This window comes from Bidens hawaiensis, unplaced genomic scaffold (genome assembly GCF_021521415.1).
Source record: "Bidens hawaiensis isolate Kalapana, Puna unplaced genomic scaffold, B.hawaiensis_p1.1 tig00028750_1, whole genome shotgun sequence".
In the NCBI taxonomy this organism is placed as follows: Eukaryota; Viridiplantae; Streptophyta; class Magnoliopsida; order Asterales; family Asteraceae; genus Bidens; species Bidens hawaiensis.
In genome coordinates, this window is record NW_027505131.1 from 77,699 (window position 1) to 149,787 (window position 72,089).

The window sequence follows — 72,089 nt, forward strand, 5'->3', positions numbered from 1 at the left end:
GTGACCCGCCTAAGCTGACTGGTTTAGGAGACGCAATCGCTACTCTTCAGTGGATAACCGCCATGGATAAAATTATCCGAATCAGCGAGTGTCGTCCTGACCAAGCTGTCGGTTATACCACCCAATCATTTGAAGATGAGGCTATGTATTGGTGGGAGAGTGTGGAGCAGAGGAAGACCCGTGAAGAGATCAAAGCGATGAAGTGGGGGGATCTGAAGGAATTAGTGATGAAGAAGTTATGTGCTGACGCCGAGGTTGAGAGGGCGGAGATGAAGTTCCTGAACTTGAAAGCTCGGACAATGACACATCGTGAGTACACCACCGAGTTCAATCGAATGTCTAGGTTGGTACCCGATATGGTCAGCACTGAGGCTAAAAGAATCAAGTGTTATGTGAGAGGATTACCACAGAGAGTCCGCATGTTAGTCAGGACAAGTAAACCTGCTCCTTTCGATTCTGCTGTCGAACTCGCAGAGATGGTCTATGCAGACCTGGCTGCGGATGATGTGGTGGTGGGCGACGAGAAGAAAGAGAAGAAATGGGTCGCTCCTCCTAAACGACCCGGTTCCCAGATGTGGAACCCTAAGAACAAGCAGCCGAGAGTTTGGGAGAACAGGTCGTGCAAGACTTGTGGCAAGGCACACAGTGGTGAGTGTAGGTGGGGAAAGGGTTCGGATGCATGTCATAAGTGTGGAAAGATGCATGCTGGAGAGTGTAGAGTTGGGTCGAATGTTTGCTACAAGTGTAGGAAGGCAGGTCATTATGCTCATGAGTGCAGTTCTAAGCCTGCATGCTACAAGTGTGGTAAGACAGGTCACTTTGCTAGGAAGTGTACCGAGGGTGAAGCTGGAGGGAGTAGGAAGAAGGATACTGAGCAAGCTAGGCCAAGAACCAGAGCCAATGAAGAAACACGGATGGCGCCAATGAAGAAACACGGATTCACTCCCCGGGTATGGGTCCTGGATCCAATGAGTCCACAGGGTACAATACGATAATTACTACACGATATGAGTACAACTTCCCTACGTCCAATGACGAAAACCTGCAAAACCTACACCGTGAGTCTCGTTACAGGAAGGACAAGAGGGGGGGTCTTCCTGTAACCACCCTCCGGCGTGAGAATCAGTAACGTTCGTAGTGAAGAAAGTACTGAAGTACAAAGACTAAGTGTAGTCATAATATAGGTGAGTGAATGGATACCTCATACCATTTGACAAGGTATTTATAGCCGAAGGATGGGGGAAGGTGATTGGGGCAGCTGTCCCTTAAGAAGATGCCTTTATAACCGTCTGGACACGTGTCCTTAGGTAATAGGTTTATTCCATACGTTGCATGTGCATGTATAACAACCTGGACACGCGTCTCTTCCTCATTGGTTGCTTGGAGAATATTGGCCATGTGCACGGTTATGACGTCCTTGCCACTTGTCATCAATTGACTGGCCTGGGGCTCATGTATTTGCCTAAGGAAGCATCTTGACAATTCTTCTAGAAGGCAATTATGTATTGACAGCTATCCTGGAGCACTCTCCTCGTGGTCATTTCTGCGGAAGGATATCTCTTCCTGCGGATGACCTTTGAGGGTGCTGTGATGCTTCCGCATGTGATACGAGGGTGTTTTTTCCTCAAATGTTTACGGCGGGTGGTTTATATGCCCCGCGGGTGACTTATCAGGGGCTCCTGATTGACCCGCGGGTAATCTTTAGGGTCTTTTTGATACCTTACCTCTATAGTAGTTAATCTTCATCACGTATCATGCATGTGAATAATGTGATGGAGTACATTGGCCGTTTTACATATCAAGTTATTGATTCTTACGTGTCCACTAGCCGTGCTGACGTGTACAGATATTTGATAGAAAACATGAAGAAGTGGAGTTGAGTTGAATAATCAAACCTAGTATCATTCACCGGTCCATAAAACCAACTTGGAAGCATGGCCGAAGGTTGCAGTTGAATTAAATTAGGAGTTTACCTACTTTATGCTCAATCACATCATTTTGATGTCATCAATATGCATTATATGACACAGTTTACTATCATAATAATAATAATAACATAAAAGCAGGGGCGTCAATTATTGACATGATACAAAAACGACACGAAATAAAGAGTTTTGGGTTGACTAAAAAGACCTGTTTAAAAAAATAGGTCAACTTTAAAAAACGGGTCGGACTGGGTTGACTTGTTAACCCGTTTAACTATTAAAAAAACTTTTTTACAACTATATTTTATTTGTTTTTTTTTTCGTTTTTTATATTTTCTTAAGATACAATTGTAATTTCCAATTCATTTTCAAGAATTTAATAATTATAAAAAAAATTATTAATACCACTCATTTACTCTATCGACTCTGAATTTTATCATTTTTTTGAAAAATGAGTTAAACGGGCCGGCCATGTTCGGTTTGTCACGAATAATAATGTGGGTTCGGTTGCACATTTCAACCAGTCAATCCGCAACCCGTTAACTTGCCAACCCAACACGATTGATACCCCTACATAAAAGTTCAAATAAGTATGAATTTATGGATTTGACATTCGTGATTCTCTTTTATCTAATTTTCTTTTAACTAATCAATTTACACAATCACCAAAATTTTTTAAATTTGTTTGTGATATATCATAAATCGAATACTTCTTTTATTTTGTTTTGAGTATATACACTATCGTTTTTCAATAAAACTTTGATACAATGTTAAGCATTACTGTCGTTTAAACTAGTTGAAACTGTGAGTCTAGGTTTTCCAGTTGCATTGGTGCATCCTATTTATAAAGGTCCGACACATGAACAAATTATGTGTAAATAATGACGTGTTTAATCCTGAAAATGGTGTGTAATTAGTTTATAATTCACCAATATAAATAAATAGAATAAGACTGAAATGGGCTGAAGATGAAATAGTACTGGACTTAATGAAATGAGAGATGGCCTTGAAAGTTGAAATCAGCTAGTGTTATGGGGCCTATAAGGAGTTAAGGGCATGAGCTTGGGAGGTATGCGACATTTTGGAGCCATAATGCCATGGAACACTAACCCACCACACCGTACCAGGGGGAGAGGGGGGGGGGGGGGCATTATGGCATAACGTTGGGAGGTATATACATAGCGTTGTGATGACTCAAATTTTGAGGTTCTTGCAAGAGAGAGGTAGAAAGAAGGGGATAACAGGCGTTTTTGGGGCATTTTTCTACTACACCCATTTTTTGCAAAATGACCAAAAGCTGAGTAGACGACATATGACGCAAAATGCATTGAATTTGTGACATAAGATCGTCACCTAGTTTAATAATCACAGGATCAAGATAAATTATGTGTATGTAGATGATTGAACACGATAAACTTAAGTTTTGCAACCAACTGGAGTGATTGCATATTTCTCATCTTTCAGCAACCAACTTCAACCGTCTTTTGTTCTGTGTTGCTTCTTAACTTTATTGCAGTTTAGTCCCGTCCAGTTTTAGTGACAAATTTTAACTAAACACTTTGTTGATCTACGGATGAATATAAATATCAAACAAAACGACACATTCATAACAAACCGACTATTGCAGTACGATTTCCCCACTTTCTTTCCGATTCAAATATACACAAATTAAAGCAGACTGTCTTGCCAAACACATGAAGAAGAAGAATAAAAACAAAGTTCTTACTAAGATTTTTATTATTATGATTCCATCACCCACAGCATGCAGATTGAAAACGAAAGCACCCACCAGCATTCGTTCAAACATGCCCCGGATGAGTCTTGGTAATCATCCCATGGCATATTTCTGTGTCCAGCTACGAGCAGTCGCCTCGTATTTGGACTTGTCCGTCTTGTACAAGTGAGCGATTTCAGGCACCAATGGATCATCAGGGTTTGGGTCGGTTAACAGGGAGCAAATGGAAAGCAACACCTGCGTATCACATCAACACTTAGGTCTGTAAACAAACATTCAGTGAACCACCCGTGTACTGTTCTGCGGGTAGTTCGTTTATGCTAGTTTATCAAACAACAAATGAGCTCAAAACAAGCCAAGCCCGGGCCTCAAAAAAAATCCCGTTTAGTTATTGAGTCTTGGCTTGTGTAAGGTACTACACGAGCTCAAACCGAGCTTATACTAGTTAAAGATTTTTCTCAACATATATAAAGTAATTAGAAAAGTATTTAAACTAATTAATATATAATGAACAAGCCGAGTCTGAGCTTATAAAACAACTTACAAGCTCGAAATGAGCCTTAACGAGTCTTGTGCATTTTTAAGTTTTACACTTTTACCTTTTTTGGACTTCTATGAATTAACTTCACGCTGCACAGTCGAGCTCAAGCCTTGGCTCATTTAAGGTAGTGCAAGCACTCGAGCCAAGTCAAGCTCGTTTAAATTTTTTCCTCAAAATATATAAAAATAATTAAAAACGTGTATAAAAAAATAATAAATAATAAACAAACCAAAGCCTGAGCTTGAAAACGACTCACGAGCCAAGCTCAAGCTTTAGAATAAGAGCTCAAAACGAGCCAAGCTTGATCTCTCTGAAGTCAAAACAAAAGAGCTTTTTCTAGCTCGAGCCGAGTCCAGGCCTCAAATAAAGCTCTTTTAACTATAGAGCTTGTTGAGCCTTAACAAGCCTTGTGTATTTTAAAGTTATACCTCTTTTGAACTTGTATGCATTAACTTCAGACTGCACGGCTGAGCTCAAGCCTTGTCTCTTTTAAGGTTAGTGTAATTAGAGCCTAGCTTAACTAATTATAAAAGTACAGCAAGTCACAAGACGAGCTCTCGAATAAATCAAGCATTGAATGATTAGACAAATTCTAAGCTTTGGACAATGCAAGATGTGTGAACAAACTGGTTCTTGATTTGAGTTTAGCAAGAGGACTGATCATTACACTGGGGTCATATAATCATATTCATAGGCACTACACAGGTCTTAATTTTATTTCATTTTTTTTCGTTTGCGTTATTTTGACTATATCTTATGTTTGTGATTTTCCACGTTAGTTCAATTGCTGCGGGTGGACACTATAACAATCTTATTAAAAGATTTTCTCTTTTCTTTTATTAATTTTTTTTTTGGAAAAAAACATGTATATGCATCTGTGTCAATTTTTGCAATAATGGAAGAAAACCAAAAAGACAGGAACCGAGGTAAAAGGAAAGACAATAGCAAATCATTTGTTAGTCTATATTCCGCTTCGGGCCTCATTTTAAAACATGTTTGTGTGGTTTTGAAGATGGTTCGAGCCAGTGAACGTACTTGGGAATGACTTATTGTTAGCAGCTAAACGGGTGAACATGTGTTGTGATGCAAAGCAGAGTTCATGGTTAATAAAAGGTTGATCAAGCACGTTGATCGAGCCAAGAGTTTGGGATCCCGTGGATGGTGATTGTAGGTGATATAAAGAAGTTAGAGAAGGAATTATAAAGCTTAAAAAATGAGGCGAATGTTGAGCAAGAGGACCCTAGAAGCAGTTTTGTTGATAAGCTTATAAGACTTATTCACATTGATTTATATTGGGTTTTATATATTTAATGAATGGTCAGCCTTTTTTTCTTTTGAATACAGTTGGGAAGGATTTGTTAGGCCACCCGTAGTGGGAAGACTAAAATGGGTGACAAGGGGCGCGAATACCGCCCCGGGGGCGACATATTGGGTGATAAGTGTGAGGGGGTGATTAGAACTTGTCGCATATTCTTGTTTATGTTATATTTTTATGATAATAGTGTGTGTTTGTGTGATATATATATACATATATATATATATATATGTATATGTGGCTACAACACCATTACATCCTTAAAACAAAAACCCCTCTTTTGGTGACTAGCCGCCACATGGCGCAAGTCGTCCTATTTTGTAGCTCATCCACTTAAACATAGCCTTATGGTGTGTTTAGTTTAAAGGGTTTAAGGTTGACATGAGTTGATTAGTTTGTGTTTTCCAATGGCTTTTCTCTCCACTTAATCATAAAAATGCAAAATGAGATTTATGAAAATATGTTGGGTCTGGTTCTAACCACTCAAAATGGTTTTGGTTTACAACGGGTTGTAAGTAAAATGATTTCAAGTTATTTTAAACTAAGTATTAATATTGGTTCAGATAGAATGAGTTATATGCAAAAACGAATTCAAGTTAATATGGGCACTTGAAAAACATTAACTTGGTTCGGTAAAAAAATGTTTTAGACCAAAAATTAAGTTAAAATAAGTTATGGATGACAATTATGTGCAAATTTAAACTAATTACTTTTTAAATATTTGTATCCACTATTCATTTCCAGTATTTTTATTTTTTAGTCCTAACCGTCTATTGTCTTATTATTCCATTCATTTGTTTTTGACTTGAACAAAATATGTGAACCTAAGTTTTTTAACCGGGAATGATAGATAAATACACAAAAAAATTAGATCTATCACATAATTATTAAAATGTTTTATATCAATAAGATTAATTGATTGTCTAGGTTATTATTAAGCCATTATGTATTACTCGTGGGTTGATCCGAAACACAACCCGAATTTAAATGGGTTGACACGAATAAATATATGGTTTGGGTTAGGGTTGAAGAATCTCAACCCGCCAACCCGAAACCTACTAACCCGACACGATTTACACCCCTAACTAAAATCAAACTAACTTGAATCACACACAACCATACCAACAACAATAACAAAATATAAGAAATCCAAGAACATGAATTGTAAAATTACCCTGAAAAAATCCAAGAACAATTCATAAAATCACCCATAATAAATCCAACACAAACAAACCCAATAACTGAAAATCAAAATCACAGACAACCACCCATTTACCTTAAATCAAATCTCCCTTATCCACTAAAAAACTTGTTCCAAATTTGTTGCACAATACCCGTCTTCTTCTTCTTGATCCTCACATCCCCTTTCCCTTCAACGCTAGCACCTTAGGCAGAATCTTAGGCATATTATCACTAACTTCAGCGACATTATAGTTAACAAATGTCATAGAGTGCCATTCCATATCTGCAATTATTCTCTTCTCCATCTTGTGGGGTTCTTTAGTAGCTTCAGAAACGTTGATGTTGAATACAGACCAGCGGTGGCTCCTACCCTCATTTCTTAGCCACGCGCATGAACTTATCATTTCAGTAGTTCCGGATGTTGGCGAACAGATTAACTGCCGCTCGGAATTATTCCCACACGCAAGTCGTATCTTACCACCGATATGCTGCTTATAAACCCTAAACATCGACGACATTGTTACGATTGCTTGTGTATGTGTGTGGGTGGGTGTGTGTGAGTGAGTGTGTGTAATAAATGAACCAGAGGAAAGAGGGAGTGTTTGGGTGGAAAGGAAATGGGTCGGGTTTGATTTACACAAACGGATTAGGGGGTGTTTGGCCTAGCTTTTTTAACAAAGCATATAGGTCTTTTTTAGTAAGCTTAATTTGGTGTTTGGTTTAACTTTTTAAGCTCAAGCTTATTAGCTTATATAGGCTAATTTTAAGAATCTTATTTGAAGATGGTTTTTTTGTTTATTTGAAAAAACTTATTTGTGTAAGGATATAAGGATTAACCAAAAAATAAAAGATAGGCCAAACACCCACTTAATAGAAAATGGGTTAATAGAAAACGTTTTATCATAGTCTGGTGAAGAGTTTGTCTTCCGCGCCTCACTTTACTGAATCATTTTTGAGGGAATTCAAGAATTTGTGGATTAAGATGAATTCAGATGTTCAGGCTCACGTTAGTAATGCAATTGGTTTCTTCCCATCTAGTTGTAAAAGAAGGGTGTTGAGGAGTAACGTTGTCAACTTCCATACCCCGCTAGAAAAGGTATGGTAATATGCTTAAATTTGTTTCTTGTCACTTGAGCCTTAGACTAAGGGTAGTGGGGCGCGGCAGGCCGGGCGTAGACGACGTGGCCGCTGCGCACACCACTACACCCTTGCCGTGGATGGGAGCGCGGACGACCGTCGTGGAGCTGACCGCAGACAGATCAAACCGTTGGAGTGTGGGGAAAATTAAAAAAGTAGATTTATATATAATAATATTCTGATTAATGGATTGATAAAGAGGTGTTCATGAGAACACGTAGAACCAGTAGAGGAAGACAACGGATAACGATTGAACGAGATGAGTCCGGCGACGAAGGGAGGAGTTGATAGTGAAGCCGGACCGGAGGATTTCACTGAGAACATGATCTAAGTCACCGTAATGGGCATGGTATCAAAGGATTTATAGTAATGAATGAAAGTGAAACCAAAAGGTGTGATTGGGGACGAAGGGTGGAGAAGATTTTCAATTGGCAGAAGAAAACAAAGGACAGCTGGAGATGGTGGAAGAATACAAAATAATGTAACAGAACATTGGGTACCTCTTCATCGCATGCTTAATGAAAGTATTTTAATTTATATTTGTGTGTATAATAAAAAATAAATTCAATCAAGCTCCGGATCATCTGGACCACCACATCCTTTGGGGCTTGATCCTGTGTCATGTCAGCGCCTACGTGGAGTAAATATATTGGATTATTTTGGGTTGGATCAAGTCCCACTACCCTTAGCTTTAGGGTAAGTTGATAATTACTTAAATAATTTGTTGTAGAAACAAAAATGTTAGAATAAGGCTGAGGGGTGTGGGGCTTCAACGGGGGCGCTAGAGCCCCTCCGTTCGCGCCCCCAGGCGCTAACACCACACCACCGGGGCGCTAGCGGGGGCGCTAACAGGGCGCTAGCACGAAAAACCATGCAGGCGTGAGCCTGTTAGCGGGAGAAGAGAGAGATAAAGGTGTCTTGGTAATGGAAAAGAGCCGTTGGGCTCTTGTTAAATTAAAAAAAAAATATTTTTCCCTCCGCCGTCGAATCCGCCCACCCAAACCCGCCGGAACGACCGCCGTCGCCGTTGCCGAATTGTCGGATTACGGAATCGAGTGGCGGTGGCAAGGGTAAGACGTAGTGGAGATTGGAGGCTGCGAAACGGGCTAATTGAATAAGGGCTTTGTTTGATTGTTTGGATCTGAGGAAGAGGAAGTTGCCTTTGTTGCTGTTGGTTCTGGCACATGTGATTGTGGATTTACGGGAGTTAAGTTGGTTCAGATGGACATTGGGATTGGGATTACAGATTGAAGAAATTGGAGAATTAGAGAGGTGAAGGTGAATTAGACGAGACTGCGTCATTGAGCACTTGAACATTGAAGTGGACGACCGTTAATATTAATAACGCTGGAGCCCTGCTGGAGCCCCTCCACACTAGGGCCAGGGGCTCCAACGGGGGCTCCAACACCCCCCTTATCCAGTTTCTCTCTCTGCCACACGTCATAATATTATTGGTTGGAGCCCCCATTAAAGCCCCCCACACCCCTCAGCCTAATGATTCTTTCATAGCTAACAAATACTAATACTTTTTACAATATAAAGTAGTGATTCTTTTTAATTTTAAAGGTTAACCAAACAAGACAATGAAACAATAATGATCTATTATAATTCCTATGGAGTCATGAGATAATTAGTAAGACGCTAGTCAATCAATAGCATTATAGCAACTATGATTGTCTGCAAATACTATCATCAATTATATGGATTGTGAGTAAATTTTGATTCAAAATGATATGGACAATTAACTGTAAATGCGCATCAAGTATTAACTTGGGTGATGATTCGTAGCCGAGTTATTGTTGATCTGTCACTCATTAAGAGTAACTTAGTCACTTGTGATGGTAACCGAATATATGCTAACCAGTTTATCTGTGTCGTTTTTGTTGTTCGATCAAATTAATTCTAACATTTGAAGTCTTTCTTTTAAGTTGTGTCAATAATGTCTAAAACATAACATGTCATTTATCTTCACGCAAAAAGACCCTTCCAAAATTCATCAATGATTGAGATTCAATGTCGAATGAGAAGGTGACACGGACCATTTTGAGAATTTTTCTGAAGGGATGGTCATTTGAAGTCTCGTTCTTCACTTGGTTTATTTTGGAATTTTTCTTAAAAGAATTGGGTTAAGATTCATGTTGTTATTATTATTATTATTATTATTATTATTATAAAGATGTCATGGATTGAGACAACAAAAAAAATTAAAAACACTCGTTCAATCAGCAAGGATTAGGTAATCCATGACATATTGTGGAGTCTTTTAGAAATTATGTTTTTTTTTGTCTTTCTTTGTTATTTTATCGTGTTTTTGTATTTTGTTGTCTTTTCTTTTCTTTTATTTATTTTCTTTTGTTTGTTTTTGTTTTTGTATTAGTAATCTTTTTTAAAAAAATACTTTTTAAATATTTTTTACATTTTAAACCAAGTTTCGGGTAGAACCGAGTAAAAGTCGAAATTCTCGTTTTAACGAGCTAATCACTGTTCAAATGACCAAACATATTTCTCAACATTTTTAACTTATGTTTCATTTTATTTTATTTAAATTTCTAAGTTTGTGGTGTGTTGGAACCAAACTTGGTTTAATACCAAGATCGAGTGGATTTACATTCACTTAAACTCGAGTTTGAGAGTTTAATTAATAAAAATTCTCAAACTTGTTTAAGCTACTTATTTTATTGAAGTAATTCATATATTTAATTAGAATTGTTTGACGAGTTTGAATAATACGATGATATAAAATGAATTAAACAAAATTAAATGCTCATAAATACAAGTTTTTATTAATAAAAAAGTTTCGAATTAAATTCCCGAGTCGGGTAAACATAAACGAACACAAATACGAAAAATCCGAGTTGTTACAACGACAAAGACGATGATGCAAGGGATACGCCCACCACACTCAGACGAGTCAACGACGCGGGTGGTGTTGCAGTTTAGATTTGTTTTTGTGTTTTGTTTCTTTTTTTCGAACTCGTTGTTATGTATTTAATATTATTATATAAATTTTGTTTTGTTTATGTTGTTTCGTTCCAATTTTAAAATTGTTGTTTCATTTTAAACCAAGTTTCAGGTAAAACCAAGTAAAAGTCGAACTTCTCGTATGGAAAATTGTGTTTTTTTATCCTTTTATTGTCTTTCTTTTATTATTTTATTTTTTTTACTTTTGTTGTCTTTTTTGTATTTTTATTTTTGATTTTGTTTGTTTTTTTTTTGTGTTAGTGGGGTGTAACCAATTTTTATTTTTAATATTTTTTTGTTTTCAATCCATCGGTTTATGACACGTTTTACTGTAATAATAATAATAATAATAATAATAATAATAATAATAATAAAGGGAAATTATTACATAAAAACAGGGGTGACAATTGTTGACACGACCCCGAACCCGACACGAATTTTTTTTTTTTGAGTTGACTAACACGATCCGCTTAAAAAACGGGTTGGCTTCAGGCCGACTAACACAACTCATTTAAAAAACAGATCGGATTTGGGTTGACGTGTATAAAACGGTTAATCCGTTTAAGTATTCAAAAAACTTTATTATTATATTTTTATTTGTGTTTTTTCCATTTTTCATAATTTCTTAAAATACAGTTGTAATTTCCAATTCATTTTCAAGAATTTAATAACTTTAAAAAGATTATTAGTATTACTCATTTACTCTATCGACTATAAATTATATCAATTTTGTTTTTGTTTTTTCTTTTTGAAAAATGAGTTAAGCGGGTTGTGTTCAGTTCGACACGAATAATAATACGGGTTCGGTTGCACCCTTCAACCCGCAACCCGTTAACCTATCAACCTGAATACCCGACACATTGACACCCCTACATAAAAGTTCAAATAAATATGAATTTATGGATTTTACATTATTGATTCTCTTTTAACTAATCGATTAACACAATCACCATGTGTTTAATTTGCTTTTGATATATCATAAATCAAATACTTATTTTATTTAATTTGAGTATATACATACTATCGTTTTTCAATAAAACTTTGATACAATGTTGAGCATTAATGTCGTTTAAACTAGTTACAATTGTGTGTCTAGGTTACCAGTTACATTGGTGCGTCCTAGTTATAAAGGTCCGACACATGAACAAATTACGTGTAAATAATGACGTGATTAATCAGTAAAATGGTGTGTAATTAGTTTATAGTTCACCAAAATAAATAAACAGATAAGACTCAAATGGGCTGAAGATGAAATAGCAATGGACTTAGGGTATGTTTAGCAAAACTAGCTGGTGGCTATTAGCTGAATACTGGAAGCTGAAGCTGGAAGCCAGTAGCTGTTAGATGTAGCTTTCTAAATTTATTTATGTGTTTGGCAGAGTATTAGAAGCTTTTAATAAAACTAGCTGGGTGCCCGCGTGGTGCGGCGGAATGAGCGCACAACCTAACATCAAGTGTATAATCAGTGTCGGCACATGATTCACCTGATGACAGTGCATACATAACCTGAATGTAGACGTGTAATTCATGGAAGGCAGTAAGCGTGTAACTGATAACGAAAATCAAGATACAAATCTGAAATATAGAGTAATTTCAAATAGATATCCTTTTAAACCAACCAATTTTGATATGAATCCATTTCTGAGCAGGCACTGTTCTAATATGAAACATGTTCTGACCTGACCCCTTTCGATTTAAAAGCGTAACGACACAAACCGAATTAATTTAATCATTTTTGTATCGATTCGTTCTGACCCTAATTTGGCCTTACACATGACTCAAGTTCATCTGACTCGACTCCTAATTTGGTCATACAAATGACTTGAGCTCACCTGACTCGACTTGTTACCGATCCTAACCGATAATCACGTAGTATGTTAATTTTTTTAAATTTAAAGAAGTATAACAATATCATACTCATATTAAAGAGAATAAAATTCACGTTTTTATGATATAATTTGTTTAAAAAATTATTAGCGTTTGAAAAAGTTATGGCTCCTAAAAAAGACGTAGGGGTAGTTAGTTTTGAATAAGAGTTGAATGTATAATTATTATATAATCTAACAAAAGTTGATAAAAGTTCAAATATCAAACATGTAAATTCAATTGTAAAAGCTTGTAGCTAGCTTTTTCTCAAACGCTGTCAATACTAGCGTTTAAATATAGAGCTTTTTCTACTAATCTAAAAGTTTAAAGCTTCTAAAAGTTCATTGCCAAACAAAGTTTTTTATTAAAAAGTTACCTTTTTCTTAAAAGCTTGAAGCTTTTAAAAGCTCATTGCCAAACATACCGTTAAATGAAATGAGATATTGGCTTAGAATCAGCTCGTGGATTTGTATTTATTCAACGCTATTTATTCTTATAACGATGGGACGCTATTTATAATTCACCTAGTTTAATAATCATAGGATCAATATAAATTATGTGTATGTAGATGATTGTGCACAGTAGACTTAAGTTTTGCAACCAACTGGAGTGATTGCATGTTTCTCATCTTCAGCAACCGATTTCAACCCTTTTTCGTTCTTTGTTGTTCTACATGTTACAGATGAATATAATAATCAAACAAAACAACACATTCATAAGCAAACCGACCATTACAGTACGATTTCCCCACTTTCTTTCCGATTCAAATATACACAAATTAAAGCAGACTGTCTTGCCAAACACATTAAGAAGAATAATAAAAACAAAGTTCTTACTAAGATTTTTATTATTATGATTCCATCACCCACAGCATGCAGATTGAAACCGAAAGCACCCACCAGCAATCGTTCAAACATGCCCCGGATGACTCTTGGTAATCATCCCATGGCATATTTTTGTGTCCAGCTACGAGCAGTCGCCTCGTATTTGGACTTATCCGTCTTGTACAAGTGAGCGATTTCAGGCACCAACGGATCATCAGGGTTTGGGTCGGTTAACAGGGAGCAAATGGAAAGCAACACCTGCATATCACATCAACACTTAGGCCTGTAAACAAACATTCAGTGCACCACCCGCGTAATCTTCTGCGGTTAGTACATTTATGCTAGGGCGTTTTCATGTTGTTAATCACTTGGGGGGGGTCCTTTTAATCATAAATACGGTAGTAGAAATTAGTATTGGCAAATAAGTATTTTTTTAGGTGGGTAACTAACGGTTCAGAATGGTATCAAGCAGAAACCTTAATTCTATATGGTATAGGCACATGGGCTAATTCTATTTGGCGTTGCCAAATAAGTGTTAATTCTATACCATATTGACAAATGAAGGTCAACTCTATTCTTGCCAACTCACCCTTATTTGCCAATACCATACAAAATTAATCTTTATCAGACAATACCAAACAAAGCTAACTCTCATTTGCCTAAATCATAGAGAATTAAGGTTTTTGACTGACACGCTTATCTGAAACATCATTTACACACCTAGAAAAAAACTTAGACCACCCGTAGTGGTGGAGATTGAGAGGAGATTAGGGAGGGACGCCATTCTTCTTGCTGACTGGGCGTCATGTGGCACACTTCTACCCCTACCACTACGCATGATCGTATTCACTAATACTAATTGCTATATTTATGATTACAATAAAAAGTCAGCCTCCCAAGTGATTACCAACCTGAAAAAGACACTACTTCTAAAATAAATGAACACAAACACATATCTAATTCGTTTGTTTATGTTCATTAGCTTACATTTTTTTAAGTTCGTATGTAATTTTTTGAATCTATTAAAATTTAGAGTAGTTGTATTAACTTTTAGGGCCAACAAATTGACGTTCATGTTTACATTTAATCGGTGTTCTCTCGGTTATGTGGGTTCATCTACGATTAGTTATGATTGTCCGTTTGAGCTATCGATAAACGAACAGGAACAAACTCAGTTTCTTAACCGACGAACACAAACAAAAAAACCCTGCTCGTCTGATAAAAAATACATGAACAAACACGAACATGCCCTGTTCGTTTACAAGCCTATGTCCACACTTGTTTGATTTATGCTTGGTCATGCTAAAAATAAGTAACAAATAGAAAAGGAAGTGACATAAAAAGATGAAATCACAAAATCATATGCATTAAAATTAAAAGGTGGCAGCTTTGACTCATATTCTTATCAACAGGTTGATTATGAAAGGACCGAAAGGTTGGTTCGGGTTATTTTTATTTCTAACAGGTCACTTGTGTTGAAAGTCACGAAAAGTACATTTTTTATGCATTAGACAAACTTTTTATATAAAATCTAGATTATAATATTAAAATCATATATTAATAATTGGCGCGCTACAGTATTTATAATAACTTGCGAGGCTACAAGGCTTTTAGATACCGTATAGACAGACATGCATGTAGTATTTAAAAAACTTGACATTGCAAGCGCATACAACACTTCCATAAAAAAAACACAACTTTGTAGAATAATAATATCAAACCTTGGAAATTGTTAAAGCCGGGCTCCACTGCTCCTTAAGGATATCTAAGCAAATGCTACCATTGCTGTTGATGTTCGGGTGGAAAACTTTGGTCCTGAATGCAACCTGAATATCAACATATCTTAGTTAACATTCAAAATAATAAAAAATATGAAGAAACAGAACACAAATCACACATCAAAACTACCTTCGGAGGCTTGAAAGGATAATCAGGAGGGAAATGAATTGAAACAAGAAACACGCCTCCCGAATATGGGCTATCCGAGGGTCCCATTATTGTTGCTTGCCAATGAAACATATCTTCAGCAACAGGACCTGCAAAGTAACATACACAACTTGTGAGCTTATCACATCAACAAATAATATATTCTGTAAAACAAATAACAGTATCAGCATCTTCAAGTATTAATATAAGCTGAAAAACATAGTACTCAATGGTTCTATGATAACCCAAAAGCTCAAATAAACACCATACGTTCATATATGTCTACAGATCACACATGGAGTTAAAACCCGAAAATTCATTACTCAAACAGACAATTACAAAGTGATGTCTGTTTGAGTAATGAATTTTCGGGTTTTAAATCCATGTGATCTGTAGACATATATGAACGTATGGTTTATTACACTTGTTAAGCTGGTGAAATTGCATTATGTACAGCCAATCAGCTATAGAACAGATTTTCACGCGTTGCAGCATATTAGCATATTAAGCAAACCGTAAGTGAAAACAAGCCCAGCTACTCAAGATCGGATCAATAAAATGCTCAAAACGAGCCAAGCCCGGGCCTAAAATATTCCCGTTTACTTATTGAATCTTGGCTTGTGTAAGGCCCTACATGAGCTCGAGCCGAGCTTATGCTCGTTAAAGATTTTTCACAAAATATATAAAGTAATTAAAAAAGTATTAAAACTAATTAATAGTTTAATACATAATGAACAAGCCGAGTCCGCGCTTGAAAAAGCTACTAACAAGCTCGAAACAAGCCTTAACGAGTCTTGTGCATTATTTAGTTTTACCTCTTTTGGACTTCTATGAATTAACTTCACACTGCACATCCGAGCTCAAGCCTTGGCTCATTTAAGGTAGTGCAAGCACTCGAGCCGATCTTAGGCTCGTTTAAAAATTTTCTCAAAATATATATAAATAAATTAATGAATAATAAACAAACCAAAGCCCGAGCTTTAGTAAAAGAGCTCAAGACAAGCCGAGCTTGATCTGTCTGAAGTCAAAACAAAACGAGCTTTTTCTAGCTCGAGCCGAGTCCAAATAACGCTCTTTAAACTATTGAGCCTGAGTTCAAGCCTTGTATGGGAAGCTTGATGAGGCTTAACGAGCCTTGTGCATTTTATATTTTAAAGTTATACCTCTTTTGAACTTGTATGTATTACCTTCACACTGCACAGCTCAAGCCTTGGCTGTTTTAAAGTTAGTGTAGTTAGAGGCCTAGCTTAACTAATTAAAAACGTATAGTAACTATAACCGAGCAAGTCACGAGACGAGCTTGAACAGAGCTTAGGCTTGATTAATATTTTCTCAAAGTATTATTAATAATTAACACAGCATATAAATTAATTAATAACACTGAAGTATAGCTTTAGAAAAAAGATCTCATAAGTCAAAACGAACCGAGGCTCGTTTATACATAACAATTGAAATTGACGAGTACATACATAGATGTATAAATAAAATTAGCGAGTAATGAAATAAACCTACCTGCGCTGCATGAGGTAGGAGGATCCTTCTGCAAATCCTTGAGCTCCTTAATAATCCGTTTGGACGCCATCACAGCAATTAATTATCTCTCTCTCAGCACAACACCAAACCCTAATTTCAACAAAACAACACAACTCAGTCAACGCCAAAACTGAAAGATCTGTGCTGATTTGTTGTTTAATAAACACAGTTGAATAAGAATTTTAAAAACAAATAGAGTCTGATTATTAAGATGAATGACCTGAAGATTGAAGACGAAGGTGTTGAATTCGGATAGAGAGACAGCCAATGGTATCAAAGAAAGAGGGGAAACAAAAAGAAAGTGAGATGCTAGGGTTTTCTTATATTTATATTTATTTATTATTATTATTATTATAGATGGATGGTGGGCCCCGCAGTTGGCGTGGTTGTAACGCTGGGTATCGTCACCAATGTGATTAACACTTTATAAATTACATCATGTTTTTTAATAATGAGATATCATGTAAATTATTTATTTTTCTTTTTGTTTTTGTTTTAACTACAAACAAAATTTTATTAAATAAAAAATTACATGCCCTCCCCAAAGAAAAATCCTTTCATACGGTCCAATTTTTCCAACACAAGAACAATAAAATGTAATAAGTGGGAAAGGATATAAACATCGACTTAATCGTCGTGGCTCGACGTCGGATTCCAAGCTCTTATCAAATTCATATTACGATGTATTTGAAGGTCGATGTGCTTAAACGAGAAACCACCTACCATAAACAGTAGCGCACCTGCCATGGCACGTAACTCCATTGTATCCATGCATGTTCCAAACACCCGACATTTGGGTAAGTCAAAGACACCTAAGAATCCAACATAAATTCAACACGTGCCTCATATCCTAGTCATCATTAAATACAATGTCATTGACTTAAATGAGATGTGTTAGCAACTACTTGTTATAACTAAGTACAATTCAACCCCTCACAAAACTCTGTAAGAAGTTGCATGTTTCATGATTCTGGATAGCCATAGCTATAATATATAGAAACGAAGACAACAAATCGCCTTTTCAAAGCCCACAATAACAAGTAAACTCTAGTGTAGGTGACCTGTTCACTAAAACTGATGCTCAATGTCAACTTTAAATATTATACCTTGCTTATTATACTTCCGCAACCACAAGACCAACTCAAAAACTCATTTTTTTTAAATAATTGATTAAGTGTTTCTTAATAATAATAAGAAAAAGGATACAGTTACAACAGAGAGGCAGGTAAGCGGGCAACAAGCTGCGCTGTCACCCCCTTTTGAATGGCAAACCCGATCCTACTAAAAACATAGTTATCATTCTTCGGCGTCGTTGAGTTACTGTGCACGATCCGCTGAACTATTTTTAAAAATGAAGCAGCATCGAGGGCGAGAGACCCAAATGTATCAAAAGCGATGAAGGCATATTGATTCTCAACACACGCCTTATCGTGTTTAGCAATTTTTCCTGCTTCTGCCTTTAGCACTGCTTGCTTAGCAACAAACCCGGTGTCCCTAAGCCCGACGAGAGGGGACACTCCAGTAAGGTCCACACAAGCATGCTTCCCCCCCCCACCCATCCAAACACAAGAATGTCCGCTGGTCGGAGAGTAGACCTTCCTTCACGCGGATCCGACAAGAAATTCACATGAGCCTCTTTTTTTGCCGAGATTCCCGCCCGTTTTAACACATCACAAAGGACATCCCTGACCAAATCATGTGTCACACCCCGACCAAAGGCGGCGGAACATGCCGGGTGCAACGTGATTGGACAAATACACAAGACATTATTTAAAGTGACAATATTTAATCAACTCATTTATTTCATAAATCAATAAACAAACACATCTCGTTCATATAAACAAATTTAGAAACAAGTAGTAATCATATTGTTCGTTTTACTAATACCCTAATAGTCTTGGTAACGTTTTTCATCAAGTCCTCGAGTCAACAAAAGTCAAACCTGTAACATGCATAAAATAATATTTTGTCAACACGTATGTTGGTGAGCAATTTCATAGTTTGAGTATATATAATATGAGCGAAATCCACAAACGTATATGAGACTATAAATAAAAGCATCAATCGTGGCATATAAAACATATGTAAATGAGGATCCTTTTTACTCGGTAACAACCGACATACTCGGATAATGAGGCCCTATTCTACTAGCACAAGGCTAAGTAGTTAGGGAAGCGTATGATCATACTTAATGAGGCTCAACAACAGCATAAAAATAAACACTTGCTCACGTAAAGCATATGAGGCATATAACACACAAAAGAGCAAGTATTCATATACCCTAAAGTTTGTGGTTTGAGAAAAGTGTATAATAAATCATTCTTGTTTTGAATAAGTATGCATGTTACCCCAAAACATAAAAGGGAAAACGGGGGATGAAATGTACTCACCTCGATTGACGAATCGAGAAATAATAAATGATCGAATGTAGAAAGCTTGCAAACGAAACGAACGAATCCAACTTGAAAGCTAAATGAAAACGAATAAATAAAATATATTAATGAACTTGAACTTTAGTTGAAACTTCATTTGAAATATTGAACGAGAAGGTTCGGTTGTTAATCGGGTTACCGGTTAGTTTGTTAATGATTAGGGACTCGAACATAATTGATAATTAGAATAAAAATAATATCATATGATTGAGCTTTTAAATGGCTAAACCAATATTGAATAGAAACAAGGCGGGTTTAAATCCGGAGTTCGGTTTTATAAAAATGAATTGATAATAAGGTTTATAATAATATTATTAATGGTAAAGATATAAATGATAATAATGATTTTAGAATATGTTATATATATAGATATATAAGATAATGATGATAATAATAATAACAATAATTATTATTAATATTACTAATATAGTATAATAATTATAACAATAATTATTGTTAATGATACTAATAATAATAGTTAAAAAATAAAAATCTTGGTATTAATTTGAAGTGTTGTTAATAAAAATAGTAATAATAGTAAATAATATTGATAATAAATAATGATACCATACTCGATGTCGGTTCGAGTTCTAAACGAGTCTACAAAATAAATATAATAATATTATTGCTAATAATAAATGATAAGAAATATAATTTTTAATAAATAATAATAATATGCTCCTTTAATAATATTAATAACAACTTTAATATTTATAATAATAATGATAATAATAATAATAATAGTTTTGTTAAAAGATAATAGTAATAATAATAATAATAATCACAATAATAATGATAATAATAATAATCTTGTTAATAATGATAATAATACTAATAATTATCTTAATAATAATTAGAATAATAATAATCTAGTTAATAATAATAATGATGATGATAATAATAATTAATTAATGATAATAATAATAATAATCTAGTTAATAATAATGATGATAGTAATAATTAGTTATGAGGTTTATAATAATAATCACAACAAAATACCTTCAAAGTCGGTTTAGAGGGAAAACGAACTGGCGACTTGATTACTAGTTAAGAGTTAAACACAAAAATGATTGAAGCTATAAATCTCCTTACCATGATGTTTGGCCGAGAACAAATGTCGGAGCCGAGCAACGGTCGTCGGAGAATGTTCCCACCAGAAAGAGAGATAGGCGGTGGGAGAGAGTGAGGTAGAGAGAGAGAGAGACCGAGATAGAGAGAGGGAGAGACAGGGACATAGAGAGAGAGACCAGAGAGAATGAGAGAGGGAGACGGAGAGCAGAGAGAGGGCTGCGGACGGAGCGACCACAGCGGCCGGAGTGCCTTCGCGGCTTGTCGCCGGAATCCGGGTTCGTCGGAAAAACGCAAACAAGGGGGAAAGGGGCTGGTTTTGGATGGTTGAGGTGGAGGTAGTGAGGTCGCCGGAACGACGAGGGGAAGAAGAGGGAGTGGGTGGCCGAGTTGGAGTCGCCGGAGTCTCACCGGAGCCGATTCCGGTCGCCGGAAACGGCGCCGGAAAAATGGGAGAAAGAAGGGGCGGCTGGTGGTTTAATGTTTAGGTTTAGGTTTTTTTTGCTTTTATATATGCATAATATATTTTCAAAAGTGGCCCCTCATGTTTCAATAAATGTTTAATATGACCAAAGTTATAACGAGTTTACGAAAATCAGTTTCAACCCTCTATGTTTTCTCAACGACACTATAATATGACAAAACATCGATTTATTGATGATCGAAATATATAATATAATATTGTATAATAAATAAATAAAGTTCTAAAAATATTGAGTCAGGTTCACGTAATAAAAGTTTACAAAACGAAAACAACTCGAGACTCGAATTTGACGGATGTCACATCATGTCTATATTTAAACTCCGGGAGTTCTTTGCAGTGAACTGTGTGTTCACCAAAATTATCTAAATAAACTTTACGGCAGACCGGGCATGGCTCATCAACGGGGAACATGTGGATCATTAAGCGATACTTAAGAATGGCTCGGTACTCCACTGCTGACATGTGCTGGCATAACCCTTCGACGGGGGTGACACTCAAAAAGTCTTGAGCATGAGGAGTTTGAAGACATTCTAATACCGCTCTCTGCCGAGAGGACATACCAAACTTTTCTCCCAAACTTTGGATGGTTTTACTATAAAGGGCACCTTTTAGGAAATTCTCAAAACAGTCCCAAACTTTGGACGGTTTTCTCCCAGACTTTTCTCCCAAACTTTGGACGGTTTTACTAAAAAAAATCATTGAAAATTCTCAAATAAATCTTCTTCGAAAATAAAAACAGTCCCAGCACCTTTTAGGAAATTTAAAATCCATCATGTCCCGAAGCTCTATCCTCATCACAGTCCCACGCCATTGCTTTTAACCATTGACCAGGAAAATGGTTGAACTAAAGGATCATCCTCAGTGTCGTCCAACATCGACAAATGTGGACAATTCAGAGATGGTCTCGATGTTTCCAGCTCTTCAATCTCTGTTGCGAACACCACATCTATTATGATTGTAGGATTTGATACCCATTTTCCATTAATATTAATACCTTGGACATGGCAGTCCCCAAGAACACAATCCATTGAAGTGTAACGCGGAATGCAGACATGCATGACAAACATATCACATAATTAATATTAACTCGTTAACTTATTCCAAGTGGATTCCAACATAAAACAACACCGTTTTATTATCTAGTTATTATTATATATAATAATTGCAAGATTTGGTGCCCGTGGATTCTTATTGGTCCATGTGGCACCAATCATGTTTGGCCATCTAAGTTTTTTCTTTTTATTTTTCCTACTTTATTTTGTAATTTTTGGTTAGTAAAGAATGTAATAAAAATCAACCGAAGCCGCTTTATTTTTGTTTTTGTTCCTATGCCGTAATGAATGTGACTAAAACCGATCGAATATGCGTAGATTCACCGTCTCAACATCCAGAATTGACAATGGTCAAATTTTATCGACTGACGCCGCTCCATAGTCCACCTCAATTTTTACAATTTTTTGTTTTAGTTTTGATACAATAATGCATGAAACCGAAACCGACCGAATTCTCTTAGACTTACCGGCTACCGCCTCAAAATCCAGATGTGACAATGGTCAGGTTTTATCGACCGACGCCACTCCATTGGTCCACATCATTTTTATAATTTTTTGTTTTAGTTCTGATACAATGATGCATGAAACCGAAACCGATCGAATCTTAGACTTACCGCCTCAATGCTTGAGACCGACAACGTTTGGGTTTTACCTCTGCCCCTGCGCGTGGCGCAACGCGCCTGGTAACACACTAGTTATCTCTATTTTATATTACTATTTTATTTTATCCTGTTTTGCCAAAACACACCACACCCTCTAAAATCAACTAATTAAATAAACTATTTGGTAAACAAAAAACCGAGTAGTAAAAGTTGTGTTCATGGTGATGATGATGGTGGTAGCGACGGGGTGCTCAGGGCAGTCAGGAGGTGGCGGCGGCAACAACAGTGGTGATTGGGTGAGGGTGGTGGTGGTGGGGGCGGGCGACAGTGGTGATCATGTTGTGGTGTCGAGAAAATAACGTCAAAGATGAATGGAATGAAAAAAAATGAATGAGGGAGGGAAGAAAAGGTTTTAATGAAATGAAATTCCTCGCAATGATCCATTTCATTCCCCATGTCATTTCTGTTTACTAAATGCTAAGTTATAGTATTTATACCATTAGATAAGTGAGGAACCCTTGTCTTTAGCTTGGTAAATGGCCCGGTTTTACGATGTAAAACATGTTATTGAAACAAGAAGTAATATCTTTATTTCACCATAGAGACCGAGTAAAGGGGGGGGGGGGGGGAGGTTGATCGCACATTACGTCTATGATGTTATAAAGTAAGACATTAGACACCTATTGACCCATGATAATCGAGTGATTACTTTTGTAAAATAATAAATATTGTTGGATGGAGATGATCAGGTAAGTTAGAGGTCTGTCAATTAACCAAATAGCCGTTAAAAAAAGAGAGAAGAAAAAAGGAGGCAACCTTGGAGACAACTCCCACCATAAAAGAGATAATTTATTACTTTTTGGTTTTTCAAATCATTATTTGGTCAACTGATTGCAACTTCTTTTCAAACTCACGCCACAAAAATTTAGGAAACTCATATACAATCTCCTTTCAAACTTGTCGTTTAAGAAAACCATAATATCAAACTTTGTACAAGAAACAGTAAATAGAGTAGGGATGGCAATGGATCGGGTTTAGGTATTCCCAAACCCATACCCGGTTATTAAAGTCCATCTCAAACCCGCCGGGTTTTAATCGGGTAATTACCCATCGGGTTTCGGGTTTTCTCATCGGGTTTCGGGTTTCCTATCGGGTTTTGATAAAATACCCGTCGGGTATACCCGGCTCGAAATCCGCCGGGTTTTGACAAAATATAACTAATCGATTACAAAGATTGTTACCATAAAGATAAAATATCTCAAATAATTAACATAAACAAGTTTCGACAAATAATATATTTGGAATATTGTATATATATATATAATATAATAAGCTATATCGGGTATATAATCGGGTAAATGGGTTTATGTTATCGGGTAATCCGGTCGGGTAATCGGGTATATTAAAAAATCCCAAACCCGCGAAAAATTTAAAACTAATCCCAAACTCGTCCCAAACCCTAATGGGTCGGGTATTACCCGTCCCATTTATGTAGGGTTTCGGGTTTTTTTATCAGGTTCGGGTTTCATTGCCATCCCTAAAATAGAGTTATAGTGGTTACATAATGAATTGGTAAGTAATGAAAGTTTTATGATATAAAAAGTCGGTGAGACTCGATTTGAATATTTAGTGACCTAATTTGAGAAAAATATGCATGAATAACCTAATTGGAACACTTTTGAAAATTGGTTACTATTCTATTTGATATTCTCTAAATAGTATGCACAAATTATTATGTAGTGTATGTAGGAAGTTGATTCACTTGTTATTAGGATAAATAAAATACTTATGTTTGGTTGAAAGTAATGGAATGAAGAGAGAATGAAATTAGAGAAGGAATGAAATGAACAAGGGAATGAAATGGATCATTACCATTCTTTTGTCTTGTTTGGTTAACCTATGGGAATAAATGAATAATTACTTTATGTTGTTTGGTATGCAAAAAAATTTAGAAATGAAATAAAAATAATTAAAAAATATTCCTATCCCAAAATATATATATATAAAAAAAAAACTGAAATGGCTACGGTGGTGGTAGCTCCGACGACGAAAATGGTGGCGGTGGCGGTTAGGCAGGGGTGGTTGTGGTGGTGGGTGTGGCGGTAGTAGCATTGGTAGCGATGGTAGGGTGGCGACGACGGTGGTGGTGGTCAGGCAGCGACATTGGTGGTGGTGGTTATGGTCAGGTGACGGTGGTAGCGCTGGCCACTGGTGATAAGGTGGTGGTGGTGGTGGCGACGGTGACGGTCAGGTGGTGGTGGTGGCAATGGTAGTGGTGATGGTGTTGAGAAAGTAGGGTGATGGATGAATGAAATGAAAAAAAAGGGGGATGAGAATGAATGATTTTGATGGAACGAGATTCCATGTGTTATGGATGATTTTATTCCATTGAGTAACCAAACACTACTTTCTTCATTCTCACGTAATGAATCATTCCATTCACCCTGTCATTCATTCATACCAAACGCTACCTAATGTATAATACTCTGTACAAAATGAACAAAAATAATATAAATCTTTCAAGCTTTATATGATCGATATGATTTTAAATTTCAAATTGATATATTGGTATAACGAAAATCAAGTGAAAACAAAATTCAAACGTTAGACGTCTTATGACAGATGATAAAGTGTTTAGTACCACACCACCCTTTAAAAGTTTATAATCTCTCTCATGTTTATAAATTTGTTATTCAACCATATATGCAAACCTACAAATAAAAGTGGTTAGAGCACTTAAAATGTACTGATTTACTCAGGAAAAATCTTCTTGAGATGGGCAAAAATCTAGATCCGGACCCAACCCGAAACCAGCTTCTACCCGACACGCGAGTATGAGCTGGGTTTCGGTTCTTAAAAAAATCATACTCCCCGAAACCGGACCCGACCCTGACTCACCAGTACCGACTCCACATGTACCCGGTCAAAACCTGGACTGACCCGGCCCAAAACTTGGTAAATACCCAATAAATCCGGTCAAACACCTAACCATACCTATAACCGATTTCTAAAAATACCCGATTTGTGCACCTTTATACAATATAATTTATAACTTTTATTATTATAACATGTGAAGCATATCCGGGCTACACAGCCATACAAATTACAAACCTTTGCATAGGCCCATGGAAGCCCAATAATACAAACCTCTTGTTGCCCCATGCTATAAATAGCATTTCGCATAATAAATCTAGGGTTTGTGTGGTAGAACTGAGCCGGCAGCAACCAACCTCATTATCGCCATGGGAAGAAGTGAGTTATCTAATTGTTACATCTTTTCAGTTGATTAGATATTCAATCATCTGTTGATTTGCGGTTTGTTGTGTTATAATATTTAATTTGGTTACTTGTTAATGAGATTAGGTTTTGTTTTAAGCTCGAATTGTTAGGATTTGTGGTTCAATTGATTCGAGATGCAATTGATGTTTATTATTTGTTTTGTGTATTGTGATTTGCTGTTTATGTATATAAAAATTTAGAATTTGTTAATTGTTTGTGAGATTAAGTAGTGTTTTTAGCTTGAAATGTTAGGTTTTGTTTCTTTTGGATGCTTTTTAATAAATTATTTGTTTTTTTGGTGGATTGTAGCTAATTAAACTGTATTGGTGGTTTTTTATGCTGTTGGTGATGTAATTTTGTAGTTCAGTTGATTCAAAATGCAATTTGTTTTGAGTAAATGTGATGTTTATCTGATACATTTGGTGTTTGTAATTGTGTTGTGCAATTTGATTTGAAGTTTATTTAAAAGTTTTGTTTTTTAATTTTTCATGACTTTATAATATATATTTTTTATGGTAAAAGGTTTGGTTAAAAGGTTTTTGCTTCTGTTTTTTTTAAATCAAAGTGTAGCACAGATGAGCTCTTGCGTTGGTATTATATGTTTGTGTTATTGTCAGTGCTGTTTTATTGTAGCTTCATCATAATAATGTAAAACCTTTTGAGTTATGTCTGCGCAATCTAATTTTAACTATAAGCCAGTTTATCTTTTTTTAACATTTAATTCTATGTTACAGGACCTGCCAGATGTTACCGTCAAATCAAAAACAAGCCATACCCAAAATCCAGATACTGTCGTGGTGTCCCTGACTCAAAGATCAGGATCTATGACGTTGGCATGAAGAAGAAAGGTGTTGATGAGTTTCCCTTCTGTGTTCACTTGGTGAGTTGGGAAAAGGAAAATGTCTCCAGTGAAGCACTTGAAGCAGCGCGTATTGCCTGCAACAAGTACATGACCAAGTTTGCAGGGAAAGATGCTTTCCATTTGAGGGTCCGGGTTCATCCTTTCCATGTGCTTCGTATCAACAAGATGTTGTCGTGTGCTGGAGCTGATAGGCTCCAAACTGGCATGAGAGGTGCGTTTGGTAAACCACAGGGGGTGTGTGCTCGTGTTAGCATTGGTCAGGTTTTGCTTTCGGTCAGGTGCAAAGATGGTAACGGTCAGCATGCTCAGGAGGCTCTTAGACGTGCTAAGTTCAAGTTCCCTGGTCGTCAAAAGATCATTGTCAGCAGGAAGTGGTATGACTTTAATAATCATATGTATTTATTTTTTATTTCGTGTTTTTATTTGAATAAAATGGATTAAATGTTAGTTGTTTATTGCAGGGGATTCACTAAGTTCAGCCGTACTGATTATCTTCAGTGGAAGTCTGAGAACCGTATTGTTTCTGATGGTGTTAATGCCAAGGTAGTTATTTTGACAATACATCTTTTGTGTTTTTTAGTTATATGTTTGTATATTGATGAATGAAAATGATGTTTGGCTTATTGTAACAGCTTTTGGGATGTCATGGACCTCTTGCAAACCGTCAACCGGGAAGAGCTTTTTTAGATGCCGTTGCATAAGTCTACTTTTGTCTTAAGAAACATCTTTGCAACAGACATTGTAGTTGAGTTCTGTTTGGGAAGTCGTACTTTTTTGTCTTGTTTTCGTACTGGAATGACATTTATTTTATCATGTTTTTTAGTTATTGTTGGGTTACTGAAATGTGTTAATGGTTATGTTTTAAACTTGATTATGCTCTGTTTTGATCTTTTTGGTTGTGATCTTGAGGTTGATGTTTTGAAGTATGTTGTCTATGCTTGAGATTACATATTGTCTCAATTCAATCTTAGTGCTTTAAGTTTCAAAGAAATTGTTGCTTTCCTGTTTTTGTCAAAAATGCTTGTTTTGATTTTCTCAAGTATTAGTTATTTACTTGTCTAAGAAGTGACCTTGAACCTAAGGTTTTATCACTTTATGTTTCATAATTTCTAGTGTGACTCTTAAGCTAAATAAACATTTCTTTACCCAGTGTCATTTGATTGCTACATCTGCTGTCGGTGTGATACGGCTTTGGAATCATTCATGTAAACTGAAGATCATGAACACTGTTTCTTCGTCTTTATCGTTCTCTATAATTTTATCCTATTTTGTGATTCTTTTTGTGCAGAATTTGATAGCGTGCCCAAAATTTTGACAATAATAGCATTGTACTCGTGAAAGAGATTTCACGTCCTCGAGTGGTTCAGCCTTGTTCTTTATTTTTAATTTCACTTGAAATATTTCGATTAGTTGAAACACGCTTTCAGTTGGGAATGAGTCAAAATTGTTTAATTTAGAATTCATACAAGGAGATAACTCGAATTTTTTAGTTAGACTTATCAAAATCTTGGCAACGCTTATCGTCAATACTTTCAGTGTTTAGTCTTACATATTACAAGTTTACACATGTATCATGTATGTATGCATTTGTTATGCAACAACTTACATATTACAAGTTTAAACATCTATATTGTCAAGTGACAGTTGCTAGATTTCCTAACTAACACAACGGTGCAAACCATAACAATTCAAACCAATACTTGTGATACCTCTAGCTTAACTATAACAAACTAATTTACAATCATTGTCTTACAAGTAATTCTAGCCTTTTCTTTCTTTAGGAATCTACATAAGAGCTTTATGCAGGCAAAGGATAATAAGCAGTAGGTACCAAATGCAAGTCCGTTTTTCTTCTAACCGTCACACCAGATGATTCACTCATGTCGAGATCTTCACTTATCATTCCATCAGGCAATTTCCAGTCAAAATGGTAGAGCAATTTAATAAGCGGAAGGTCAACATTCGCTAATCCAAACGATATTCCAGGACACACTCTCCTTCCACCACCAAATGGTATATACTCATAATTAACCCCTTTAAAATCTACTGAGTTATTTAGAAATCTCTCAGGATTAAATATTTCAGGATCATTCCACCATTTCGGGTTTCTATTAACTGCCCATGCATTCACAATAACTTTGCTTTTGGCTGGTATATGATAACCGTTTATGTCACATTTCTCTCTGTTTTCTCTAGGAAGTAACAAAGGTGCTGGAGGGTGTAATCTTAAAGTTTCTTTAATGATCAACTTTAAAAATTGTATATTTTGGATACATGTTTCGTCGATCGTTCCTCTTTTGTTGACAACCTTTCTTATTTCGGTTTGTGTTTTTTCCAATATTTTTGGGTGTTTTAGCATTTCCGACATTGCCCATTCTACCGTTGTAGAAGATGTTTCACTCCCGCCACTAAATATGTCCTGCATTACATATAGAATTAAGTATTATAAGTAACACATAAATCATAATACATCAATTTCTATTTCCTAATTCCTATCTTTCTGGTTATCTTATTAGTATTTTTTGTGTCGTTGTACCATATTATACGGGCCATTAAATTTGACGAACCAACTCATATGCCTGTATAAAATATTGTGGCCCGTATGATGTACCAATCTGACACATTATATGACCTCGTATGACTATTTTTTCCATGTCATACGACCGTATGATATGTTACTGGTCTTTGTATAACTGCAGGTTATTTACTAACCAGGATGATTGCTTTGATGTCAGCTATAGACAAGGGAAAGTTGACATCACCACACTCCTGAAATCTCAAAAGAACATCCACAAAATCTTCATCTTCATCATCAAAACCAACATTATTACCCGCCTTTTTGGTCTTGTGCTCCTCAATAATGTTACATACAATTTCCTCAAACCTATCGCGTATCTTCTCAATCTTCGCCTTAAATCCAGTCACTAAAGGAAGCAATGTTGAAGAAGGAAAAAGATCTGAAACATTGAATCCTCCGGCTGCAGCCGAAGCTTCCTTAACAAGCGCGATAAATAAGTCTTCATCTTTACACTTGTTTCCAAATGCTGCTTTCGCGGTAATCCCATATGTTAATGAGAAAATTCTTTCACTAAGATTGATTTGAGATCCTACATGTTCTTTGATAGATTTGATAAACTTTGAAACTTCTTCTTCCCTTGTGGGCCCAAAGGACTGGACGCGCATCGGACTCAGAAGCTCCTAATGTAAAATAATGAAAATCCCGTTAGATATTGTGTATTGTTGATCAACTATTCATATCAGTACAAATGTAAAATGAGTATAATCACAATAGAAACCTAATCGAATCGTATATTTCAACTATGGTAATTAATTATATAACAATAACCATGACTAATATATTCTCCGTAATACCTGACTGCAAATCTTGCGAACACGTCTCCAGAAGTCACCATACGGTACAAAAGTAAGATTTGTAGCACCATTACATATCACACTAGAAGCATAGATATAAGGTCGGTCTGAAAAGTTTGAGTCATGAGTTTTCATGACTTCTTTTGCTGTTTCAGGTGAAGACACAACTATAACCGAAAGTTCACCGAGTTGCAGGTGCATCAACGGTCCAAATTTGATGGCTAACTCGCGCAACCGTTGATGGGGAAGAGAGGTTCCAAGATGATGGATACTTCCTATGATTGGTAGCTTCCATGGGCCAGGGGATAGATGTGGGGTTGACTTTTTTGTTAGTTTCAGTAACATGAATATGAATATGAAAAATGTAAAAACAATTTGGAATGAGTGAAATACATGGTCCATTAGACAATCTATTCTTGTCCCTCTAGATTTTTGTTTATATAGAGAAATATATATATATATATAGATGCTTTCGGTTGATTTTAAATGTTATTTTATATTTAAATAAAGTACATTCTAGTTGTTATTTGTCATCCTGCAGGGTTAGTTAGTAAACCATTTTTGACACAATATTAAATATAACATTGACTAATAATTGAAGGTCCGTTGTCTTAGTGCCCAGCCTGCAGGTTTACTTGTTGAGGGACCGATAACTTGAACGATTAACTCCTATGTGAACTGGTAGGTATACAGGAAAAGATTGTAAAACTGGGCAAAACTTAAAAAAAAAACATTAACAAAGTCGTAAAGTATTTAATAATTTGTTTTATTATAAACTTGCAGTTGTATTCTGTTAGTTTATTTTGACCCAAATTAACATTGTGGCTACATTTTTCTGTTTATTTTAACGGTATAGTTAATGTGTCAAACTGTCAACGACCTTGACCAAATTAACTTAGTATAAGTCACCATCTATAACTAACGGCTCATATGTAACGTTTGACACAACTTTGACATATCATGATAAATTTGCTGATCACATTGGAGTTTTATCTAAATGTTTGTCAGCATATATCTATTTTAATTTGTCTGCTTCTATCTCGTGTGGTACGTGACACATTGCAATCTCGTCTTGTGTGTACTAGAATAAAATAAATATGGGATAAAGAGGGGTTGAGGCAGACAAAATACCTAACAACAGGAAAATGTACATTGTTTGACCAAGTAAGCAAGCTGTCTAATACTATGTGGACAAAATATGTAGATATGTTCATTGATTTATGATGCATGACAACAGACATAATACATAAACAAAAGAAGAAATAAACATTTGAATGAGTCAAATAAGATGTCAGTGATTGAGAGCATTTGCTTATAATAGAGATGATGACAGTGTTGCATTGAACCGTAGGTTCCAATGGTGAAACTTGTTTTGATCATAAAATCACTCGTAGATGATGAGAAATAATAACTGAATTACCTAATCGAATGTGATACTTATTACCTTTGCTTTCGAAACCGCTCGCTATGCTCAATTTCGGCTTGGTTTGTAAATGAGCCGATGGACACACACACACACATATACAACTATATAACTTTTTAAAGCCCTTTTAAATTTTCCCTCATTCCGTCAATTTCATAATTTCATTTGTTCGCTTCAAGCTCTAGGTTACTAGACATTTATTTACATGTTTATTATATCTCACTTCAAACTTCTTTCTTAGAGAAATTTACAATCTATTACATGTGTCTAAAAACTACTATTTTGTTTACAATTATAATACTTATAATTTCAAACTTGTTTTCTATTGAAGTTTTTAAAGTGAAAAAGAAATAACCAATGCTCGGAATTCGCTTGATGTTCGATTGAAAAAAATGCTCGGTTCGATTTTGGCTTGGTTTGGTTTTCACTCGATTTGTAAAGGAGTCCCTCGTTTGGGTTTGTATATGAGCCAAGCAAAGAGCAAACCCTCGCTCAGTTCGACTCGGCTCGTGAATAGCCCTAGACTCATGGAGTCACGGTTATATCCTGTCATGGTTTTGGGCTTGGGCAAATCCAGCTCAACAGACACAAAAGCTGGTTTATTTAAGATTTTTATGTAGTTTTCCTTTTGGCCCAACAAACACAACAACATCCAAATTGTAATAAATAGCAATGTAGTAATATAGTATCTCTGTATCTACTTTTGCAGCAATATTTTCACTTTCTGAAAAATTCCATAGCAACCGGAAACAATAAAAACATACTAAAAATACGTCTTAAAAGAAAACCCCCCAAGTAATCAACTCAAGAATAAGAATGATTGTTGTTCTTGTCTTTTTGGAATACTTGGGCTTCCAAGTCATTGTTGTTTGTGTATTGTTGTATAAGTTGTTTGGCTTCCGTATCATTGTTTGTGTATTGTTGGATAAGTTTTGCTTATCGTTGTTGATGAAGAACTTGAAGAAGATGATAAGCTTCTATCCCAACTTCCCAAGGGTTAGACATATGAGTGAATACACGATAATTTTATTAGCTATATCATTTTCATTTTATAACGCCTTTCCGTCTAACGTTAACTTCCGTCAAAAGTTCTCTAAAACTTTTTATACAAACAAATTTGCGCTTTTAGTTAATAATAATATCAAAGTCACTAAAATAGTAATATCAAAGCAACAAACATTGCAACTACAAGACCAATGATCGAGTTGACTTGGTTCACTCATTTGTTGAGCAACTCAAGACGGAGTTTACTTTTATAACAACAGTAACACGTATATAGACTGGTAGTGGAACAAAGAACAAACACAATGAACAAGAAGTTATCTCTCAAATGTTTTTTACACCCCTCTTTCAGTACATATATATATATTACATACAAAATTTCTTACTACATCAAGTTAAAAATACAAATTACAATTTAATTTGACACTTCACTCGTCCTAACCATTGACTTGTCGTCTTCTCTTCAGCAACTATAACTACCGGCTCACTATTCTTAAACACCGAGCTAGGTGGCTTACACCCACCAGATGAATCCGCATGCTGTGGCTTAGCCAGCGCCATATTCTAGAAGGTCAACAGGTCAAACACATAAAAACATTTAGAAAAAAGATAAAAGAGAAATAGTCAAAGGGGCCAACATTGATCAAATGGATCAAACAAGTCAAAAGCCGATTTAAAATGTCCTAACTTGTTTTATTTTTGTAATGTAGTGTTCACAATCATATTTGATACATTAGCTACTTCCCGTATTAAAAAAATTAATATTTGATGCCTTTTTTGACCCATAATTAACTTGGCCATTTTATAAAAGTTAAGACCCCATATCTCAAGATCTATTCATATACCTGCAGGTATAACCTCTTTGCCCTTTCGCCTTTTCTTTCTTTGAACATTTGGCGCTGCAAAAAAACAACTCATGGAAACAGAAAATCAGCCAACAAACATATACATATATAACGAGTAACATGTTAAACAAAATAAAAATTAAAACATATCAAATTTGCCAATGAACATAAATATATATACTCACCTGGTGCTCAGACATCACATTCAACCACAAAGGCCCGTCTGAAATAATATTATAGATCCACATGTTAGAAACAATATTGAACATGGGTTAATCAAAGAGGTAAATTAAGTTGGATTAAAACTAGAGGATTTACCTGATTCTGTGTCCAGAAGGCTATGAACAATCAACATGTTATTAATTATAAACAACCGCTAGCTCTTCAGTTCTCTGCACCATTAACAAACAAAGAATACCAACGATGGCAAAGGGTGGCAGGTGCGCCGCTATAGGCAACAGAAGACAATGTTTTGTGTGTTTATGAAAAGAGAAGTAGGGTTACCTACCTTATATATAGGCTCAGTCCAGATGTAACATTAATTATAATTATATTTTGCTTTGCCGTTTCTTACTGTATTTAATTTTTTGTTAAATGTTTTAGCTGTGTAATTTTATGTATTTATGACAAGCATTGATTGCATATACATAGTTGATAGTTGTTGGTAGAGGTGACAAAATAAACCGGTTAACTGCCAGAAACTGAACCGAGCAATTATGTAGAAACAAGTTTGTAATTTTCTTCATCAAAACCGGGCAAAACCCTAACCGAAACCAATCATAAACCGATTTTGACTTTGTTGACCAAACCAGTTATTTTAAACCGGTTTGTGCACCTCTAGTTGTAAGTATAATATTTTACTTTTCACCGAATTCGTTTGAAAAACATATCTATGTAGATAAAGAATTAGATATATAGGCGTTATAACCACACACATCTGCCACACGAGAAGTGTGTGTTTACAACTCACATATTAATAGGTGATTTATTGGCCGGTTGTATAGCATGTGCTGGCTAGTGTAGATAGACACTTCACTCTAGACACAATCACGAAATAAGTGCACAAGCGATTTCTTAGATTCATTATGATTATTAATATTTCAATAATTCAGATCTTGCCAAGATTCGTGTTTTCATCTTTAGAGTGACGCGAGTAAAGATGATATTCAATATTTGAAGCTTTTTGCTTTTGTTTAGATTTCTTAACACTTAACTAAAAGTCACTTGTAGTGAAAATACACGAGGATTGGGGGATGATTTATAATTGTACGTGGTGTAGTCCGGTTGTGAAATTTTCTAATTTTAGTCCCTCGATTTTTACTATCTATACTCATTTACCTGAGGTTAATTATATTTTGTTTTGCAAAGTATTGCGGTTTCTTACTCAATTGTTTCCATATTAGGCATATAAAATTCAATAATAAAATATAGTGTTTAGTAAATTGCATTTTCTGGTTTTCTTTAAATATTTTTCCTGCTTAATATTATATGGGGTTATAAAAAACATTAGCTCCATATACATAAAAAATATCATCTTTTTAAAATGATATCACACACACACATATAAAATCAAGGGCTAAATAGCAGTTGAGCGATCACCTAATGATAAAGTATAACATACATATTCTTTATTTATTTTACCCGATCAAGAAAATAAAAATATTTTATTATTAGTATTATAAGTGTAACAGTCATTAATTCACTCTAGATAAGTACGAAACATAATATTTAGAAAATATTACAAAATCCCAATCAGCACGACCTAGACCGCCAAATCTACCTCTACAGATGACCATCTACGTGCACTTCGCTCCAGTCGGATGCCTCTTCAGGAATTGCCATTTATCACGCGAGCATCATATCATATTATATCACATCACTTTACTATATGATACGGTATTGTATTGTATTATCTCGTCTCATACTATTATATCTCATTATCATAACGTATTATGTCATTTCATAACATAACATAACATATCATAATATATATTATATCAAATATATCATTTAATACCATCTCAATTTAAAATATATTTTATCAATTAAAAATATATCATATCATATCATATCATATCACAACATATCATATCTTAGCATATCACATCATATTGTATCGTGTAAAAACATATGATATAATGTGAATCGTGTCATAACATATCATATCATATAATATTGGATCGTATCGTATCATATAATATACCATATCGCACTGTACTTTATGGTATGGTATCATATAATATCACACTGTACTTTATGGTATGGTATCGTAACACATAATAACATGTTGTGAGTGTCGTGTCTTCTCCGTATTATAATCATATCACATAAGGTCACATTATATAATTTCATATCAAGTAATATCATCTCCTATCATGTTATTTCATATCATAACATACCAAGATATGTAATATTCTTTTTCTAAAAATATATAAAAATGTTTTAAGTTTATTTATATTCCTAAAATGTACAAAAGGATGTTTTTAAATCAACAAGATGGAGTTTAAGTATCTCAACATGGTCATTAAAGTTGAGGGACCAATAGTACCAAACTATCTATCTTGAAACTTGAGTACCATCAATGCCAAACTACTAAACTTGAAAGTTGAGTGACTACTAGTGTCAAACTACCAACCTTTAAGATCTCAGGTTTTTTGTATTCGTATTCGTTTATGTTTAACTGATTTGGGAATGTAATTTGGATATTTCATATCAATAAAATAATGCATTTATTAATATTTAACTTTGCTAAAATTTGTTTATGCCCTCATAACTTTCAAACTCGTCAAACAATGTTTGTAAAACTCTTAAAATCGCTTAAAACGGCTAAAAAACGATTGCTTTTTATATTAGTGCAGAGAATATTATTGCCAAAAATCAAAGGTTGGAACTCCCCCAGCCCACCGCGGAGCACGGGTCTGCACAACAAGATTTTTCGTTTTTGACTTGTTTATACGTTTTTAATGCGGAATCTTTCTTAAATCGGCCTAGATTACGAAAATTCAGCCCCAAGTTAAGTTTTATAAAATTATTCCATGTCCAAGTTTGTTAGTTTGTTAATATAACCGAGATCTTCAAGCTAATTATCTTGATTTTTTTCATCAAAAGCTTATTCGATTTCCTTAAACAAAACAATTACCTAATAAACGATTTTGGGATTTTTATTTAATTAAAACATCTCTTTAAACCCTAAAACTACTGCCTATCAGCCATCTCCTCTATTATTCACGAATTCCCTCTCCACCATTGTTGGATTCTTCAAGTTTATTCAAGCTATTCGAGTCTTTGTTGACTTTCAAGTTTCAAGACCACTTGACCTCGAATTTCCCCTTGTTCCATTAATCTTCTTGGTAAGTTGTCAATTTGTAAAATTATAGATTTTCATCTCATAAACAAAAGCCCTCAACCAATATTGATTCAGAGAGTTTTGGTGTTTAAGGGCATAAAGTTCAAATACTAAGACTAATGATTTCTCTGTCTTCTTGTTAAAACTATCTTTCGGGCCAGAAGACTTTTTTGTTCGTCACGAAATTTGAGTGTACTGGTCTGAATCTGACTCTCGACTCGAAGGTTGGATTCACCTGCTCGCTTAAATATTAAAAGTTTTTATAACTAGAGTTTCCTATGTCGGTTTAACCTGATTCAAGTTGCATTATTCTGGGTTTTAATTCTATTTTATTGTCTCTAAGTTTCAGGTTCATTTGTGTCAGCTAAGTCAGCTAAGTCAGCACGTTAAAGTTCAAGTTCCAAGTTTCTCATTCTTATTAATATTAAAACTAGATGAGTAATCACTCCCATATTTTACTCCTTCTAAAACCGTTTTGAGAATTTTATGCGTACCGACTTCGTATTCATTTATTACATTTAACTAGCAAATCATGAGTTGTTGTGTTGAACGATTAAATGCTACTTGTTTGGTTGATTTATTTTATTGCATTCGGATACGTCCATCATAATCACATTAAAGTTTGATCATACGTCGTCTTAGTATCCAAATCCCGATTCGCAAGGCAATGGTTAACTGACACCATTATTTGTATTTCTTTCGTCTTATTGGCCAAAGCCCAATTCGCAACGCAATGGTCAAACAACATCAATACTTGCTCATTGTTTAATTGTAGATACTTACAATATTGGTTTGCTTAAATTCTTTTATATAATATATTTATTATCAAAATCTGGTGATAAACATATGTTGTTAACAAATATATTCTATTTGTTGAAGATCATATAAATTGCGCTTTAGGTTATAAATAAAAGGCAAGTTATTATATTAATTGTTTTGGTTTTGTATGTAATTAATTGAAAGTTATGTAATTGATTTGAATTAATTAAGTAAATTAAATATCGTCACTAATATTGTTATGTTAGTGCCTTGTGAGCTGTGAACCAATAGTTCGTATCTCGACAAGTCCGTCTTAGGTTGGGGTGTGACACATCACACAACCTACCAGCAAAACCAAAAATTCATAAATCTTTGACATGTAATGCCGAAGATAAACATGGTCACAGAACTAACCTTAACATGTAGTGCATAGACATGTGTATGCCAACTAGGGGTGTGTGTGGTGCAGCTTGATTTTTGGAATGTTGGAACAGTTCGGTTTTAGATTTTTCGGTTTTCATTTTAATTTTGGTTTAGGTTTTTTCGGTTTTGGCCATTTGAGTTTGAAAATTTTAAACTGAAAAAAAAGTTGGCCAAAAATAATGAATTTAGGTATAAATAATTTTGTTAATTGTTAATTAATAGTCTTTTATACATTTCGTCAAAACTTTTTGAGTTACTTATTTATTAAATACTTATAAATTACTTAAAATGAAAAAAATCTAGAAATTCGTGTGGGTTCGGTTTTTATTACAACGGTTCGGTTTTTACAAAACACATAACCAAACGGCCGGTTTTTGTTTTGTATGGAAGCACAACCCATATTAACACAACCGTGTAAAGTAGCACCGCCTTGTCAAAGTACTAATCCCTAGGTTAGGACTGATATTTTCATAAAATCCGTAGTGCATAATTGATGTAGAGGTACAATTTATATATGAACATAACTGCGACCATGTTAGGATGTCTTCTTTATTAGACATCAGAATAATGTGGGTGTGATAGTGTAATTGTCAAATGCTTAGCAAAAGCTACAGTGAGTTCTATGAAGTCGTTTTTGTAGTGTTTGGGTTGGTATGCATGCTCATTAAGCTCTTTATTGTTAGATAATTGCTTTGTTTGTGAACAATGTCTTGTATTAAAAAAAGCTTTTGCGAAGTATAATTGTTTCAGCATTCAAACTGGTTATGGTAAGTTTTAGGTGTGGGTTAAAACGGAGTGATTTCATCGTAACCATGGCGAATAGCACATTAAAGATATATACAAGCATGTTAAAGGATGTAACCACCTCTAAGCTAAACCCTCTGTAAGGCTCCGCATCTGACAACCCTACTTTAGCGTTGGATTTACTTACACAGTTATAAAATAAAAGTTAGATAAAAAATCTTTAGCGGAAAACGTTAACCAATCAATATTACAAATCATTCAAATATCTCTCAAACAAACATTAAACATGCAAAAACATAAAAAAATTCTTCGTTCTTCCGATGCCAGCCTCTTATTCTTTCATGCCATGTGTGCTTGATGCGTGCTGCGCGTGCGTCTTAAAATATGATGGATGGAATGATTTGCTTTTGCATAATATCGTGTTTTAAATTTATAAAAGTGATTTCTACAAAGATTAAACACACACAAAATAGGCAAGTGTACCTATCGTATATGTAGAATAGTATTGGTAAGAACCAAGTATCGATCCGTGGACACAAAGGTTTCTAATAATAATTCGTTGTCTTACTTTAATCGGAGGTTTTAATCATTTTGGGGTTAATTTTTGAACTTTTTATAAAATGTAAATACGTATATATATATTATATAGGTGACCAAGACAAGAAATTCTAAACGAGTTGTTCAATTATGCGAAGGTTACCATCTAAGATCAAAAATCCACTCCATTTTAGCATTGATAATTAATATGTAGACATGTGATAAACTTACCGTAGCAATATATGATAGATAACTCCTTAACCCAAAGCGAGCATCTTTGGCACTAAGGAGATGATATGCGCATTTTAAAGTCCACCATTTCCTAATGTCATACCATCTCAATGATGTCAATTTAAGTTGGCAAGTAGTTTCGTTAAGTAGAAAGATTAGGATTGACTTCAATTTCTCGAATACCAATTCTAACAACTTCGGGTGGTTGTAGTTCATCACACAACCTCCCATTGGTTGATTTAAGTAGGTTATGATTACACATTCTGTTAACATATGGTTTCTTTAGCTAATAATTTGATATCCTAAGAAAAGCCATTTTCGGATTACCAAGGTTTAGAAAAATACACCATAACTTATATCTCATCATTTCTAAGTACAATATAAGGATCCATGTTTATGTATCAAAATATTTCTATCTTTCAAGAACATGAATCGATCATGAACGATTGCCAATGAGATTGACAACCACCAACTTTGAATTAGTGATTTAAGATGGTGAAACATTTCTCATCAAAAGATAATTGTAATATAACCATGTACTTAACTAGACTACATCACATGTCTTGATTAATTATCAAGTAAAACAAAACTTCTTCATAGATTTTAGATGGTAAAAGGAGTTTAGCTCATAATGAGCATTATGATAAACATTAAGATGATTGATAATAACAAATACATGATTAAACTTGGAACAATCTAACCAAATGTAGATGAATCCTTCTTCTTAATGATAGTGATGATGGTTGATGATGATGATTAGTGGTGATGACCTCCAAACCTTCAAACTCTTCACTAGATCTTCAAAGTGAGTGTTAGTGTGTGTTTTTATAAGAGAGAATCGAATAGAAATCTTTTCAAGGCACACTTGATGAATGCAACATGAGCCACTATTTATAGGCAATCTGGATGGTGAGGCACGACCCCGTGCAAGATGAGCACGGCCCCGTGTATTTTTATGACATGTGCCAGATTTGTTTTGTCTTTTGTGTGAGGTGGCAACGGCCCCGTGGTTTTTAGTGACATGTGCTCAATTCTTCTTTGTCTTTTCTGCATTCTCGTCAACGGCCCCGTGCATGCTGAGCACGGCCCCATGCTTTTGTTCTCAGATTTTGTCTTTTCTTATGTCAGAAGCATGGGGGTGTGTTTCTTGAGGCATGGGGGCGTGTTTTTTTTTGTTTTCTTGTGTTTTCTTCTGTTTTTCTTTGTCTTTTTTGCTTGTTTCTTCGTTTGGGGTTTGGTTTCACCTGAAATTATGTTTTATTATGATAAGTAGCCTTTTATGCTATATTATTAGATAGAAATTGCAGTTTTTAGAGATTATTTGATGCCGAAAAGATGTATATTTCTATGTACATCAAACATCCCCACACTTGAACATTGCTTGTCCTCAAGCAATCGTTTTATAAATGTTCTCTAAAAACAACAAATTTTGATTATATCTATTTCTTAAGCGAGCTCCAAGAAGATGAAACAAAATAACCAATCTTTATGTTAGTGATAAATAAGAGAGAACTTTTATTTTTATGAGCTTCTGTTTATGCAAAACGTCACGTTCTCGCAATGTTCACTCACACTCGGGTTTTTTTATCTGATCATACCTGTGATGTAGGTATGTGAACACTCTTAGCCAAAATGCAACCTGTGATAAATAAGCTTGTAACAAGTTCAAATCTCTACCTTTTGAAGGGTTGCATAGATCGGAAGGTAAAAATGGGTTCCGGTTTAGTGAGAGTAGGGATTGGTATTTTGTATCGGTTCAAGGTTTAATGGTAAATACAACTTCCGCTGTTTGTCGGGAGTTTTGAGATGTCTTCATTGGTTAGCTCCTTTCTTCTTCGTCTTCGTTTTTTTTATTTTACTATATACCTAATGACTCTTTTAAGGTCAGATTGTCAAGACCGGTTTTATCGAGGATGTGGATTAATTCTTCCTCAATCCTGTTATGAATATAACTTCCAACTCTAATGGATCGTTCGGCTTTGAGCCTAATAGCCCCCACCCTCATTAGTTCGGTATATTCATGCTGAGACTGGGTTTGCCTTTTTCTACATCGTCCTTCGTGGGTCCAATTTCCACAACCTAAACATCGTTCATACCTTTTTGCTCTTCTTTTCATTGCGTTTTTGGAGATTCCACAGAATGGTGACCTTTGTTCGTTTTGGCGCCACTTTTTCCCCACCTCATTGCTAAAGAGAAAGGTTCTCTCCCTAAGTTCTGGAGGCAACCTAGGTTTTGTGAAATGTATGCAGCAAAGGAAATTGAAATCGAAAGAATGCATTTCCAGTTTTTTAGGGTCTGCCGGTAAAAGACCAGTGTTGTATTTTACCGGTGAAAAATGAATAAGGTGATCGGGTTTTTGGGTTTTGTAGTTTTGGTAATGGGTTTGATGGAATTGTGCCAATATTACCTTCTTCTTTATGCAACGCTTCGTGCGGTCTTGAAATGAATAATTGCGACTAGTTCTAAATCAAACGAAACATATGATTCACTTAAAGCTTCCGAAAAAATATTTATATGGCATGAGGTTTGTCTCACAGTAACGGAGGAATTGGGTATTAACGCCATATTTTGCATAAACTTATTCTCAATATTACAAAACTTCTTCGTTTTTCATTTTTATGTACTGATTGGTTATTTGCAAACAAATTTCTTGGTTTTCTTTTTAGGTTTAGAATTATCTTTGTTTGCTGCAAAAATATTTTAGAGAATTTTTATAATTAGTTGAACAAACAATTTGGTCAAGTAATTCCCCACCCCACACTTGAATCTCACATTGTCCTCAATGTGATAAGATTCATGAAAATATAAAAATTCTATTTGAGTATTATGGGTTAAAATGGAGAGTTACTTCCCTATGGGTTAACGAAATTTCAACAGAGCGTCCCCTGTTTTTCGTCCATTTTCCTGTTTTTGTACCTGTATAATATAAAACTGCAAACAACCACAAACAACCAAGTATAAACTGCTGAAAATGGGGTATGAAATCATCCATCCCTTGCCCTATTGGGCTAATTAAGTACCTAGCATAATGTCTTTGGCACCCACGACCATAAAAATATCCAAACCAACATAAAAACAAATAAACAAGTTCGACGGAAAGTAAATTGTTTAAAACACACATAGTAAGTTCATAAAATTCTACCAACCCATGCCCGTGCCCGACATACCAGTGCCGCCAGTCATCAGTTACCAGCATCCGGGTCAAATGGTTCCCACTGCCTGTCCATGCGATAGCCCAAGCGATCAATCTCTCGTCTCGTCTCTGCATATTTCGGCTTCTCGCTGTGCATCCGAGGCAGCCATCTGTTCTGACATCCTGTTAAACGAGGCAGTAGTGTTAGCTGAGAATTGATCAATAAGTCCAAATATACCCTCGAAAGAGTATCGGCTATCATGTGATGAACTGGGGCCGACCCCTGATGAAGACGGGCCTCCTGTCTGATGGTGGGCGGTGATTGTTGTCTCTCATGTACATCCTGAATCATTATATCTGACGGGTCTTCTGGGTCCCACACTTGGTTGTTCTTGTCACAAAATCTCCACACACCCGGGCTGATTTGCTGAACCATCTGCATGCTCTCACAGTAATCAAAGTTGAGAGCGATCGTGTCTGGGCTCGGGGTTCCCTCTGTGTCTGCACCATAGGTCTGGTAGTGGTTGTAGATCCAGGGACCACCAAAGATCGGGGAATTTCCTCGGGCAGTAGCATTTGACATGAAAAGTTTGCAAAATAGCATAGTGATATTGCATGGTATGTCGTTTTTCATGCAGTATAATGCCCAAAGATCCTTCAGGTTAACAACCCCTTCACTCTGTCCTTGAGCGTTGACGGTATGACTCAACAAACAGTGGATGTACGTCATCAGCGGGTCACGCAGTGATGTGCTTTTAGAGACGCTTGGCTTGTACCTTGTTGTTCCATAACTTAGTTGTTCCCAAGCTTCTTCCCTTATGGCACCTGCTACGGCTTCATCATCGTCATCTTCATCTGTAAATGTTGTTTTTGCTTCGAACCAGATGTCGGTGTCAGTTTCCTCGGCCGTGTAAATACCCAAATCAATACCCAGTTGTGTAACAGAAGTTGTATGCCAAACATCCCCACAACGAAACTCGATTGCCTTAGTATCCCACATGTCAAACTTTTTCTTCCTAAAGTTGAACGAGGCTAGGAATTCTTTCGTGAGTTCTGTAACTGAATCCTCTGTCTGGTTAAAAACACGTTTCCAAGGTTCCGTCAGAATGCTTTGATATCGGTCCCATTGGTTTACGTTTCTTAGGGTGGTTTCACATGCACGGAAGTAGGCTTCTGGATATCTGTTGTTGAGATACGTTAATCTTTCGTTTTCCAATTGGTCCTTTTTCTTGCTGTTTCCGAAGACTAGGAACGCATGAAAATCTTCCTCATACTCGGCCATCTGAAATTTACACTTATATCAGTAAAAATTTACGAAAAATTTGCATTTTGCTGAAACAGAAAGCAAAGCACGACGGCGTGCTTTCAGAAGCACGGTGCCGTGCTGCTGCTTCTGGTTCAGTTCCTTTGAATTTTGACTTTTGGTTGACCACGACTCGTGTTGTTTTGGGCACGGCTCGTGTTTCTAATATCGATTTCTAACTTACTCAGACTCGAACCCTCGTTTCTAACCGGTTATATCAATTGGGTTTAATGGTGGGTTGGGTATTTGTGCAAAAACCCAAAACCCGATTGGTTTCTTTCAATTAAATCCTAACCATCAATCATTCAACAATCTATTCATCATACTCAAGCATAATAACCCATACCCTCTTCGGGTTTTGACCCGATTTGGTCGATTTGAAAAATTTTAGGGTTAATCTAAACCTAGAAGGACAAAACCCGATTGGTTTCTTTCAATTAAATCCTAACCATCAATCATTCAACAATCTATTCATCATACTCAAGCATAATAACCCTTACCCTCTTCGGGTTTTGACCCGATTTGGTCGATTTGAAAAATTTTAGGGTTAATCTAAACCTAGAAGGACGAATTTGGACAATACAATTGTTAAATTAACATACCTTAGGTTTAGAATCGAAGATTTGATGAGGAAATTCGTGAAATGGTTGAGGGTTCGGTGGTTTTCGCAGTGAAAAATAGGGTTTGAAGTGATAGAAAGTTATTTTATTAAGTTAAAAACTCGTAACTGCCCTGACACCAAAAACACGGCCCCGTGCTTCAGGAAGCACGGTACCATGCTGCATTGTGCAGACAGTACTGTTTTGTTTATATGTCGAGCTGGTTTGTTTTTAACTGAGTTTTTATTTTCTGGTTATTTTAAACTTGGTAAAAACATCCTAAATTTCACTAAAAAAAAGTAAAGACATAATTAAAGATAGATGAAATGAAAAGTACAACAACAATTCTCGGGTCCTAACACATAGTACTAGCGGAAACAACTTAAACAAGAAACAAAGTCAGAACTTAACGGCTACCACTCCCGAACAAGTCCTGGATGTGTGGTGGTGCTCGTTTGGCTTCCAAAAGTTCGTCAAGCTTTTTGTTGAGCGTGACGATTTCTCAGTTGAGAAAGTTAAGTTTGGAAGTCACATCCTTGTGGTGGCCATCCACAACATGGAAGTTCTAGAACCTGAGCAGGTCGACTTTGTTAATCAACTCGACTACTCGAGCTTCGGTTTGCATGTTGCTCTGAACTTGATCTCTTACGATGCATTGGAGTCGCATGACTTGTTCCTCGAGGAAGGAAGATTCATGTTGTTTCCCCTTTTTCACTGGCTTCCATTCAACCCGTTTTCCTTCCATTTAGGTAATCTTTGTTTGGTGTGAATGAAATAGTGAAATTATGCATGCATTATATAGAGACTGGAAAGTTGAACACGGCACCCTGTTCTTGGAAACACGGCCCTGTGCTGCTAGAGGAATAAATGTTTCTGAGTCAGAGAATTGTACGAACTCAGCGCGTATCATGCTGAAGATTCTAGGGTGACCACGATGCCGTGTTTAGGAAAGCACGGCCCCGTGCTTTTTGTCCCAGTGATTTTCATTTTAATTCTCAACATGATTTACTATCCGGAATTCTTAGAATGACGTTTATTGTGATAATTTGGAAGTTTGGTCATCTAAAAATTACTTTTCATTAAATAAAGGTCCTAGAATAATTATGGGATAAGCCCGGGTTTCCTAAGAAAAGAAAATAGTCGGGTTAAGCCCGAAGTCCTAACACATTGTGCTTAATGCACTTGATTACACATAAAAACATAAATTAAGTTTCCTAGAGTTCCCCGAAAGGCTCTCCTCCTCCGAATGGTCCTGGTGGTGGAAAATACGTGAAACCGAGAACTTGAAACTGGAGTTGCTCGTTGATGTCTCGGAGTTCCATTTTCATGTTTTCCACCGATTCGGTGAGTTGCACTAGACGCATTTCCGCAAGGAGATTCATTTCAGTGAGTTATTTCACGAGTTCTTGAAGTTTCAAGAGAAGCTCGGTTTTGGAAACATGGCGGGCATCGTTTCTCAGATGTCGGGAAACGAGAATTGCTTCATTCATCTCAGTTGGCATGCTGAATTTTCAGAGGTTTTTGGTTTGGTTTTGGTTTGTGCAAGGAATGCAATGACACAAGGTGCCTTTTATAACCAAACAGGAAACCGAGCACGGCACCGTGCCTTTAGAAGCATGCCCCCGTGTTTTTAGTCTGACAATTCAGTTACATACCAGTCTGAATGAGATTTTTGCAGCGTAGATGCCGGCCCGCATTTTTCGGTACGGGACCGTGCTTTTGAGAGCACGCCCCCGTGGTTTTTGTGTTTTCTAAAAATATATATATATTTTTTATTTTTCTAAAATTTTATATTTACAAGGCCTAATTTTGAGAAGGTCTTGGCCAGACCTTATTTCCTTACTCTTAATCAAGAAGTTTGGAGGATTAATACCTCCAACACTTCTTCAAGTGGACCGTCGATATATGGCTTTAATCGATGTCCATTTACCTTGAACTTCTGGCCGTTCGAATTTGAAATTTCGATGGTTCAATAGTAAAAAACTGTTTCAACTACATATGGACCTGACCATCGGGATTTTAGTTTTCCTGGGAAAAGACGTAAACGAGCGTTGTATAACAGTACACGGTCGCCAGTTTTAAATTTTTTATTTCCTTTTAAATGAGCGTCGTGTATGCGTTTAGTCTTTTCTTTGTAGGACCAGGAATTTTCATAGGCCATTGTTCTCAGTTCTTCGAGTTCACGAATTTGATCTTCCCGGTTTGCTCCGGCGGACGTTAGATCGAAATTCACTGCTCTAAGGGCCCAGTAGGCTTTGTGTTTTAATTCTACTGGTAGATTACATGCCTTCCCATAAACGAGCTTGAAGGGTGTCGTTCCTATGGGAGTTTTGTAGGCCGTCCTAAGTCCCACAATGCGTCATCTAACTTTTCTGCCCAATTTTTGCGATTCATCCCTACACTTCTTTCCAGAATTCTCTTTATTCCTCGATTCGAGACTTCCACCTGTCCACTGGTCTGCGGGTGATATGGTGTTGCCAGGCGGTGGTGAACCCCATATCGTGCTAAGACCTTGTCCATCAGGGTATTACAGAAGTGAGTACCTCTGTCACTGATGAGGGCTTTTGGTGTTCCGAATCTTGAGAATAACTTTTTCAGAAATCGTACAACTACTCAAGCATCGTTAGTGGAAAGAGCTTGTGCTTCTACCCATTTAGACACATAGTCGACTGCTACAAGGATGTATTTGTTTCCGAATGAGTTGGGAAATGGCCCCATGAAATCTATTCCCCATACATCAAATATTTCACAAATTTGAATGCCCTTTTGAGCCATCTCATTTTTCGATGAGATGTTCCCGGCTCTTTGACAAGCATCGCATGCTTGAATCAAAGTTTGTGTATCTTTGTATACAGTGGGCCAGAAAAATCCTGCACCAAACACTTTCCTGACCGTGGTGGCGGTACTGTGGTGTCCGCCTGTTGGTCCTTCATTGTAGTGTTTGAGAATGTCTAAGGCCTCATTGACTTCTACGCACCTACGAATAAATTGATCCGCACCTATCCTAAATACGTATGGATCTTCCCAGAAGTAAAACTTAAAGTCGGAGAAGAATTTCTTTCGCTGTTGATGGGTAAGTCCTTTTCTGAGAATCCTACAAGCTAAGTAATTTGCGAAGTCGGCATACCATGGACTTTCGTCTTTTTCCTTTATTACGTCTTGAATGTGCATGAGGACTTCATGTGGGAAATTATCATTGATAATTTCTTTGTGAAGTTCTTCGGGGGTTGGACATTCTAAACGTGAAAGATGGTCTGCGGCTACATTTTCTGCTCCTTTCTTGTCTTTAACTTCGATATCGAATTCTTGGAGTAGTATGATCCACCGGATGAGTCTAGGTTTGGCATCTTGTTTGTTGAATAGGTAACGTATTGCGGCATGATCGGCGTAAACTATGGTTTTGGAAAGAACTAGGTAGGATCTAAATTTTTCAAAGGCAAATACTACCGCTAGTAACTCTTTCTCTGTTGTGGTATAATTTTCTTGTGCATCGTTAAGAGTTTTACTGGCATAGTAAATTGGGTGAAAGTGTTTTTCTTTGCGTTGTCCGAGTACGGATCCAACTGCAAAGTCACTTGCGTCGCACATGATTTCGAATGGAAGGGTCCAATCGGGTGTGGTCATGATTGGTGAGTTGACAAGTTTGTCTTTTAGTGTATTGAATGATTCAACACACTCCTTAGAGAAGACGAATGTTGCGTCTTTCTCCAGAAGTTTGGTCATAGGTCTTGAAATTTTTGAGAAGTCTTTTATGAAGCGTCGGTAGAAACCTTCGTGACCTAGAAAACTTCTAATGGCTTTGACTGAAGTTGGTGGCGGAAGTTTGGATATGTTTCTATTTTGGCCCTATCAACTTCTAGTCCGTTTTGAGAAATCTTGTGTCCTAGAACAATGCATTCCTTTACCATAAAGTGGCATTTTTCCCAGTTGAGCACTAGATTTACTTCTTCACACCTAGCTAACATTTTGTCTAGGTTTTTCAGGAAATGATCGAAGGAGTCTCCAAAGACTGAGAAGTCGTCCACGAAAACCTCCATAGAGTTTTCGATCATTTCATGAAAGATGGCTACCATACAACGCTGGAAGGTGGCTGGAGCATTACATAGTCCAAATGGCATTCTTCGGTAGGCGAAGGTTCCGTATGGACATGTAAAAGTAGTTTTCTCCTGATCTTCAGGAGCGATGGGAATTTGGAAATATCCGGAGAATCCATCAAGAAAGCAGTAGAACATTTTTCCAGATAATCGTTCAAGCATTTGATCTATGAAAGGAAGTGGAAAATGATATTTTCTCGTGGCATCATTAAGCTTCCGGTAATCAATGCAAACTCGCCAGCCTGTGATGGTGCTCATTGGTATTAGTTCGTCCTTCTCGTTCATTACGGTCGTCATTCCTCCCTTCTTGGGTACTACCTGAACGGGACTTACCCAAGGTGAATATGAGATTGGGTAGATTAATCCGGCATCAAGCAGTTTGATTACTTCCTTCTTCACCACATCTTGCATGTTGGGATTGAGACGTCTTTGATGTTGGACCACGGGTTTGTATTCTTCTTCCATGAGGATTTTGTGAGTACAAAAGGAAGGACTGATGCCCTTGATATCCATGATCTTCCATGCGATAGCCTTATTATGGTTTTTGAGAACCTTAAGAAGTTCGTCTTTCTCTTCTTTAGAAAGGTGAGATGAAATAATTACTAGGAGTTGAGAATCTTTCTCTAGAAAGGCGTATTCGAGATGTTTTGGTAGTTCTTTTAATTCTAAGACTGGTGGTTCTTCGATTGATGGTTTTAATTTTTCATTGTTTTCAATGATTTCGCATATCGTTTCTGATTCTTCTTGGTAGTTATTGTTGAGATTTTCGTTTTCTAAAATGGGTTTGTTGAGTGTTTTGTCTAAAACTTGTGTTTCTAAGGGAGTATTGATTGAGGAATCTCGCATATAGCAACTTACGATGGAGTCTATGATGTCAACACAATATAAAGTGTCATCGTGTTGTTGCGGATATTGCATAGATTTTCCTATGTCAAAAGTGATTGCCTCGTCATTGACCCTGAGAGTGAGTTTACCGGTGCAAACATCAATGATAGCCTTTGCGGTGGCTAAAAAGGGTCTTCCTAAAATTAGAGGTACACTTTTGTCATCCTCCATGTCTAGAATCACAAAATCTACTGGGAAAACAAACTTGTCAATTTTGACGAGCATGTTTTCAACAATGCCCCTAGGATATTTAACGGATCGGTCAGCTAACTGAATGATCATGCGGGTGGGCTTTGGTTCTCCTATCCCTAGTTTTCCAAAAACCGCATAAGGCATTAAATTAATACTAGCTCCTAGGTCAGCCAGGGCATTGCTAACAGATAAATTTCCTATGAGACAAGGGATAGTAAAGCTCCCTGGATCGGTCATCTTTGTCGGTAGCTTGCTTTGGAGGACAGCCGAACATTCTTCACTTAGGGTGACATGCGAGAGCTCCTCCATCTTTCTTTTGTTTGTCAGCACTTCTTTGAGAAACTTGGCATATTTTGGCATCTGAGCAATAGTTTCGACAAAAGGGATGTTGATATGGAGTTGTTTAAAGAGTTCTAGAAACTTCCCATACCGGGCTTCCAATCGCTCCTGCTTCAGTCTTCCAGGGTATGGAATAGGTGGAACATAAGTTCGGACTGACTCCTTAGGTTGGATTATGCTTGTTGGGGTCAGCCTTTCCTGCGTTTCATCAGGAGACTTCTTCTCCATAACTGGTTCTGAAGTTGGTGAGATAACAGTGGTCGTACCGCTTCGGAGTGTAACGGCGTTAGCTGTTGCATTCGGGTTGGTGATTGTGTTGCTTGGAAGAGTGCCAGGTGGTCTTTCGGATAATTGTCGGGCAATTTGTCCGATTTGGATTTCTAGGTTCTGAAGCGATGCTTGTTGACTTTTGAGATCGGCTTCATGTTTTAATAATACTCCGCTGATATCAACAGCTCCTGAGTCGGCTTTCTTTTCTGCTTCATTTGTTTTGGTTATTAGTTGGATTAACATTTCTTCGATCTTCGAGTATTTTGGGTTTTGATGGCTACTCGAGCTTTGATCTTTGTATTGAGGTTTAGGTTGGAAGGATTGATTCATCGGTCTCTTTTCGAATCCTGGTAAGGGTTGAGTGTTACCTCCGTCTTTCCAGCTGAAATTCGGGTGGTTTCTCCATTATGGATTGTAGTTGTTGCTGAAAGCGTTGTTCTGTCGAGCAATGAAATCGACTTCTTCCATGGCCATAATGACTTGTTTACAGTCACTCGTCTTATGATTTCCTCCACAAGTGTCACAGGTGAGTCTGGTTTTTGATAGTTCGGCTTGAAGTTGTTCGAATTTTTTAGAAAGAGCTTCAAGCTGTGCTGTGACAAGAGTGTTGGAATCAACGTGGTGTATTCCTTTATGGGTAGGTGTAGATCTTGGTTGGTTGTAAGTGAAACTCTTCTTTGCGGCCTTCTCCAGGACTTCAAATGCTTCGTTAGGTGATTTGGATCCCAGGTCTCCACCAGCGATTTGGTCGATGGCCTGTTTGTTTTGACTGGAATGTGCGTCAAAGAAAGTTTGTACTTGCAACCATACGCTCAGTCCATGATGTGGGCATCTTCTTAAAAGACTTTTGTATCTTTCCAATGCTGCGTGTAACGACTCATCATCATCGGTCCGGAATCCGGTAATGCTGGCTTGGTATTTGGCAGTTTTATCGGGCTGAAAATATTTGAGGAGAAACTGTTCAACCATCTGGTCCCAAGTGGTGATGGAACCAGAGGAAAGAGATTCTTTCCATTCTAGTGCTTGGCCCCTCAGAGAGAAAGGAAAGAGTTTAAGCTTGATTTGATCTTTTGAACAGTTTTGGATTTTAAAGGTTCCGCATATTCGTAAGAATCGAGATATGTGAGAAAGAGGGTCTTCGTCGAGGAGACCATGAAATTGAACTGAATTTCCACCATATGAATGGTGCTTGATTTGATTTCGAAATTTTTGGTGATTTCGGGTGGAGCCACTCCATTGCCGTAGCCTTCAAGAGTTGGCTTGGCATATTGGCTCATGTTCGGCTCATTGTTCTGGGCCGCCATCATTTCTTCGGTTTGATTTTCTCCTAATGTGGTGGCGTCTACTGATTCGTCTTTGATTGCTTCTGCGGTTTCTGTAGTCCGTTTACGAGTTCGTCGACGAAAGAGTCGTTCCGGTTCAGAAATTGGAGAAACAAGCTCAGGCTCAGAAGTAGAGGACATACATGGGATTAAATCATAAGTAAACTAGAGTAAAAGTTAGCTAAAGTTAGTCTAAAAGGTTAGTCTAATATTAATCTAAGCTAAAAAACTAAACTAAGGCCTAAATTAACTAAACTAAAGTAAGGTAAGGTAAATAGAGGTAAAAAGTAGGCTAGCGGTAAAATTATATATTTTAATATTTAGTAAAAATAAAATAAAATCAAATAGAAGTTAAAAATTTTTACAATTATAAACAATGATTAAATTAAAACTTGGATCGTTCTTAGAAACGTACCGTGTCTCCGGCAATGGCGCCAAAAACTTGATGCGTGCTGCGCGTGCGTCTTAAAATATGATGGATGGAATGATTTGCTTTTGCACAATATCGTGTTTTAAATTTATAAAAGTGATTTCTACAAAGATTAAACACACACAAAATAGGCAAGTGTACCTATCGTATATGTAGAATAGTATTGGTAAGAACCAAGTATCGATCCGTGGGCACAAAGGTTTCTAATAATAATTCGTTGTCTTACTTTAATCGGAGGTTTTAATCATTTTGGGGTTAATTTTTGAACTTTTTATAAAATGTAAATACGTATATATATATTATATAGGTGACCAAGACAAGAAATTCTAAACGAGTTGTTCAATTATGCGAATGTTACCATCTAAGATCAAGAATCCACTCCATTTTAGCATTGATAATTAATATGTAGACATGTGATAAACTTACCGTAGCAATATATGATAGATAACTCCTTAACCCAAAGTGAGCATCTTTGGCACTAAGGAGATGATATGCGCATTTTAAAGTCCACCCTTTCCTAATGTCATACGATCTCAATGATGTCAATTTAAGTTGGCAAGTAGTTTCGTTAAGTAGAAAGATTAGGATTGACTTCAATTTCTCGAATACCAATTCTAACAACTTCGGGTGGTTGTAGTTCATCACACAACTTCCCATTGGTTGATTTAAGTAGGTTATGATTACACATTCTGTTAACATATGGTTTCTTTAGCTAATAATTTGATATCCTAAGCAAAGCCATTTTCGGATTACCAAGGTTTAGAAAAATACACCATAACTTATATCTCATCATTTCTAAGCACAATATAAGGATCCATGTTTCGATAATGTATCAAAGTATTTCTATCTTTCAAGAACATGAATCGATCATGAACGATTGCCAATGAGATTGACAACCACCAACTTTGAATTAGTGATTTAAGATGGTGAAACATTTCTCATCAAAAGATAATTGTAATATAACCATGTACTTAACTAGACTATATCACATGTATTGATTAATTATCAAGTAAAACAAAGCTTCTTCATAGATTTTAGATGGTAAAAGGAGTTTAGCTCATAATGAGCATTATGATAAACATTAAGATGATTGATAATAACAAATACATGATTAAACTTGGAACAATCTAACCAAATGTAGATGAATCCTTCTTAATGATAGTGATGATGGTTGATGATGATGATTAGTGGTGATGACCTCCAAACCTTCAAACTCTTCACTAGATCTTCAAAGTGAGTGTTAGTGTGTGTTTTTATAAGAGAGAATCGGATAGAAATCTTTTCAAGGCACACTTGATGAATGCAACATGAGCCACTATTTATAGGCAATCTGGATGGTGAGGCACGACCCCGTACAAGATGAGCACGGCCCCGTGTATTTTTATGACATGTGCTAGATTTGTTTTGTCTTTTGTGTGAGGTGGCAACGGCCCCGTGGTTAGCAGGCACGGCCCCGTGGTTTTTAGTGACACGTGCTCAATTCTTCTTTGTCTTTTCTGCAATCTCGTCCACGGCCCCGTGCATGCTGAGCACGGCCCCGTGCTTTTGTTCGCAGATTTTGTCTTTTCTTATGTCAGAAGCATGGGGGCGTGTTTCTTGAGGCATGAGGGCGTGTTTCTTTGTTTTCTTGTGGTTTTCTTCATCTTTTTGTTTGTTTCTTCGTTTGGGGTTTGGTTTCACCTGAAATTATGTTTTATTATGATAAGTAGCCTTTTATGCTATGTTATTAGATAGAAATTGCAGTTTTTAGAGATTATTTGATGCCGAAAAGATGTATATTTCTATGTAAATCAGTGCTCCTCAAGCTAGCTAGCTGCCTAAACCTAGTTGCCTACGCGCATACTAAAAGTCAGCTACGCTGAGTGAGTTCTAGTTTAAACAAGTCATAGGTTATGCTTACACATACATACATACATACACATTCATATTCGAAGACACTATTCTTACATGCAACTTGTACTTACATTCTTACCTCTTACATATTCTTATAGTCTTTCACATATATTAGAAGGTTTTGTAACCCTAACTCTACCTTTTGCACATATATTTTAGAGTCTATCACTCTAACTCTTGCACAAATATTAGAACGGTCGGCCGTCGTAACTCTTGCACATACATTATAAGGATCTGCCACTCTAACTCTTGCACATATATTATAAGGGTCTGCCGCCCATATAATTTCGTTCTATCCATTCTACGACTCTTATAATCAGATATGCAATAAATCAATAAACACATACGACAAGTTCTTACAATATATAATTATATTTAAATAACGTATATAGATTCTTTTCTTACAAGTATGCACACAATCCCGAAAACATTTCCAGGAAAAAGGGACTAGACACTCACTTGGATTCTGTTACGTTCTGATTTAATATTAATTCACTCTTTAACTGAGCATGACTAATTGTTTATCATAAATAAGCATTAATCTAACTATATAGCTGACTAATAGAGCAAACTATGTTGGCTAACCAAGTTAACTGAGTTAACAGGGTTAACTAAGCTACCTAAATAGCCTAATCTTGTTAGTCAGGTATAACTGATCTAACGGGTTACTTTTATTAACGGAGTTTGATAAACTAACCTAGCCAAGTTAACTAGGTTAACTTAGATAACAGATCCATTTAACTTTTCTAACGAGGCTATAGGGTTAACCGAAGTTATTAATTGACTTTATCCCAATAATAGTGGTAATAGCTGAGTTTGTTAGCAAGGTTAACTTTGTCACATCACTTGTTAATTCTAACGGTGTTTTTTAACGGGATTAGATTATGTTATCTCGAGTTAACAGAGTTAACTTTGTTTGTTAAGTTACTAAGGATAGGTGTAGGTGTAGGTTCCCGGACGGATCGTACACGGGATGTCGCTATCTGCGCAGGTGCGGAATCCCTGCGTAGTTAGATACGAGTGCAGAATATGTATAAACCAAACACACGAGCAATGAACGAACACGTTATATAGATAACCGAACACGTGACTCGAGGTCACAATTACAGACACTGATACGTAACACGTTCACTGAACAACTGAAACGAAAACCTAAAAAACCAACACTTAAACTGTTCCGCTGAACAGTTTATATACACGACAACTTCGCCATAGGCGAAGTTGTCAATAACTTCGCTGGTTCAACAAGTTCGCCTGAGCGAACTTGTTGACAACTTCGCACGTACAAAAACATAAACATAATCATAAACATAATTACATTACAGACTCGATTACAAATGCTAGACTATGAACTACTGACACACATGTACCAACAGACTCCCCCTTGGCAGTAGCTTCATATCTTGATCTTCAAATCTTGAGTCTTGTAATCTTGCATCTCTACGCGTGCGCTCCTTCTCTAACACATACCGACACCACCCGTTGATATTTCCTAGCTTGATCCTTCCAAGCAGGAATGTAGAAGATCTTCTTCTCGTTGAGCACTTTCAGATCAGCCTGCGATAGATTAACAAGATGCATCGGGTCGTAAACCCTAAGCACTTCTTGTTCATCCTCATCTTCCATTACCGCCTCCGCTGTCTCACAATCCACGAACCACCATTTTAGGTCTTTCAGCACGTCCTTGGGCATGAGCTTCATCGGTACTTCTTTAAGGCACCGGATCGGTTTATATTTCATAACCATCCAAGGTTTTCCATCAACTCTCAGACCTCTATCCTTGTCTTCGACAAGTTTCCCCTTTTGTGGTTTCAGTAGCTCAAACTTTTTCTCTTTAACGCACTCCTTCCACACGATCTTCCCGATGATTCTAGCCATGTTGTCTTCACTTCTGTTTATCAATCCCAATCTGGCTAAATCTTTTACCTCACATTCTGGCAGTGTGTTTAGAGATCTCAACGTTCTTCTGAAGTACTGAATGCCATCGTATCTCTTGATCACGAAGAGCCGCAGCTGCTCGTCATATAACCAGCAGATAATTCCTTTCTTAGCTTCTGCGTATCCCTTAATATTGTAACTTTTTCTGAACATCTTAGGGACCGCCGGCTTCTTCGTCTTTATGAACCAGTGAGCACAACTCTCCTTCCAATTCGGTTGTTCCTCCCATTCAGTATCTTCCACCACGCTCTCATCACCCAACTCTGGTCTCTCAACCTCCGGAATCTCGTGTTCCACGGAGTCATCTACAATCTCACCTTCTTCTATCACGTTTTCAACAGTAATCTGCTCTCCGATCCTCTCGATCTCATCAACAGGCAGCACATCATCTTCATTCATAAACTCATCATCCTCCTCATCCAACTCTTTCAACGCATCTATAACATCTTCAACATCAGCATCATCATCAACATCTACAACGTCGTCACCGGCTGCGCTTGTAGACTCCCCCTCAGCTGTGGAAGCCCCAAGAGCCTGAGAGGTTCTTGGCAGCTCACCACCTGCACCTTCCGGTGCATTGGGATCATCGCCATGATCTTCTCTCCGTTTCGTCCTCAACTCATCTCCCCTACAAGTCTTCTCCCCCTGAGATGCCAAGAATGCCTTGAAGGCATCTATTACTTTTCCGTGTTCAACCAGGAGGGCTGCTTGTAGTCGATTGGATTCCACTAGGCTGTGAATGGTCTTTGTCTGTTCAGCAACAATCCGCTCTAGCGATGCAATCCTTTCGGAATCTGAAGTAGGCGTTGGAGTTGGCGGGACATCAGCAGCAGAAGTGACCTGCAGGTGGTACACTTGGTAACCCTGCAGTAGTAGTGACGGTCGACTCCACAAATCGTGCAACCACCACCGGTGTAGTAAGCAATTGGGGTGGTAGAGACACAACTGCTGGGGCCGACGTCTCGACAGCAGTAACCTGTGCTGTAGTAGGAATAAGAGACATACCAGACAAGGCGGGTGGAGCAAAACGTACTAGCCTTGAAGATTCTCCAGCTCCCGAACCCATACCTGTCCGTTCTCTTCTTGAACGTCTGAGCACAATCTGAACTGCTTCCTCTTCATCAACTTCTTCATCATCCTCGTCAACAGTTCTCGGCCTCTTTCCCGTAGTTCTCTCCCGAGACACCATCAGTCGTCTCGCTTCAGCAAACGTTTCGTCAAGATCGGAGTCAGCTACCGAAGTAACTGCTCTAGTAACATCCATGACCTGAGAAACTGAGACATCCATATCAAACAAACCATGCCCACTAAAAGCCGCATCAAGATCTACATCTTCAGTAGTAGGCACAGCAGAAGATGCAGCAGCTGGCACAGCAGCAGAAACCACAGTAGATACAACAGGCGCAGCTGGTACAGCATGGGGTGCTGCCGCCTGATGTGGCTGTGGGTCCCTGAACTCGTCCCCTCCTGCAGGAACATACTCCGGGTTGATGAGATACCCGAATAATGGAGTATGCCTGGGACGCAGCTCAGGCTTGCTACGAGTGCTCGAAGTGCGGCACTGAGCAAAGATACGTTTCGTCACGCATTCGACGTATCTAATAGGGCGTCTCTGCGGTAGCGACGGAGCGACATGATTCAGAATCATTTGTAGGAACCGAGGATACATGATAAATCGCTCGCGCGCCACAGCCCTTCTCTGACGATCGATCTCGTAAAAGATCAGCTGACTAAATGAATATCGACGGTTGTAAGTCAGCGCAGCCATGGCAGACTGCATCGTCGCGCCCATCCCATCCGTTCCTGCCTTCCTCCCAGACATGCATACAATCAACACATGCATCAGGAAGCGCCACTGATCCAGCAAAAACCCTTTCCTCCTCTGCGAGTCCCCCAGCGGACCTGAATAACCCATCCTCAAATACGCTCCATCACGAAAAGGAGCTACGAACTCCGTTGGGTCATCTCTTGTTTCTTCACCAAACTGCAGAGCCAACCGTATATCTTCCGAGGAAAACTGTATGTCATGACCATTAACGGTTGCTCGCATCACCGGAGGCTCAGGCCTGCAATCATAGTACACTGTCTGCCAAAAGTCTTCAATGTTAGGCAGTGAAATGGGCAGTGTATTTGTGATCGCATGAAAGACTCTTGATCGCTGGAGAAATGTGATTATCTCCCTGTAGTCTTCTACGCCTCTTGCGTCTGGATCTAAAATGATATACTGGTTATGGGCCGGAAAGAATTGTCGTTGATCATCACCGTCATCACCACCAGCACCTCCAACAGCGGCCATATCTGCACAAAACAAAACAAGTTAGACAACGTTTAAGCAACTCACAATGTCGCTTTGTACCACGAGCGAAGTTGTGATTAAACCTGTATAGGCGAACTTATAGGTGAGGCGAAGTTGGGGAACAACTTCGCTTCAACTGTAAGTTCGTCTAAAAACTGTTAAGTAAATTGGTATAGGCGAAGTTGATGATAACTTCGCCTTATCACAACATCGCCACAGGCGAACTTGAGTTCAAGGCGAAGTTACGGATAACTTCGCCACAGGCGAAATTAAGCTTCAGGCGAAGTTGCAGATAACTTCGCCTAAACCCTAACTTCGCCTGAATCTGAAACGGCGACTGTTCAGATTCATAAGGTTTTAGATCCGATGTTTTCGCAACGATTTGACGATTTAGGAGTGGAGAACAGCATATATTAATGGTTTTGAGACGTAAAGGTCGTCCATGAACACGTAATACACGATTGAAAAACTAGGTTTTGAAGGTTCGACGACCCGAGGTCTCGAACCGGGTAAAACTATAACGAACGAGTAAGTTTGGGAATGATATTGACAACACATACCGTCAATGAACACTAGAAACTGAAATCAAAGATCGAAATCGAAAAGCAAACAAGATCTCGGATAATATGGTATTTGATTGTATGTTCGCCGGAAAACTGAAAATAATGGAACTGTTCCAGATTTAAAAATCCTTATATAGGGCGGAGTTTGTTCAGGCGAAGTTACGCTTAACTTTGCCTAGGCGAAGTTAATAACAACTTCGCCGAATTCAACAACTTCGCCCGTAATTTCAAAATCAACCCTTTAAGTTTGAAGAATCCTGCACTTAACATTAGAAGCTTCCAAAAAGAGTTAAACAAATATGATCAAGTCCAAGTAACCAGTTATACAATAATACAACTACAAAAATAGAAAAACTTATAAAAATTTTAACGAAATAAGGGATCAAATTTCAGTCTAGTCAGGAACTACTACGTTTTAGAAAAGATCCTAACAGGAATCATACTAACTGTGTGACTGTTACATAGATCTGTGTTTAGCTGTATTATGACATATAGAGACAGGTTGTAAGCAGGTAATATACTTAAGATGGTTTTCATCGTTTCTGTGATACGAGTTAGGTTCAATTAATCCTTAAAATTTAAGTGGGCAACAACTCAGAAATAGTGATGCCTCCTATCTATCCTCAAAGCGTATTTGGCTTTCCCCAAGTCACCCCGAATTGACTTCGACTCATAGTGTCTGATTATCTTGTATGTATTCTTCTTCTGTTTCCCGTTCTTCATCTTGCTCTAAGATAGAGAAGTTTTGAATTTTTGATCACTAATATGTTACAATAACTCAAATATATATATATATATATATATATATATATTTTTTTTTGAACTATATATATATATATATATTTTTTTTTGAACATATACTTCAAAGTAGAATATTACTGCAAGTCCCGAATCTGGATCACTGCAGTGTCTTGAAACGCTTTCTTCACGGGAATCAGCACACATATGGGCTCGTGTATGACTGGGTAATCGCTTTTCTGCCTATCATTCGAAAAGATATATATGAAGACACACAAAACTCTTAAGGAGTTTCCACGTAAAATCAAGTAAAATTAGTTTGTATCACATCTATTTGTACGCACCATAAAAAGTTACCATGACATACAATGATTGTCCTAAAGCCTTTTAAGCCTAATAACTTCACCAGTTAAGCACACACAATCAGTATATATATCATTTTCCAAGGTTAGATCAATTTTCTGTTAAACATAGCACAGTTACTTCATACGCAGTAATAGACTTGAAAAGTAATTTCATTTCCCTATAAAATTTTTATTTCAATCGCCCCGATCACGACAAAGTCTTCAGGTAAACGGCAATCCTGAGGATCCAGTGGATCAACTGGACCGACCACATACAAGTATGTGTCCTTCTTACTAAGAATGACCGACTAATTTTCAGCAATTGAAAGAACACACGTCATAACTGCCCCGGTCACTTTCAGTCTTCCGGTTAATGGCGATCCTCATTTTCTAAGTCGAAACGAGGACCAAAACATATCCGAGGATATGCCCATCAAACTGAGGTAACCGACTAATTTTAAGCAATAATGACACAAATTTTTTTTTTTTTTTTTTTTTTTTTTTTTAAATGCACACAAAGACATGGTTACTCGGGATTGATCATCCCGTTCAGCTCAATTAGGTTTTGAAATCTGGATTTATCAAACGCTTTTGTAAACAAATCAACAAAGTTTTCCAGTGTATCAACCTTTTCGATCTTGATCAGTTTCTTCTCAGCACAATCCCGTATGAAGTGATGACGAATGTCAATATGCTTAGTTTTACTGTGCTTCACGGGATTGTTAATTACTGAGATGGCGGCAGTGTTATCAATTAAAATAGGAGTGAGTAAGAAATTCAGACCATAGTCGCGCAATTGTTGCTGAATCCACAAAACCTGAGAGCACCAGTTGGATGCTGCCATGTATTCAGCTTCGCATGTTGAAATTGCAACTGATGTCTGTTTCTTGCACTGCCAGGAAACTAATCTTCCTCCAAGAAACTGACAGCCTCCTGTGGTTGACTTCCGACTCTGATTGCATCCTCCATAATCAGAATCTGTATATGCCACCAGTTCAACGTCTCCTCCCTTCGGGTACCACAACCCCAGCTTCGGCTTGCCCTTGAGATACCGTAGTATCCTCTTTGCACCTTTCAAATGAGATTCTTTCGGATTTGCCTGAAAACGTGCACAAAGACAAACAGCAAACATTATATCAGGCCTAGAAGCAGTTAAATACATTAATGAACCTATTATCGCCCGATACAGAGTTGGGTCCACATCTGCGTCACCATCTGATTCAGCACCCAATTTGTGATTGACGCAGATTGGAGTGTCATATGGAGAGCTGTCCTCCATCTTGAATCTCTTCAGCACATCATGAACGTACTTCGTTTGATGAATGAACATCCCGTCCTTCTTCTGATCAACCTGCAATCCTAGAAAGAAAGTTAGTTCACCCATAGCACTCATCTCGAATCGTTTCTTCATGACAGCTTCAAAATCCTGACACATGGATACTCTTGATGCAGCAAAAATGATATCATCCACGTAGACTTGAACCAGCAGGAAGTCACATCCTTCTCTCTTCACAAACAACGTACTGTCGATCAATCCCCTTTCAAAACCGTTTTCCAGCAAGTAGTCTGATAACGTTGAATACCAGGCACGAGGTGCCTGATGTAATCCATATAGCGCCTTGCTCAACTTGTATACGTGATCAGGAAAGTCTGGGTCAGGAAAACCCGGAGGTTGCTCAACATACACAACCTCATCAACTTTCCCATTTAGGAACGCGCTCTTCACATCCAACTGAAATACCTTCATCTTTTTAAAAGCAGCAAACGCCAAAAACAATCGAATCGCTTCTAACCGGGCGACAGGAGCAAACACCTCATTGTAATCAATACCCTCTTGCTGATTAAAACCTTTAACAACAAGCCTCGCCTTATTTCTTATGATAATCCCCTTTTCATCCCTCTTGCACTTAAACACCCATTTTGTGCCTATAGCATGCACATTCCTTGGTTTTTCAACCAAAGTCCAGACTTCCATCTTCTCGAATTGAGCCAACTCTTCTTGCATGGCCTCGACCCACGAGCTGTCCTTAAGAGCCATTTGTTAATTTTTCGGTTCAATCTGGCTAATAAAGCAGGAGTACAAACATTCGTTCATTATACCCGTTTCTTTTATGCTTGTATAAACACAGGTGTGCTCATTCAAGCTACTTATGGTTTGTACACTTGAGGACACATCACCTATAATATTCTCCAAAGGGTGATCTTTGTGAATTCTCGTGGTCGGAACAGCACCGACATGCAAATTATCTTCCAAATTTGAAGAGATCTCATCAATGGTTGTTTCTGGCTGAGAGTGAAATGGATTGATAAACTCAACTTCAGGTAAGGCAGCAGGGGTATCAAAAGTGTTTGATGTGGAAGGTTGACTTTTCTCAATAAGCTGTCGTTGCAATAGATTCTCTTCCTCATCAAGTATCATCTTCGTCACAGCTCTTTCGTCTTCTTCAGAAATTTCCAAATCAGGTACGTTAAACGACTTAAAAAGCTTAACATAGTCGAAAAGCTCAGCAGGTCCATTGCTTGGTTTTGGTGATTGGTAACTAGTAATGTCGGTGTTACAAACCACCTCCACCTTGCAAGTCGACGTATTGAAGACCCGTCTGTTGGGAGTCCCAACTACATAACCGACTAAGATTCCTTCATCAGCTACTTCACCAAACTTCGAATTAGTCTTCAAAATCGAACAAGGAGACCCAAATGGTTCAAGACCACACAAGTTGGGCTTCCTTCCATGCATAAGCTCGTAACAAGTTTTTCCAAGTTTCTTAACGGTTAACACCCTATTCAGAACATAGCAGGCTGTAGCAACTGCTTCAGCCCAGAACATCACAGGAAGCTTCGAGTCTGCCAGCATAGTTCTGGCTCCTTCAATTAACGTTCGGTTCTTCCTTTCAGCCACTCCATTCTGTTGCGGAGTATACGGAGCGCTGTATTGATGTTCAATTCCCTTCTGAAGACAGAAGATTTCCATTTCAAAGTTCTTGAACTCTGTCCCATTGTCACTTCTGATGAATTTAACTGATTTACTCATGACGTTCTCAACTTTTGTAATTAGATTCTTCACCATTTGAGCCGTCTCATCTTTCGTTTTCAGAAAATATACCCACGAATATCGCGAGTAGTCATCAGTGATCACCAAGCAGTAAGAGGTACCTCCTAGACTTTGTACATTCACGGGACCGAAGAGATCCATATGAAGTAGTTCTAGAGTATCGGCAATTGAGTTAATCTTCTTGGTGAGATGGGATTTCTTGTGTTGCTTTCCCTTCTTGCATGCTATACATTTGTCTTCAAAATTAAAACTTTTTAAGGGAACGCCCATCACAAGCCCATTCTGGACAATGAAGTTCATCTTCCGAAGATGAATATGTCCCATTCTCCTGTGCCACAATTCTGATTCTGATTCGCTTGCTTTTGTCATTAAACAAGATTCTCCGGTGGCCATTTCAGTAGACCTCATGTCCATCACATATGTATTCGTTTCACGTGGAGCTTTCATAACTATCCATTCGTCTGGTATCTGAAAACCAGGCTTCAAGACTATTGCTTCATTCTTCGTGAAATGGACAGTGTAATCTTTATCACAAATCTGCGACACACTCAGCAGATTGTGCTTTAACTCCTCCACAAAATTTACATTCTCAAGTGTCATTCTCCCATTCGACACTGTTCCTCTACCAGTAATCCTACCACCGCTCTCACCAGCAAAACTAACTCTTGCTCCCTGAACAGGTTTTAAATCTTGCAACAAGTGTTTGTTGCCTGTCATGTGCCGGGAACAGCCGCTATCTACAATCCAGAGATTGTTGGCAGCCCTGTTCAACTGTTCCTGCACAATAAAACAAAGAGTTAGAATCTTGGGACCCAAGACCAATTGGTCTTGGATCGATACGTCCCGTACCCTGGCTTTCTCAAGTTAGCATCAGGATAATTTCTGTAAGTCCTGTTAGGAAATCTCCTTGCAGATTGAGGGTAAAGCCTCCCAAACCTTTGTGAATTGTAAGTGTTATATCTTGTGGTTTGGTTGTAAAACTGAGGTTTGTTTTTATGAAAACTTGAATTCGTTACATTTTGGCATTTTGTAAAGTTTTCATTTTTAGCAGTAACAAAATGACGCTTATACTCAGTTTTATTTGGCTTCACACCTCTGAATCTCGGCTTCAAAGGGCAATCTGCAACTAGATGTCCTAACTTGTTACATCTAAAGCAACATCGACTCTCCATTTTCTTGTCAAATGTTGGTTTGGATGTAGAGGCAGTGTTACCATCCGTTCGTCTCACATAAGGTGGGACGTACGGATTGAGTGGAGAACTCTTTTTAGAAATTTTATTTTTATCTCCACCGGTGGGTAACCCTACCTTCTCTTTTGTCTGACCAGATTCGGACAACTTATCCGAATCCGATGAGACTGGACTCGAAACAGAAATATTCACACTAGAAACAGGCGAACTTGTTTCGCCACAGCTAACACTTGGTTCTACACTTGTAATCTTGATTGGAGTTGTCTGAGGAACTTCGAAATCAACAGATTTCTGAACACTCGGATTATAAGTATAGTTGTGGTTAAAGGGTGGTGGAACCTCGTGATAACCGATTCCTCCCCTCTTTGCAGAGGTACCTTGATCACTCACGAGATGATCAAGGATTGTCGAGGAATTCCTGAACTGCTCAAGTTTGCGATTCAGTTCCACCACCTTCACCTGGTGGTCAGCAATCTGTTTATCTCGATCAGCAATAAATTTTGTTTTTTCCTCTAAAACTTCATAACTAAGATCAATTATTTCAATTTTCTCAGCAAGTTTAGTCTTTAAGCTTTTGACATCGTTTTCACATGCTTTTATTTTAACTTTAAAACTGTTTTCTCTTGCCTTAGTAAAATGATGATCTTCTTTAAGATTTTTAAATTCAGCATCTAAACGAACGTATTGATCAGTTATTGTTGTTAGTTGCTCAGACAAATTCTCACAATTAGTACAAATATTCTTATTACGTACCTCGGAGCGATTATCCTTGTCATCTGCCATGAAGGCTGTTTCTTCTTCAGTAGCTTTCTCATTCCCAACAACCTTCTCACATTCTTCAACTTCAGCCTCAGCCATGTTCGCTTGCTCACCAGATTCACTTGAATGCAGGTTCCAGTTGTACTCACCTGCTTCTCTGGTCAACATGGCATTAATCTCTCTGTTAAATCCAGAGTGTTGTGTAGGCCGACCTTGTCCACGTTCAACTCTTTCATTTCTGCATTCTTTGGCAAAGTGCCCGTATTGCTGACAATTATAGCACCTTACCTTAGATTTGTCGAATCTAGGCCTACCACCAACAAACTTTCTCCCAGTTTTATTCATAAACCGTTTAACTCGCCTTACAATCATTGCCATTTGCCATTGCAAATCCATCTCCTCCAGATCATCAGCATCGATCCGGTCGTAATCCTCATCTAGAGCAGCAGGGTCCACAATCTTCCCTTGGATGTAGTTTTCGTAGGAAGCAATAAATGATGCATAGACTGCAAACTGCTCTTCAGCAGATTTTACACTCATAGGCTTCTTGGAATAATTATTGCTTGAGGTATTTGCAGAGAAACCACTTGTGGATGCTTGAGGCTTTGAAGTACTTGATCCTCCAGCAACGAAACAGACATCACCGTTCGAGTTTACAGAAACGTTTCCTTCATGAGAAGAGTCAGAACCTGACTCCCCTTTTGAGTAATAAGCAGCAGATTCAGGCCTCGAACTTGAGCCTGAGTTAACCTTTGCACCATACATACCAGGGTCTTGTATCTGATCTGTTGGTGTTTCTTTTCGAACCATATTAAGCTCATAAGTTCTGAGCTTGTTTACTGCCGTTTCTAGATCATAATTAGGAAAGTCTCTGTCTTCCCTCATAAGAACGGTGTACATTTCCCACTTCGGTGGGAGAGCATCGAGAAGCTTTTCAACGATCTCTTCTTCTCGGTAAGCAATCGAATAATTGCTAAGCTCTGTCATTAGATGGTAGTATCTGGTGATAATATCATCCAGTGATTCGTTCTTCAAAAATTTGAAGACGGAGAACTGAGTCTTTAAAAGTTTAATCTTTGATGCACGGATACCCACGTTCCCCTCGAATCTATTTTCCAGAGCATCCCAAAGCTCTCTCGCAGAAGTGTACTTTCGGAACGTATGGAGAACCTCTTGAGGAAGTGCCATTGTTATCGTAGCATGGGCCTTGCTCTCGGCCTCGTACATTTTCTTTTCTTCGTCCTCCATTTTGCTATACTTCTTAACCACATCCCGACCTTCGTATTGCATAGTTGGAGGAATATATCCATCCTGGATGCACACCCACATTTTTGCATCCTGATATTTAATGTATTGGATGAATCTGTCCTTCCATACCACGAAGTCAGTTCCTTTCATCAACCTCGGGGCCTTAGTGGCTGACCCCGCTTCTACTTCCATCTTGACCAAATCGGAGATGTTAATTGACGACATCTTTTTGAAAACACGAAAATCCGAAAATTTAAAAAAATTTTCCAAACAGCACAATAGGCGAAGTTAAGAATAACTTCGCTAGAAAGTTAACTTCGCTGGAAAGTGTAACTTCACTGGGTCTGAAATTCGCTTGACTGGACGAAGGTAAGAATAACTTCGCTTAGAATGAGCGAACTTAGGAGGTAAGCGAACTTGGGAGGTGAGCGAAGTTGAGGATAACTTCGCTGAGGCGAACTTATGAGGGTAGGCGAAGTTGTGGTTAACTTCGCTTAATCCTTATATCTTCGCCGAAACCCTACTTCCGATGACGGCAACTTCGCCTGAAGAGATAACTTCGCCCGATGAACAAGGAAACTGTTCAGATCTGATTTCGTCAATCTAGCAGTTTCCGATCGATGTAATGGCTTGAAAATGACTGTCAAACACGAGTAAAACACAATCCCAACAAAAACACGTCCCGCGAATAGGTCAAACGAGACGTTTTCTACACCCGCGTGAAATCCCGAACCTCACAATCGAGCCGATGGCTCTGATACCAATTGTAGGTTCCCGGACGGATCGTACACGGGATGTCGCTATCTGCGCAGGTGCGGAATCCCTGCGTAGGTAGATACGAGTGCAGAATATGTATAAACCAAACACACGAGCAATGAACGAACACGTTATATAGATAACCGAACACGTGACTCGAGGTCACAATTACAGACACTGATACGTAACACGTTCACTGAACAACTGAAACGAAAACCTAAAAAACCAACACTTAAACTGTTCCGCTGAACAGTTTATATACACGACAACTTCGCCATAGGCGAAGTTGTCAATAACTTCGCTGGTTCAACAAGTTCGCCTGAGCGAACTTGTTGACAACTTCGCACGTACAAAAACATAAACATAATCATAAACATAATTACATTACAGACTCGATTACAAATGCTAGACTATGAACTACTGACACACATGTACCAACAGTAGGTCCCGAAACCGGATCAAACAACACAACAAACTAAGTACTAGTCGTTCTTGGATCAACCTCACAACTAGTTGGCGGAAACAACTAGCTAGATCGAGATCTCGGATCTTGTGGTGGAGCTATGGGAACCCAAAGTTAGGAAGAATGGGTGAGGTAGAGAGAGTTTTTAATACTTGGACAATAATGTTTTGTCAAAGGGTTGTATTGGTGTATGAGATACACACACCTTATATATGTGTGTGTTTACTCATACACCTCTTTCATTAATAATGCCCAATGGGCTCCAAATACAAAGGCCTCGGGCCCAAACATACAAACGTAAACGAAAAAAAACGTAAACGTACGCTAGTTACAAATACGAAAGACTACTAATGAAATGGACCTTAAAATCTCCCTCTAGTCGTTTGTATTTGATTTATTTCCTTCTCACCACTCGCACTCGGACTCATAGTCGAATACATCGTCTGGATCTTCTTCAAATGATTTTTTTTCAACAAGTAATCTGGAGAACTTGTTGAACCTTCCAACGATGTCGTCCGTGTTGTCACGACGAACATCTTCGACTGTACAGAGGGGTGACGCTATTAGCTTCTTGAGGTCCCGGAGTCTAAGTTCTGCCAGTTCAAGCTCATCAAAGAACGTGAGCTCATGACTGCGAGTGCAATGTATGATAACTTCGCCGTATTCGTTGTCGAATTCCCATGCAATGAAGTCGTGAAGAAACTTCGACCTCGTTCACATGCTTCCCATCCTGCTCACGCTGTAGAATTTTGTTCCTTTTCTTGAGTTTCTTCGAGCAGGTGCAGCAACATGAGTGACAACATGTTTATCAACGGCTGACTCAACATTCTCCCTAACTGGTGTGTCGGGATCGGGAGAATAATTGATGCCATAATCACTTTCATCATTATTTTCATCCACGGCTTTCTCAAACATAAGGAATGGTTCCTGCAAAAGAACAAGCATTTAGTAAAGATGAGAGCTCAGCCTCCACCACAGCCTCCAATTCCCTCGTTTTCTCAGCCTTCTTTAACGGCTCAGCATCAGCCGTCTTATTTCCGGTAGACTCACCGCTACTAATTTCACTACAACTACCACTACCATCACCACGAGTATCATCATCGCTAGCATATTCATCCTCATCCTCGTCATCTCTCTTCTGACTCATCATCGTCTCTATCCATGCACTTTTCAAGATATATTTTATCGGGTCAATACTTAACAAACAATGCAATGAGGACCTTGTTCTAAACAAAAACCCATTTTGACTATATACTTAAAAATTAAAATTTTAAAATAAAATAAAATTAAAATTTTAAAATAAGTTTAAAGTAAAATAAAGTTTTAAAGGTTTAAATTAAAATAAAACAGAAAATGAAACTTTTTAGACAAAAATGAAATTTATACAAAATTTAAAAGAAGTTTTAAAATAATTACAAAGATGAAGACAAAAGTAAAATAACTTAAGAAATAAGAATAAAATAAGACAAAATCAAATAAGTTAGAAGTAAAGATAAAATTTAAAAATAAAGTTAAAAATAAAAGTTGAAAGTAAATGAATAAAATCAAACGTTAATGAAATAAGATAAAAATAAAATTAAAAGAAATACAAGTTAAACTAATTTTAGCATGTAAATTAAAATAAAAAAAACTTAAAAACAAGGTAAAAATTTTTAAAAATTAAGATGAAGAGAAAATTAATATTGTATTAGTTATATTAATTTACAAAAATTTATGATACTTGTTTTTGGTGAGAAAGATCACAACATGAAATCATATTATCTATAGTGTCATAGATCACACTTCTATTTGGATATTATTATGCCAAAAAACCCAAAGTCGATTATAGATATATTGGTCCACTTTAAACTTAACAAGTATTTTGATTTCATCGTGATACGTTAAGGTACAATTTGGCACAATACTTGTATGGTCCCTGTTAATCCAACATGTTACAAACTCCATCATACCTCGGCCATACTTTGCGTTCATCAGTATCACCCCGTATTGACTCCGCCCCCTAATGATTGATCAAAACATTTTGAGTTTCATAGACTTTTTGCAAATTTTTCTTTCAAACAATATGTAAAGGTTGAACCATTGACTTACTAGCCTTGTTGACTAATGCCTTCATATAAAGTGTTTAGGACTTACTTGTTTGCCCCACGTTACGTGGTTCTAATATACCCCTTTTTGTTTGATAAAATTATCAACTTTTTTGTTGTTGATTTTTGAATACTTTTTGTGTATTTTGCAGTTTTTCTGCTTTCTCAATAACTTTTGATGTTTTTCAATTTTTGAAGCTAAAGCAAGACATAATTTTCATTCAGACCAATCACTAACGGGCTCGTGTATGACTGACTATTAAGATTTTTGCCTTCATTAATATGACTTATGTGGAGTCGGCAACCGCTTCATAAGAGTGTAACCACTAGCATAGGCAGATATTTAAGTTTATATAACTATGATACTTACTCATTTGTTAAGCCTATCTACACATCAAGCGATGATCTTGTTGGCTTTTGATCTACTCTTTTCATGTGCTAGGTTCACCTAAGACAATTTTCTATCATTTTTCAAAGGTCGGATCAATTTCTCAAAATTTTCTGATATTTTAATATTATCCGGCTCCCTCTAAACAGAAGCTCCCTCTAAGCAAGAGAATATATTTTAGATCTTTTTCTGATTTTCTTAACTAAATATAAATAAATAATGTAAAATATTATTGGCAAGTCAAATGACTTAATTTTTTGTTTTTCTTAACAACGGTAAAATCTTTTTGGTGAGTTAAGACTCATTTTGAGTTAAGATTCATTTTCTCCCTCTAAAATTGTGACATATTAAAAAATATTTACAATTTTATATACAAAAAGATAAAAGAAATTTGAAATAAAATAAGATGAAAATTAAAAAGAAAAATAAAACCAAAAGTTTAAAATTTAAAATAAAAGAAAATTTAAGCTAAATTAAAAAGGAAACTAAATTAAAAAGAACTTAGATAAAATAAACTTTAAAAAAATAAAAATAAAACAAAATAAAGTTAAAATAATTTTAAAATAAAAATAAAGAAAAATAAAACAAAAAATAAAACTTAATTTTGTACAAAAGAGATCATGCCAAGTGACTCAACGAGAAAAAAAAATCTGGCACGATCAAAGGCTTTAGTAAACAGGTCTGCATTGCATAGTTGTCATCAATATCGACCCGTTTTATTGTGACAAACTTTTGGTTCAGATAAGAGAGATGCTAAGCAAGTTGTGGTTCAGTTGTTCCACCAGATTGACGTCGTCAAACGTCAGGACTCCATTTAACACTCTACCCTGTTTAGTGATATTTTCACCCATATCTCCAGCAAAAGAAACCTATCCGCCATCGAACGGTTTAATGTCAAACAGCAGGGATTCGTCTCGTGTCATGTGTCGAGTACAGCCACTATCCAAATACCAAATACTATTTACATAACGTCTTGGCTGACCATTCACACATTAACAGTTTAATTAGATACAGGTTCCCGAGACTTAGTTGTCTCGGGAGGGTCAACCACAAGGTTGTCAAATGTCCTTTTCTCGTTGTTGTTTATGAAGTTGTGGGACGTGTCAGAATCAGAAGAACAGTCTTTAGGATTCCATGCACGAGCAGGTTTCCTGTTTTTAAAAGATTTTCGAGACTGTCTCCTTCTTGGTTTAAAAACAACATCCTCAGATCTTTCAATCTTTGGATTTCTTTTCTCCTTTCTTTTTGATATTCTCAGACCTTTCAGTCTTTGAATTCCTTTTTGTTCTCTCTTTCTTGGTTATCCAAAAAGGAGGTTTGTCATTCCTTTTAGTTTTGGATCTCACGTCCATTTCACTGGCAGAACTGTCAGGTTGATCATTTCTTGTTCTTGAGCTTGGTTTAGCTCTTGAACGGAATTGATTAAACCTACTGTTCTTTTCTCTTTTCATCTTATGCTAGCTATTGAAATGTCTTGCAAGGTGAGAGGGGTTACCACATACAAAACACAACTTTTTTCTATCTTCCCTATAGAAACCGTCAGAATGATAATACATGGGTTGTGGCGAATAAGGAGATGGTTGTACAGGAACAAACAAGTTGTCAGATCTATGACCCCGATCATCAAAAACATTTGTATAGAAAGAGTTAACATAATCTTGTGGATAATAACCATAGTAGCTATTATCAAATTGATTGTACAGTTGAGGTTGATAATATTGATTAGTATATTGATAAAAATTGTTTCTATGAGGTGGGATATATTTACTAGATATACTTGCCTTTTCCTTTTCAAAACAATTTTCATTAACTTTGGTTTCCTCAACTTTACAACTATTTGACGAACAACTAGGTAAGTTAGTATTCACATATACCTTTTCATGCACGTTTCTATCAACAATGGTTTCATCAAAAATAATTTCAGAGTCACTATCAGAAATGGAAACATCATTTTCATTTTCAAGAGTCGTGCCAACATGAACACTCTCATCAAATATATCATTCTTCAAAATGTTTTTGGAATCAATATTATTACAGACAGGGTTGACAATTAATGAATCAAAAAGTACGTTTTTATCTCCACAACTCTTGTTTGTTTCCACACACCTCTTTTCTTCTACACAACCCGCTATAGAAGATGAATTACTATTAGGATTAACTGAAGAATTAGCTGAATTAACAGTCTTGGGAGCACCAGGAACAGATGTCTTTGATAAGGGCACATGACCAATACCATAGACCATTTTTTCCTCAGAAGGAGAATTAAAATCAAAGTGAGGAAGGCTAGTATAGTTATTGTTAAACGGTGGAGGTACAACAGAACTATCATAGCCTAAACCAGTCTTTAATCTTAATTCCATTTGTGACCCAATTAGTTTGTTCAGCTTTTCGGTGGCTAACTAAA

General features: G+C 37.1%; 3 protein-coding genes and 1 long non-coding RNA gene across 5 annotated transcripts; 1 reads left to right on the plus strand and 3 right to left on the minus strand.

The window, feature by feature from the left end:
• Positions 1-3,512: 3,512 nt before the first annotated feature.
• Positions 3,513-17,195, minus strand: LOC143610950 (SUMO-conjugating enzyme UBC9-like). Of its 2 annotated transcripts, none has more exons than XM_077085288.1 (5): positions 17,166-17,192; positions 16,925-17,035; positions 15,395-15,522; positions 15,208-15,312; positions 3,513-3,897 (listed from the first exon to the last, which is right to left on the minus strand). In XM_077085288.1, exons 2-5 carry the CDS (start codon positions 16,992-16,994, stop codon positions 3,754-3,756), a joined length of 447 nt encoding a protein of 148 aa, XP_076941403.1. In that variant the 5' UTR covers positions 16,995-17,035; positions 17,166-17,192; the 3' UTR covers positions 3,513-3,753. The 2 variants fall into 2 exon arrangements, with proteins under 2 accessions (XP_076941403.1, XP_076941402.1); XM_077085287.1 differs by lacking the exon at positions 3,513-3,897 and adding an exon at positions 13,355-13,744 and having other exon boundaries at positions 17,166-17,195.
• An 8,511-nt stretch (positions 17,196-25,706) lies between these two features.
• On the plus strand, positions 25,707-27,595 carry LOC143610941 (large ribosomal subunit protein uL16-like). Its single transcript, XM_077085281.1, has 4 exons — positions 25,707-25,835; positions 26,597-27,098; positions 27,186-27,267; positions 27,357-27,595. Exons 1-4 carry the CDS (start codon positions 25,826-25,828, stop codon positions 27,423-27,425), a joined length of 663 nt encoding a protein of 220 aa, XP_076941396.1. The 5' UTR covers positions 25,707-25,825; the 3' UTR covers positions 27,426-27,595.
• Positions 27,596-28,474: 879 nt separating this feature from the next.
• LOC143610947 (desmethyl-deoxy-podophyllotoxin synthase-like) lies at positions 28,475-30,546 on the minus strand. Its single transcript, XM_077085286.1, has 3 exons — positions 30,097-30,546; positions 29,437-29,922; positions 28,475-29,143 (listed from the first exon to the last, which is right to left on the minus strand). Exons 1-3 carry the CDS (start codon positions 30,496-30,498, stop codon positions 28,523-28,525), a joined length of 1,509 nt encoding a protein of 502 aa, XP_076941401.1. The 5' UTR covers positions 30,499-30,546; the 3' UTR covers positions 28,475-28,522.
• Positions 30,547-32,790: 2,244 nt separating this feature from the next.
• LOC143610949 (uncharacterized) lies at positions 32,791-33,750 on the minus strand. The gene is made up of 4 exons (XR_013149685.1): positions 33,685-33,750; positions 33,552-33,589; positions 33,367-33,420; positions 32,791-33,085 (listed from the first exon to the last, which is right to left on the minus strand). It is a non-coding gene; the product is annotated as an uncharacterized LOC143610949 (long non-coding RNA).
• Positions 33,751-72,089: the final 38,339 nt, after the last annotated feature.

Excerpts from the sequence above, each read along its gene's own strand:
- LOC143610950 (XM_077085288.1), bottom strand. The coding sequence starts at position 16,994 with ATGGCGTCCAAACGGATTATTAAGGAGCTCAAGGATTTGCAGAAGGAT. Across the intron at positions 15,523-16,924 it reads TCCTACCTCATGCAGCGCAG|GTCCTGTTGCTGAAGATATG; the intron begins GTAGGTTTATTT and ends GTTACTTTGCAG. Across the intron at positions 3,898-15,207 it reads CGGCTTTAACAATTTCCAAG|GTGTTGCTTTCCATTTGCTC; the intron begins GTTTGATATTAT and ends TGTGATACGCAG.
- LOC143610941 (XM_077085281.1), top strand. Across the intron at positions 27,099-27,185 it reads ATCATTGTCAGCAGGAAGTG|GGGATTCACTAAGTTCAGCC; the intron begins GTATGACTTTAA and ends TGTTTATTGCAG. Across the intron at positions 27,268-27,356 it reads CTGATGGTGTTAATGCCAAG|CTTTTGGGATGTCATGGACC; the intron begins GTAGTTATTTTG and ends TTATTGTAACAG.
- LOC143610947 (XM_077085286.1), bottom strand. The coding sequence starts at position 30,498 with ATGGACCATGTATTTCACTCATTCCAAATTGTTTTTACATTTTTCATA. Across the intron at positions 29,923-30,096 it reads TTCGCAAGATTTGCAGTCAG|GAGCTTCTGAGTCCGATGCG; the intron begins GTATTACGGAGA and ends ATTTTACATTAG. Across the intron at positions 29,144-29,436 it reads ACATCAAAGCAATCATCCTG|GACATATTTAGTGGCGGGAG; the intron begins GTTAGTAAATAA and ends TATGTAATGCAG.